Source organism: Pyrus communis, chromosome 16, assembly GCF_041283825.1.
Source record: "Pyrus communis isolate YQ-2024b chromosome 16, ASM4128382v1, whole genome shotgun sequence".
In the NCBI taxonomy this organism is placed as follows: Eukaryota; Viridiplantae; Streptophyta; class Magnoliopsida; order Rosales; family Rosaceae; genus Pyrus; species Pyrus communis.
This window is the reverse complement of record NC_142580.1, coordinates 8,419,560-8,487,316: the sequence shown is the minus strand read 5'-3', so window position 1 is coordinate 8,487,316 and position 67,757 is coordinate 8,419,560. Positions and strand designations below refer to the sequence as shown.

The 67,757-nt window shown below is 35.9% G+C and overlaps 6 protein-coding genes across 14 annotated transcripts; 3 read left to right on the top strand and 3 right to left on the bottom strand.

The window, feature by feature from the left end:
• Positions 1-8,528: 8,528 nt before the first annotated feature.
• Positions 8,529-11,968, bottom strand: LOC137731655 (uncharacterized). 2 transcript variants are annotated; one of them, XM_068470832.2, is made up of 3 exons: positions 11,733-11,968; positions 10,871-11,220; positions 8,529-10,643 (listed from the first exon to the last, which is right to left on the bottom strand). In XM_068470832.2, exons 2-3 carry the CDS (start codon positions 11,215-11,217, stop codon positions 8,717-8,719), a joined length of 2,274 nt encoding a protein of 757 aa, XP_068326933.1. In that variant the 5' UTR covers positions 11,218-11,220; positions 11,733-11,968; the 3' UTR covers positions 8,529-8,716. The 2 variants fall into 2 exon arrangements, with proteins under 2 accessions (XP_068326933.1, XP_068326934.1); XM_068470833.2 differs by having other exon boundaries at positions 10,875-11,220; positions 11,733-11,831.
• Positions 11,969-18,485: 6,517 nt separating this feature from the next.
• Positions 18,486-20,683, top strand: LOC137731581 (uncharacterized). Of its 2 annotated transcripts, none has more exons than XM_068470727.2 (6): positions 18,486-18,640; positions 18,710-18,812; positions 19,549-19,688; positions 19,760-20,122; positions 20,231-20,293; positions 20,390-20,683. In XM_068470727.2, the coding sequence occupies exons 1-6, from the start codon at positions 18,551-18,553 to the stop codon at positions 20,624-20,626; spliced, it is 996 nt and encodes a 331-aa protein (XP_068326828.1). In that variant the 5' UTR covers positions 18,486-18,550; the 3' UTR covers positions 20,627-20,683. The 2 variants fall into 2 exon arrangements, with proteins under 2 accessions (XP_068326828.1, XP_068326829.1); XM_068470728.2 differs by having other exon boundaries at positions 18,495-18,603.
• A 32-nt stretch (positions 20,684-20,715) lies between these two features.
• Positions 20,716-23,153, bottom strand: LOC137731580 (protein TRIGALACTOSYLDIACYLGLYCEROL 4, chloroplastic-like). 2 transcript variants are annotated; one of them, XM_068470726.2, is made up of 5 exons: positions 22,823-23,153; positions 22,486-22,738; positions 22,045-22,399; positions 21,245-21,585; positions 20,716-21,009 (listed from the first exon to the last, which is right to left on the bottom strand). In XM_068470726.2, the coding sequence occupies exons 1-5, from the start codon at positions 23,083-23,085 to the stop codon at positions 20,812-20,814; spliced, it is 1,410 nt and encodes a 469-aa protein (XP_068326827.1). In that variant the 5' UTR covers positions 23,086-23,153; the 3' UTR covers positions 20,716-20,811. The 2 variants fall into 2 exon arrangements, with proteins under 2 accessions (XP_068326827.1, XP_088543802.1); XM_088687676.1 differs by having other exon boundaries at positions 22,486-22,746; positions 22,823-23,149.
• Positions 23,154-23,789: 636 nt separating this feature from the next.
• LOC137731846 (uncharacterized) lies at positions 23,790-29,045 on the bottom strand. Of its 2 annotated transcripts, none has more exons than XM_068471085.2 (17): positions 28,465-29,045; positions 28,244-28,341; positions 27,909-28,028; positions 27,672-27,761; positions 27,446-27,561; positions 27,034-27,133; positions 26,855-26,926; positions 26,727-26,774; positions 26,560-26,637; positions 26,358-26,477; positions 26,085-26,190; positions 25,456-25,619; positions 25,047-25,181; positions 24,744-24,874; positions 24,569-24,631; positions 24,360-24,438; positions 23,790-24,049 (listed from the first exon to the last, which is right to left on the bottom strand). In XM_068471085.2, exons 1-17 carry the CDS (start codon positions 28,760-28,762, stop codon positions 23,966-23,968), a joined length of 1,902 nt encoding a protein of 633 aa, XP_068327186.1. In that variant the 5' UTR covers positions 28,763-29,045; the 3' UTR covers positions 23,790-23,965. The 2 variants fall into 2 exon arrangements, with proteins under 2 accessions (XP_068327186.1, XP_088543801.1); XM_088687675.1 differs by lacking the exon at positions 23,790-24,049 and adding an exon at positions 24,140-24,206.
• Positions 29,046-32,866: 3,821 nt separating this feature from the next.
• Positions 32,867-39,586, top strand: LOC137731992 (ABC transporter B family member 11). 3 transcript variants are annotated; one of them, XM_088687958.1, is made up of 13 exons: positions 32,867-32,921; positions 33,410-33,898; positions 34,265-34,319; positions 34,406-34,581; positions 34,666-34,887; positions 34,973-35,211; positions 35,380-35,905; positions 36,023-36,296; positions 36,399-37,291; positions 37,707-37,973; positions 38,133-38,396; positions 38,512-38,805; positions 39,101-39,586. In XM_088687958.1, the coding sequence occupies exons 2-13, from the start codon at positions 33,578-33,580 to the stop codon at positions 39,476-39,478; spliced, it is 3,909 nt and encodes a 1,302-aa protein (XP_088544084.1). In that variant the 5' UTR covers positions 32,867-32,921; positions 33,410-33,577; the 3' UTR covers positions 39,479-39,586. The 3 variants fall into 3 exon arrangements, with proteins under 3 accessions (XP_088544084.1, XP_068327366.1, XP_088544083.1); XM_068471265.2 differs by having other exon boundaries at positions 32,916-33,057; XM_088687957.1 differs by lacking the exon at positions 32,867-32,921 and having other exon boundaries at positions 33,074-33,898.
• Positions 39,587-48,746: 9,160 nt separating this feature from the next.
• LOC137731587 (ABC transporter B family member 11) lies at positions 48,747-55,564 on the top strand. 3 transcript variants are annotated; one of them, XM_088687808.1, is made up of 13 exons: positions 48,747-48,864; positions 49,404-49,892; positions 50,258-50,312; positions 50,399-50,574; positions 50,659-50,880; positions 50,966-51,204; positions 51,373-51,898; positions 52,016-52,289; positions 52,392-53,284; positions 53,676-53,942; positions 54,102-54,365; positions 54,481-54,774; positions 55,070-55,564. In XM_088687808.1, the coding sequence occupies exons 2-13, from the start codon at positions 49,572-49,574 to the stop codon at positions 55,421-55,423; spliced, it is 3,885 nt and encodes a 1,294-aa protein (XP_088543934.1). In that variant the 5' UTR covers positions 48,747-48,864; positions 49,404-49,571; the 3' UTR covers positions 55,424-55,564. The 3 variants fall into 3 exon arrangements, with proteins under 3 accessions (XP_088543934.1, XP_068326842.1, XP_088543935.1); XM_068470741.2 differs by having other exon boundaries at positions 48,864-49,051; XM_088687809.1 differs by lacking the exon at positions 48,747-48,864 and adding an exon at positions 49,229-49,317.
• Positions 55,565-67,757: the final 12,193 nt, after the last annotated feature.

The window sequence follows — 67,757 nt, the reverse complement described above, 5'->3', positions numbered from 1 at the left end:
AGATACATCTTTGTAATAATATCCATCTCTGGTTTTGAATCAAAGATGGGCTGATACAAAGCACATTGTAACTCTTTCCTGGACTGTGATGCTCTGCTCAATATCTCATTTTGCATATCTAGTGGCATTATCCTTAATTTTGCTTTTGAAATTTCTTTTAATAGGATATCATTTATTATTAAGTCTAAATATATATTTCTAAAAAACTTTCATATCTTTCTTGTTTTTCTTTGTCACTCAGATGCTGATGCTACTCATTATTTTGATGTTGCTCCATTTCAATGTTTTCTTCTAAGAGCTCAATCTTAATCTCTTCTATGGGCTCATTAACCTTTTGTTCTATGGGTTCAATAACCTCTTTTTCTTTATTCTTATGTTGATCAGTTTCCAAACCTATTTTTAATTCTCTTTTTAAGGTGTCACTTGCCTTGTGTTGCATTCTAAGAGATTGGAGTTCTTGGCTCATTTTGGTAAACTTACTAAGTAATAACTTATGTTCTCTAGAAATGACTTGGAAGTTGTGCTCAAGAGAATGAATATGATATTGGCTTTGATGGAAATTAAAATTAAAACTATCAAACTCTTGTTCTAAGGCTCTAATTAGTTTTTCATGACCTAACCTCATGCTTGGCTATTTGATTTGGATATTCCAAAAATTATCTAAGAAAACCTGTTGCTTATTAGAGAGTTTTGATACCCTTGGTCTATACCTCAGAGTTGGATTTCTGATTCCTTCAACAAGAGTGCCATTAAAGGTGAAAGTGGGTATTGATGGTGGTGTTGGTCTGCTATGCTATTTTGGATTCCATTGAATGATGGAGGTTTGTGGTGCATCATTATGCTATTGAAAGGTGCTCTTGAATGATGGAGGTCCGTGATGCATCATTATGCTATTGAAATGTGCTCTTCTGCCTTGTGGTCTTGTGTTATTTGAGGATGATGGTCCACGATAATCCATTCTTATTCAACGAATTAATCTTAATAAGATATCAGTTAATGTATTATCGCTACATTTTATATGTTCAAAAATTAGTTTAAAACCATTTCCTATAATTGAATCAATAAAATTAACCCATCTTTGAGCTGCCTGTTTATTAGCATGCATCTTGTTATAATGAGAAACTATATTTTGACAATCTGTTCTAATCGTAAATACTTCATTATGTAAAAATAAAGAAAATGATTCAAATGAGTTAATTATTCCTAAAATTTCTAAATTTGTTGATGGTAATCTTAACTGTATATCATTAAATTTTCATGATGAATATCTACAAACTTGTTCGTCAGACTTTGGTGACTCCTTATGCTTTTTCTGGTATAATATATATGCCCATCCTAATGATGAAGCATCTGTTTCAACTATTTTGTAAGTATCATGTAATGGTAATGTTAATGGCTTAAATTAAGTAATTTTTTCCTTTATATTTTGAACTAATTTAATATCTTCACTATTAAAATATTTTTGTCCTGTTTTGCTAATTTTACTATGTAATACTGCTATTTTTCTTTCTAAATCAGGGATAAAATTTCTTGCATAATTTAACAATCCTAAAAATGCTTGTAATTATTTTTGGTCTTTTAATTTATCTGGAAATTCTAAGACTTTTTCAGCTATAAGATATTGTAATTGTATTGTACCTGATTTGATATACATTCCTAAAAATAAAAGAAAAATTAACAAAAATGTGCAAACTATAATATTCATGTTCTTTGAAAAGGTGCTAGGAATGTACTTAATGTTCTTAATATGTTGCCAAATCTTCAGGTCAAAAGATAAATTTCTACAAATCCTCGCTTAATTTTTTAGAAAATACTAATGCTCAAACTAGAAATGATATTGTGAATGTTTTACATATTCAACATAAAACTAACATCCGCAAATATTTGGGTATTCATAATATTTTGTTTTGGAAAGATCCAGTGAATGAATGTGAATTAATCAAAAGAGTTAAGCAAAAGCTAGCTTGGTGGAAGGCTAATACTCTCTCTAAGGCAGGAAGACTAACCCTTATTAAGTTCAACTTATCTAGTATGTTGAACCATATCATGTCTTGCTTTAAATGTCGTACTCGAGTAACTAAGAACTTAAACAATGAGTGTGGGGACTTCTTTTGGGGGAGAGATAGGAAGTTAAAACCTATGGCTTGGAAAAAAGTGTGTACTTCTAAGGATCAAGGGGGTTGAGTGTAAGAAGAGTGGATCATTTTAATAATGCATGTTTGGCTAAGTTTGGATGGAAAGTTTAAAGGATGAAAAGAATTGGTGGGTGCAAATTGTTAAAAGAAAGTATTTAAAGAAGGATGATTTTTTTTAGTTGCAAAATCAAGCATAACCACTCTTTGGCCTAGAAAGGGATTTTTAATAGTAGACATATTATTCACAGGGGAATTAGATGGGTTATGGGTAATGGTGAGTATATCCTTTTTTGAACCCATCATTGGATTTTTCCTTATCCATTGTTCCAACTAATTCCTAAAAATCAATGATAAAACATAAATTGGGACACTAAAGTGAGTGAGTTTATTGATAATAAAAGTTGGGATAGAGTTCATCTGTTCCAAGTGTTGGACCTGGATGTTGTGAGGAAAATTTGTATGGTGCCTATTTCCCTTCAAAATAAAAGTGACAATTTCGTGTGGGAACACTCCTCTACTGGTAAGTTCTCAATCAAGTCAGCGACTTGGATTCAAAGTAATAATAATCAAGAAGTTAAAAGGCAGAAGCTCCTTAAGAAGATATGGAAATTAATGATACCTCCGAAGGTAAAAAATTTCGCATGGCTTTTTACTTATGAAAAACTTCATAATAGGATGAGATTGAGCAAATTTATTTAAAATATTGACAAATTGTGCCCCATGTGTGGCAATGAGAATGAGACTCAAAATCACATTTTTCTTATTGTGAGTATGCTAAAGAAATGTGGAACCTTTATCCGGTAAGTCCTTGGAAGAATAGTTTGACTCAATTTAATAATGTGTTAGATTGGATGGAACTAATTGGCAATGTTAAATGCAAGGATTTGAGTGATCTTAGTAAAGCTATTTTGAATTGTTGGCAAATGTGGAATGATAGAAATAATAAAAATTTTAGAAGTATTATTCCTAATCCAGCTAAGAGTATCTCCATTGTCGCAAGTGTAGGCTTATCTTTTTTCAAGGTTAATTATAAGAAGATCTCTAGGGGTAATCCTTGCCACCAACACATCATTTGCTGGCGTCCTCCTCCCCATGGTTATGTGAAATTAAACTTTGATGGGTCGGATAGTTTGAATCGTTCTGCAATTGCTTTTGTTCTTAGAAATGAGGAGGGGCAACCTGTTGGTGCTAGGGCATTGAACCTTGATAGCGCCACCATTTAAATTGCGGAGGTCGTTGCTTTGAAGGAAGGGCTTTTGTTCGCTAGGCACAAAGGTGTGAAGCAGCTGATGGTGGAAGAGGTTGTCATCCAGGTGCTGCAAGATGTTTGGATGCCCCCCTGCCATCTTAAACCTATTATAAATGACATCAAATGGTTGGCTTCTGAATTTCAGCATATCAGTTGGAAACATATTTATAGGGAGACTAATTTCATGGCGAATGCATTAGCTCATGTGGGTCGCAATGTTGCCAACCCTCATTTTTGGAATTTTTGTCTTCCGATTTCGGCTATGGAGGCTTTTATTTTTGATTGGATGAGAAACGGTTGTATTAGAGGTTTTAAGCTTTAATAAATTTCTTCTTCATAAAAAAAATATATATATATATATATATATATTATTTCCCTGCAAAATCAATTATAATTCGTATTTAAACAATTATAATCAACGATTTAAAATTTAAACTTAAAGATATTTGAACCTTTTTGTTTTTTGTTAATTTTTCTTTTATCTAAATCTAAACCACGTATTAATAGAACTATTTTTATCAACAAAAATAGGGTGAAAAATTATTTAACAAAACAAAAGTTTAGTATTTTTTGTTTAAGTCTCACTTATAGGTAATTTTAACATCTAAATTTTTTTAAAAAAAATTTAAAATATACACTAAATATATATTTTAACATCTCTATATTGTTCACTTATTTTTTTTACTCTTCGGCTTAAATATTGACACACCTCGACCTGGGATGTCTACTCGTACTCTGAATCGAGCTGTGCTGGCCGACACCTGGAAGGTGACGAAGCTATAAAGTGTAGTGATGTGGAAATTGTGAATAAATTTAAACCTAAAAGTGCCTAAATACAAGAGTGCACAGTGAGCGAGAATGAACCCATTGCACACGTGATAACAGAGCATAAGTACGGTACAATAAAATAGGATGAGAATTATATCATCAATGTTAATTGTCTATCCCAAGATTTGCCAATAATCCTCGTTGGTACGAAAACTCTGCTACTAGAACCTGGAGGGGCGAAAAACAAGGGTGAGTGGCCCTGAAAATAAAATTTTAATAAAAACCTTTGGAAAACGTTATAACCTCTCGCTGTAAAACCTGTATAATTTCCAAAATATCATATTACGTATAAGTATAAAAACCAAATGCATAAAAGCACTGACAACAAAAGCATGTCATGTCATAATATCTCAACAAAAATAAATGTAAGGCAGGTGTGAATAAATCAACTAGCGTGCTAGTCGGAGTCACCTAATGTGACCTGTATGACAGGCTAGGTGTAATAATAAACGCTCTATTGCTACAATCACGTGAAACTGGTGTTATGCGCGGGTCATCTACGAGTCGTAACTGCCTAATGCAGTTTGTACAACAGGCTAGCACCCACTTGGATCCAAGGCGAGCGTGCGGTGCAGGAGGTGAACATATACGTGAAGGATGTGCCCTGGCCCTGGGTGGGTGCACTAACATTGGGGTGTAGCAATGATGAGCACTATATGAACATATGCATGCCTAATTGATTCAACCATTTCAATCCACCACATAACCTTACCTGGACTTACCTGTGCGCCCCACATTCACCTTAACATTTCAAATCATTCTAGAACGTCTTTGGGGATGTGTATTATGTAAGTTACATGTTCTATCGATAAGAATTTTAAGACATGATTTGATAATTGTTCTAGGTGCCGATCATTCGTGACGCCTCGATATTCATGCTAGAGAGTTATAGCGCGGACTCCAGGTGAGTGGATTGCTCGGGAGTTCTCAGAAACAAAACCGTGAGGGAATGGTAAGTCCAAAGCGGACAATATCGTGCTACGACAGAGTTGAGACTGGGATGTGACAAATATTCTATTGAATATACACTTGTTGCTCAATAAATCGTAAATACAATATAAAGATTTCTGTAATGCTCACCGAAAATGTTTTGAGAAAATAAAAATTTTGCCTATTTTTACAAAAAAAAACGTGTATTAACACTCACGGTTTTCAGTCAGTTTTGCAAATTCGTACATAAATCACTGTTCAATCTATTTATTTTCACCTTCGCCTCACTGTGAAGTTTTGAAAATTAAGGTGAGACTTTCCGTTGAGATTCTTGAGTGTAGAACCCTATTTGACAATGTTTTGGGCTTCACTGCTATGTTTTTTCACTTATTTTTTTAGTTTTCGGCTCGAATATTCTACTAAATATATACATTTGTTGCTCAATAAACAGTAAAACTGCTTCCAAATTCCTTAAAAAGTTTTACTTAATGCTCAGGAAAACTATTTTGCGAAAATAAAAAGTTTGTATTTTTGTCAAAAAAAAACATGGGTGTTGGTGGGCTCGATGCACATAAAACGAGACGGACTTAGCTCACGCAGAACAAAGCGAACCATGGTATGCAAAACAAGGTAGGCTCCGATCATAGAAAATAAGGCAGACTTCTGGCACAAAAAACAAGGCAAGCTTTGCACATAAAAACAAGGCGGGAGACGTCACGCAAAACAAGGCCAGCCCTGAGCACGGAAAACGAGGTTAGCTCTGTGCATACTAAAATAACGCGGGCTCCGCGGGCTTTTGACACGTAAAACGATGCAGACACCTCACATGCAGAATGAAGCGAACCCAGGCATGCAAGACGAGGTAGGCTCTGTGCACCCCCAGATGCTTAGAAAACGGGATGGACTCAGCTCATGCAAAACGAGGCAAACCATGGCAGGCAAAACAAGGCAGGCTTCGAACACAGAAAACGGGGCGAGCTTTTGGCACGTAAAATGAGGGTAGCTCCGCGCACCGAAACGAGGTGGGATACATCGCCCAAAACGTTGTCACCTATGCGCACAAAAAATGAGGTTGGCTTCGTGCACGCCAAAATTACGCGAGCTCCGTGGATGCAAAAAGGGGCAGACTTTTAGCACGCAAAATGATGCAGACATCTCACATGCAGAATGAAGCGAACCCAAGAACACAAGATGAGGTGAGCTCCCCACACGCAGAACAAGGCAAATTCTCGAGTGCTCAGAAAACGAGTTGGGCTCCACACACGAAAAAATATATTTTGAAGAACATGAATATTATAGTTTGTTGTATTGGGTACGGAGAAATAAAAGAAAAATTAACAAAAATGTGCAACAATGATTCAAATTGACTTTCTGGCACCCAAAGAATTTGAATCTTGAATCATTTTTGTTTTTTTATTTTTTTATTTTCTTACCACTACAACAAGCTATTATATTCATGTTCTTCAAAATATAATTTTCTGTGCAAAATCTATTATAATTCATAATTCCCTCTTTCAATTTGACCAATTATAATTTAGTCGTCGACATTCATAATAAGGCATGATGCTATCGTTTTACGTGAAAATATAGTATGTACCATAAATAACATACATCATATATAATCATCCGTTTGACATTGCACAATTTATGTGTACATCAAAGATTACTTCATAGCATTGGTACACATGCCTTTTCAGAGGCTTTCATTATTTTCTAATTGACTTTCGTCTTTTGTAAGAAATTCATAGATATGTCACTACTCAAGCGTACATCATAAAAATAATCTGATACTACTTTAACTTGTTTAACGGGGACATTAATTTTTATTGACATGTAATAATGATCATGTATTTTAATTTTTTCGAGTAATGTTAGGAAAATTAATTTTTTTTAAAACCAAATTGCAAATCAAATGATGTGTTACTAATAAGAAACAAGCACATTAATCGATACTTAATTAATAATCCAATCATCTATAACTACATCATTTGGTTTAAAAAATTTGATCTATCTAACATTACTCAGCTTTTTTCAGTAAACGTATATTGCCATTGAAATTGCGATTTTCTAGATTGCATTATAACGTATATTGCCATTGAAATTGCGATATTTTGGATTGCATTATCTTCCATATCTTATTTTGGCATCTTGACCAGACAATAGTAAACATTCCATAATTATTCACATCGTCCTTTAAGAACAGCCTCTCTCCCACAAACAGGGAAAACTGTTCTCACGAATCTAATACAATTCGATCAACACTTTTTCAAGTATTCATTTTCAAGGACTCAAATACGTTTGATAAAAAACATAACAGCAAAATAATAATGCAGAATCTTTATGCTCGCTTAATGAATGTCCATATGAGCTCGTATTTATATATAGCAATGGAAAAAAATACTGAAACAAAACGAAACTGTGCCAAAACCAAACAGAAAATACGGTAACAATCAGTATCTGAAACGAAACCGAACTAAAGTTGAAACATTCGGTCTGGGAAACGCTGTGTGTGTGTGCGTATTCTAAATTATTATAGCCATCGAATTGGTTGAGTTAAAATTAATTGTTTGAATTATATATACTAGCATATGGCCAACCACTTGTGTGTGGGTGGAAATTTTTTTATTTTTTGTTTTTAAAATGAGGAGGGAGTTTTTGTTTTTATTTTTATTTTTTTAAATTAGAGATTTGTTAGGATCACATGTAGGTAATGTTTAAAAAAAAAACTGTAAAATTTAGTTTGTACAACATTACTTTATTGTTCATAATTTTATTTTGTGATAAAAGACAAAAATGTGTTTTCACCCTCTTTTGGTTGACAAAAAAAGGTTTCATGTAGTTTAGATGTAATATATAATTTTAATTGTTATAGTAAATATCGAAGAAGTCAAAAATGAAAAATTAGAAGAAAAAAAAAATTAATCATTTCATTCCAAGCATATAAGAGCATCTACAAAGGAGATGTCAAATTGTCCAAATCATCAATAACAGTAACAAAAGACAACATTAATGTTTTCCAACCGAGGAGCCAAATCTGATATGGCATGACATGGATTGACATCTCTCCCTTTTGCTACCAAATTGGACAGCACCTTCAAATTTTTTTAATTAATTGTTAAATGCTTTTTATTAATTTTTTTATTGGTTTAAACCATTATCCTTTCGTTTATTTTCATTCTCAATGCAAAGAAAATACATATGAATTATTATTTTATGTTTAAAATTTGACATATCAGTTGAAGAGTAAAAGTTTAAAAGATGCCAAAGTGTCACATAAGCCTTCAAATTTTAATTTTAGGTTTAAAATTTAACATCTTTGAAGATGGTCTAAGCATGTCGTAACTATGAATCATCAACCAAGAGATGATGAGAGTGAGCATAGGAGCAAGTCAAAAGGTATAGCCCTGGATCAAAATTTATTAAAATAATGTGACAGGAAAGTCATTACCTTGTTCTCCAAGTAAATTAAGAAGAAAAAAAGGATCCTAAAACTCTACTTCAAAGCTTGGAAACAGAATCCTAAACTGCCAATAAAAGTTGTCAAAAATATACAGAGGTTGAAAGCCCAAACACCCTAATTTAACAACGTCCCTTGAACAATGCTAGAATCTTTACATGTCTTCTTATTGTGGCCGAGCCCCTTGCACTTGCTACATTGCAGCTGGCGTTTTATTATGTCGTCTGATTCCGTCTGCTTCATCTTTGGCCGCCCTGGCGGCCGCCTGGTGGGCGGAGGGGTAACAGTAACTACTACTTGGTTTGATTCATCTGTGTGTGGTCTGTCTACATTCGGAACAGGGTGAATTGATTCTGCATAAGTTAAACGGTAACTCTCCACCGTGAAGTATCTGGAGCAGTAATCATAAGGGTTCCTGCCAATAGTTATAAAGACAGCAATAGCATGGCAGCAAGGAAGACCAGTGAGTTGCCATCCCTTACAGGTGCAATCCCAATGGTCGATGTCAACACTGTCGACAGATTCTCCACGAACCTCAAAAGTGCTACCATGTGAGAGTAACACTTGAAGTGATCGAGCAATTTCCGTTTCCTTTTGAAGATTTTCCTCCTTTGATGGTGTTAATCTTGTCACCCACTGATTGGACTCCACCCCACGTGAATAGAAGGCTTGCATCGTATTGCCTCGTAATACGTCAATCATCTGCGTAATTGGCAACTCATGCGCCTCTGATACCCAACTGTAGAACTGCTGTCCGAAGTTTGAAGTCATGTGGTTGTACCTGCCTCCTCCGCAGAATGCATTAGCCCAGTGCACTGGCTCACTTTGTATGACCCAATTGTAAGCATCCGGTGAAATATTTTTTATGTTGTCAACACTGTGCTGGAAAGCCTCCCGAGTGGGTGCATAAGCAGCCGCATAAAAATCACTTATCATGAATCGTCTTGCCTCGTGAGAAAATTGCCCCTTCAAGTCCTTGTTAAGTTTTTCAGCAAGATGCCTCAAACAATAGCAGTGGTAACATTTATCAAATACCTCGGGCAATGAATTTTTCAATCCATTCTGAAAATCTGCTACAAATGTGATCGGCTGAGATGTTGCCACTGCCGATTTCAGTTCTAGTAAGAACCAATGCCAGTTCTCATCAGTCTCAGCATCCACAATAGAAAATGCTACTGGAAACACACCATCATCAGCATCTGCAGTTGTTGCAGCCAACAAAACTCCTTGATATTTTGAGTTCAGAGGAGCACTATCAAGAAAAATTAGAGGGCGGCAACCTTCTTTGAAACCCACAATTGATGCACGGAAAGATACAAAGAAACGATGGAAGCTTGAGTCTTCCTTAGTTGCAAATGAAGCAAAACTTCCTGGATTAGTTTCTTTTATCTTCTCGCAGAAATATGGCAACTGATTATAGGCCTCTTTATAGGAGCCTTGAAGCTGCTCCCTGGCAATCTCTTTGGCACGCCATGCCTGAGAATAATTCAATTGAATCCCGTACTCTCGCTTAATGTCCTCTGCTATAGCCTTTGGCTTGTAGTTTGGGGAAACTTTCAACTTCTCTTTTATGATACTTCCCACCCAACCTCTCGTTGCCCTATACCCAGCTTTCACAGCAGCTCCTTCACATGTATGATCCGTGTTCATTTTCTTAATACAAATCAACTGGGTAGTAGACAACCTTGATGCATATATCCTCCATGGGCAATTTTGACCTTTGCATTTGACAGTGACACGGTGACTGTCATTTTTCTTATACCTATAAGCAAATCCATGCGCAATTGAAAACTTATGCAATGCTTCTCGGAATTCGCTAAAACTATTAAACCTTTGGTCCACACCGGTGATGGTGTTTTCCCACTGTTGTGCAGCCTTATGATGCTTATCATCACTGGAACAGCCAGGAACAGAAAGTGAAGGGATTTCCTGGAGTTCCATATCAATCTGGCCATCGGCATTGTCAGTATTGTCGGTATCAATTCGCGTATCAACAGGGTCGACAATAGGAACCACTGCTTCCGATACGGTTGTCCTGCTTGACCTGCATGTCCAAGTGTCTGAATTAAATTTTTATGCAAAACACATGCAGGGAATTCTTGTAACAATCCGTGTAAACAAAAATTTGATAATAAACACACTTCCATGGCCCTTGTTCCACATTGAGATTGTTCCCAAACCGAACCATATAAGATTATGCATACAGGGCAAAACACACAGAAGCAGATACCGAAATAGCAAGAAATAAGATGAACTAAAAATAAAATGTACCTACTAGCAGGCATGTTGGACAAATTTCTAATAGCAGCTTCCTCTGTCATCACAAAAACATAGACAGTGTTTGTATCCCCGAGAAAATTGACCATACGTTGCAAGTCCTTGTCTTTAGAGATCGTAATGAGAGTCTTTGTATTGCCGGGAAGGAAGTACTTGATGGACATTGTATCAGCACTACAATTAAACACATCCACTATTTCGGACTTGAAATCACCAAGCAGTGTTTTCTCATCAATGCCAATGGCATGAGCATCACCCCCAGAGTACGATAAACTTCCATCATTATTCGTCACAAATTCTCCGCCCAATTGACATATTGCTATAACCTTCTTCGCAGCCATGGCCTACCCACCCAAAAAGACATTTTTTTTTATGTTCATGCACAATAAATCATAACGAAAACTACAAATTGCTCAAAGCAGTTTACACAAGAGGGTCAAATTTCGGAGTTCATAAGAAACTAATTACACAGATTGAAGCCAAGTTCACAGTTGATAAGAAACTAAGTTCCAGCCACATTCACAAAAATAACCCTAAATTTTAAAACTTTTGCACATATCCATACCCTAAATGTTGAAATTACACAACCCCAACCTCTTATTTTGCATATAAAAAACATCAAATTTTCCATCTGCAGAAGGAAAATGTTCAGAAAAATCCTAATCCTAAATAATAATAAAAAAAAAGTCAATAAAATCGAACGTATAATTAAATGCAAAGAAAAAAATCATTTATAAAGTAAACAAAAATTAAACAATTACGCGAGAGCGGGAAACAAGAACCCTAATACGAAGGAATTGTAAATATAAACAAATATAATCGAAACCCTAGAATTTGGGGGAATTAAAAATCAAACCTTGAAGCCAGACTGAGATGAATTTCTCAGGTGAAACTATGAGAGGCCTTCAGCTTCTGAAACAGAAGAAAGTCGAAGAAGCTCCGCAGACCGATACACAAGGCGTAGACAGAGGGGCGAACCGGGTAATGACCTTGCCCTTGTAATTGGCTGCATCCGCGTATAGATGACTTTTTGTTGACTTGGCGTCATATACCGTTGATTGTTAATACTACTTCGGATTTGACTTTTTGAATGGGTGTAGAATTTGTGGTGTAGATATATTATTCTGATTGTACGGTATCCGGTAAAACGACGCGGTGTGTGTGATCGTATCGGGAATGCTGCTTTAGGAAATTTACGTGTCCAATCAGAATGACGGGGCCCACATAAAATCGACGTGGGCCTCACGTAATTGGAGAAACGATGTTTCACTGTTTAGCAATCAGGTACACCGTGTGCACATTGTATCCTGATCTTCTAATCGTCTGATTACACATATCCCGCACTTTTCATCGAGTTATGTACAGTAGGATATTGGGTTAGGTAGGATACCTCGACCATCTTATTCATAGGACACCCGTACTGTTCCACATCAATCTTATTTAGTGTGTAAAATGTGTAATAAAAGTAGTCATACTTAAAATTTCTCTTGTTAAGTACATAAAAATACCAAAAGTATAGTGTTCATTTCAAATTGTTACATGATCATATAAACATGTACACAAACACAAGGAATACCTACATGTGGAGCCATTTGTTACTCAAATTGTGAGACTCCAGTTAAACTATGGACACAACATTTCTTAAAGGTTTTATAGTTAAAATGGTCCATAAGATTTGCATAACATATCACTTTGGTCATTGAGATTGAAAATCAATCGAAATGGTCCTTGAGATTGTCCATTATCCATTATTTGGGTTATTCCGTTAAAAACTCTATTAAGTGTCTTGAAGCTTGGCTGAAAGTTTGGGCAATTTTTAAAGCTTCGTAACTCAATCGTTTCTTAACCAAATTCAGCCCATAATATATCAAAATGAAGATAGGAAAGTGTAGAATAAGATTATACCTATTTGGAAGCCCAATGGTTACCAGAGATGGCCAGAAAATAGCCTGAAAGGTGACTGGCCCGCGGGAAAATTGGGTAAACTTTAAACGTTCATAACTTATTCAATACTCAACAAAATCGAGTTATTCAAAAAAAAAAATCATACTTCTCAACAACATGAAGAGAATGGTACCTTTCTCAAGGCTAATTTGTTGTGGTATGGCCGGAAAACGGCTCGAAAGTGGCTAACTTGAGACCAAGACAGCCACTTTCGAGCCGTTTTTCGGCCAAAACACGGTGAGTTAGCCATCGAGAAAGGTATCATTCTCTTCGTCTCGTCGAGAAGTATGATTTTAGTTTTTAAATCACTTGATTTCGTTGAGTATTGAAGAAGTTATGAACGTTTAAAGTTTACCCAGTTTCTGGTGAGTTTTCCAAGTTTCCCACGAAACAGTAAAATTTCAGGTTATTTTCTGGCTATCTCCGGAAATCATTGGGCTTCCAAATAGGTATAATCTTGTTCTGCACTTTTCTATCTTCATTTTGATATATTATGGGTTGAATTCGGTTAAGAAACGATTGAGTTACGAAGCTTTGAAAATTGCCCAAACTTTCTGCCAAGAGCTCTGGCACACTTAACAGAGTTTTTAACGGAATGACCAAAATAATAGATGGTGGACAATCTTAGGGATCAAAGTAATGTGTTATGCAAATTTCAAGGACCATTTTGGTTAAAAAGCCTTTCTTAAATGAATTTTTTAATACAACAATATATTCACACTAAGAGATGGAAAAATAAATTGATATAAACTCCAAGCAATTCAAACATAAAACGTCTCATTTACAAATAAAGAGGAATACAACTGATCTACAATGACACATTTGAGTATGGGTATAGTCACGAACTTACCTACACTCCTTAGGGTGACATAGTGCATCCCGAGCCAATAATGTGTTTGTTGGAAAGGTGCCTTAAAACCAATCATGAAATGATACTTTACAAACATTTCACATGTTAAAATAAACTAGTTCAATATAAGGATAATGATTATTGTTTAAAAGTCGTCTCATTAAATGTTATGCACTTAAACGATAAATCCAAAGAATATGCAGTGAAGAGAATGTGATCTAAATAAGTTAGAAACATGAGACCTTTCAATTTCACCCATATCCTAAACATTCATGATCATAGGATTGTCAATTGAAGATTGACAATCTAGATAGATCAGTACATACTATGTCTTCTCTTCACAAAGTGACTGGTCTTGAGTCATTGGTGGCTAAGACAAGTATGTAGGTGCTCAATAGAGGGTGAGTCCACTGATTACAATCAACCAAGAGTTCTCATACTCATATCATATGAGAACTCACCAGTTGGAATAATGTAAAGTAGTCCTTTAACCTAAGACACCACAATTGTTTTATAGTCAAGTCCTTAATCTTTAATAGCTCAGTTGGTAGAGCATTGGGCTTTTAACCTAATGGTCACCCGACAACAACAAGATGCTAAATTTCAAAGCTACTTCCAGTACATGGGTATCTTTCATTGAATAGGGCCAGGTGCTCCAGTAGGTGTAAGATTTACTGTTGCAGCGATTAGGGCACCAACGACTACAAAGGAGAGTTGCAAATGAAGTGAGGCTAGAAACCCCAATTAGAAACCTTTCACCGCGCCACACAATTCGGCAGTTCAACTAAGGATAAAAAAGACTCCAATGTGTCCATCACTATTTCCAAACAAAGATCCAAATCCATGAGCTTGACCTGTACACACTTGAACTTATGTGGTATGCCGCTTCACAAGCAAGGAGCATCCATCACATCTTCATCTTGAAAACATCCCATACTCTAGACCTTGTTAATTTTAAGGTAATTTACTTGTTGCAAAATGTAAGCAGGAAGAGGTGCAACATCAAGTGTTGAGGTTTGATCAATAGGAGGAAACGTTGCCTGTTATATGTTAAAGGCATTCTATTTAAGAGTGTCCACAACAATCGTTGGGGTTAAGCTACCTAGTCATTGAGGTAAATGAGTGTATAACAAAGGATCTCTAGCCTTCAAACTGTTGAAGAAGAATACTTTAGGGCATGTTTACGCACCCGTAATCGGAATGAAAACAAGGAATCCGATTCTGATTATGGATAATTCTTGTGTTTACTACGATTTGGAGGAATCAACAGCGTGTGGGATCCACACACAAAATGGAATTCAATTCCTAAAATTAGAGGAATTGGACTCCCTCCATGGGTGAGGTATTTGGATTCCTGGATGGTGAAGGAATCAAGAATGCATTTTTTTTCTTCCTATTATGCCCTTATTCACATGATGCACAACTTCATACTTATTCGCATTATGCACAAGTCCATGCATATGCCGAAGAGAATGAACTACAATTTTGAGCAAGAAAATTTAAAGGGTAAATTACACTTTACCACCTCAGGTTTGAGGTCTGTTGCAACCTCATACAACATCTTCAAAACATTTCACTTTCATACCTCAAGTACTATTGTATTTTAATATAATACATCTGTTACATTTTCTATCAATTGATCCGTTAAGAGCTGAAATGACTACCAAATTTGTGCTACGTGGCAAAAAAAATAATTTTTTAATTAATAATTAAAAAAAAACCCATTCCCCCCCCCCCCCCCCCCGACCACCTCCCTTTCCTCCACTCCCTTCATCTCCTTGCCATCCAAAAACCCACCCCATCCCACCCCACCCCCACCTCCCTCGCAACCCTTCACCCCACTCCCACATTCCCCGAGCCCTTTCTCCTCTTCACCCCCACCTCCTTTCTCCCTTCTCTCATTTGCAACCCCTACCCCTACCTTCCCCGAGCCTTTACTGGTTCGATACTATCCTACCTCATTACACCACCAAGCAACCTCCTACCCCCTGCTTTCAACAAGGATCATCAATACTCCTGCTCTCTCTACACAGACACACACACACATACTTGTTGCAATTTTATTATATTTAATTTTTTTTGGAAAAATCTAATGCCATGGTGGGTGGGGTTGCAGATGAGAGAATTGAGAAAGGGGGTGGGGGTGAAGAAGAGAAATGGCTCGGGGAAGGTGGGGGTGGGGTGGGATGAAGTGGGTTTTTGGGTGGGAGGGGAGGTGAAGAGAGGGAGGTGGTCGGGGGGGGGGGGAATGGGTTTTTGGATTTTCAAGTTTTTTATTTTTTATATATTAGATTTTTTTTGCCACGTGGCACAAATGTGAAAGCCATGTCAGCTCTTAACGGATCAATGAATGAAAAATGTAACGGATGTATTATATTGAAATAAAATAGTACTTGAAGTATGAAAGTGAAATGTTTTGAAGATGTTGTGTGAGGCTACAATAGACCTTAAACCTAAGGTGATAAAGTGTAATTTACCCAAATTTAAATATTAAAGTACATACTTAAATTTAAAAAAAAAACAAAAAAACAAAACAAAAGAATTTTAATGTGTCTATGAAATAAAAAAGCAATTTAAATTTTTTTTCTCACTATTATATATTATATCAAATTTTATTAAATATATATATATATATATATATATATATATAATATTTGATTTGGGACAAGAGCATTTTAGTAATCATACTGGTTTATATTCCGATTCTGCTGAATTAGTAAATATCTTTATGGAATTAATGTCATTTCTATTCCAATTCCAGAACACTTAAGTAAACAGCTTCAACAAGAATCCGATTCTAACTCCTCCTCATTCCAATTCCTCATATTTTCATTACGGTTACGTGAACGCGCCATAGGAAGTACAATTTAGAAAGTACATCCCAAATCACATTCTCCCAAATCACATTCAAAGTAATAATATAAACCAGGGAATCACATTGGATAGTGAACATGGATAAACTATCAATCAAAACATGTGATCAATAATGTTGGTATAAAGAATAGCTATATTGTATTGTAGTCCCAAACTGAATAGGTTCTCCACCTCTTCTACTTAGTTTGGGTAACCATGACATATTGCAAAGTGCTACTCATGATTTGCGGAAGCTCTGAACACCAACAATAAAAAAATTTTACTAAAAGGAGAATTAAAAGTAAGTTTCAATTCACTAGTAAGATTTCTACTAGCGCATTGCCTAGCTAATTACAAGCTAATGAGCCCTAGTTTGGTACTGAGGTGCTTTTGAAAAAAGTGGGTATTAGAAAAAGCTGGGAGCTTTTTTGTGTTTGGTAAACATTTAACTTCAGCTTTTTTTCACAATTTTAGGTGAAAAAAAGCCAAAAACACAAAGTTGCAAAACCCAACTTTGAAAAACTGGCTTTTTTTCCTTGCCCAGATTCTACGCAAACCGATTTCACAAGAGGGAGAATGGCAATCTCTAAAGCTATCTCTCTTGTTGCCCCAGATCCTGAAACCCCCATCACCAAACACGCTCATTCCGACTAAGGGTTTGTGCCTTTTTCTCCCGATTTCGATCTCGCACCGTCTGATCTCGATCATGCGGTCCTCGACGAACTTTAGAAACTGGATTTGAAAGAAGAGGGGGAGGACGATGGAAAGCCTGATGAGGTGCAGAAGCTGGATTCAATAGAGAAGGTAGAAGAGGATGAAGCTGGTGAGTGGCAGAATGTGGATTTGAAGACAGAGGATGAAGCTGGTAAGTTGCAGAAGGTGGATTTGAAGGCGGAGGAGGATGGAGCTGGTGAGTTGCAGAAGGTGGATTTGAAGGCGGATGAGGGTGGAGAGGGAGTGGAGGAAGAAGAGAAGAGTTCCGGTGAGCAATATGGACAAGATAAAGAAGAAACACTCTTAGATAAAATAATAGAATAAAAAATTATAAATATCTTAATAAAAAGGGTAAAAGTACACTCTTCGTTTATTAATAGTTTATATAAATCTTACTAATATTTGCCTACACACTTTGTGTGCATTAACACATTTTTTTAGAAAATGAGAAATAGAGAGGGGGGAGAGAGAGAACATGGGGGAGAGTGAGAGGTTTTTTATTTTTTTTAATTTTTTTTAATATTAAAGGTATTTTAACATCATCTGTAGATGAGGTTTCAATAAAAAATAGTAAAATTTGGATGTGAAATTATATTATTGCCCATCATTTTTTTTGTGTGATAAAAGATTAATTTGTCCTTTCACCCTCTTTGGTTGACAAAGAATTTCATTAATTAGTAGAGATAAATGTCATAATAAAAGAAAAGATAAAAAAATTATTATATAATATTTAACATCATATATTTTTAGGAAAACTAATGAAAAAAATTTGAAAACTTTGAGTTTTAACGATAAGGACAAAATAAAGTGTAAAGTGAATAGTACCAGGATTGACTTTTTAGTGTAAAAATGTGGTTTTTCGTTAATATGAACAATACCACGGGCTTTTTATTAAAACTCCTATTATTTTTTAGTCATTTTACACAGTCAAAGCGGTTTTACATAAAAATTTACCAAACACTTTAACATTGTTTTTTTTTGCTAAAAGAACTTTTACAAAGAAGTTTACCAAACACTCTACTACTTTATTTCATAGCTGTCTATTCTCGTAGCACAGCAGAAACAATTTTTTTTTTTAAAGTACAACAATACCAAACCAGCCATGAATCATGTGGAGTACCTTGAACAGCCGAGGCTTGAGAAAATGTCTCGTACATCCGCGTCTTTAGACCGTTCATCTTGCTACTTCCTTGCCTTTGACTCTTTGAACGGCTGAAGATTTGATTTCCCGTCCCTTAAACCCTTTGGAATTGCAATGTAACGAGTAAAACATCGTGACGGACATTTGGGGGTTTGAGTGGAGAGATGAGAAGATGACTAGTGCTGCAGTTGTAGTAGCCCTTCCTTCTCCCCCTAATCTTAACGGGTCTCTCTCTTCTCCAACTCCCACTAATAGCAGCTCGGTAATCTCTCTCTCTCTCTCTCTCTCTCTCTCTCTAACTGATGATAACAGAAATTGGTAAATTTTGCAGAACAAAAAGGATGGAATTGGAGAGCAAATGGTAAAGAAGCAGACAGGGGATGGTGGGTACAAGTGGCGCTTGGTGATTGCTTACGACGGCACCCGTTATGCAGGTTATTTCTTTCTTCCATTAAAATTTAAAGCTTTGAGCTTTGCCCTCCTTCTGCTTCAATTTTGATGTGCTTTGCTTTATTAGTCAGCGCCCAGTCTTGGGTTTTGCTAAGTATTACGTTCATGAGGAACCCAATTGCTAATATGTGACCGAAAAGTGGTTTCTTTATTTTTCAATTTTAAGTTTTGATGAGAATAGCATTGGCTAGAGCGAATGTGCTCCGTACACTTGATTTCAAATCCTTTCTCACAATTTTGATTAGTTTAAGGTATAATATCGCCCATATATAAAAGAAAAAAAGTTTCTGCGGCCAATAAACTCTGCTTAGAAATGTGATTCTATGATTATTTGACATAATGCCGTTGAGAAGGATTTTACATTTTCCTCAACTTCCAACTTTGTAAATCGAGCACCTTATAGCGATGAAGGTCATTCTTTGCTGTCAATTTTTGTAGAAAATCTGTCGTATCACCAGTTATATATAACCACGTGTCTGCCACGGATCTCTCTCATCATTTCTGTCAGTTTTAATTTTTAGGAGAAAATTTATCGTATCAACAGTTATAAATAACCACGTGTCTGGCATGAGAGATAGGCTCATGGTTGTATAGCCGGTGACACCCAAGGACCTCTCCAATTTGAGATATTTAAGACGCCCATTTCAAAAGCTCTCAACTTGATGTTAAGCTTCAACTTTCTGCATCAATCATCTCCCAACACCTCAATGAATGTTACAGGATGGCAATATCAGAGTTCCCCACCCACCGTACAGTGCTTTGTGGAGAAAGCTCTAATGAGCGCTACGAAGCTGGAAAGGAACGATCTTCATTTCGTCGGTGCAAGTAGGACGGATAAAGGAGTACATGCCTGGGGTCAGGTCGGAATTTCTCACAACAAGCATTTTCACAATCAACCATATCACAGACTTACATTCAGTTGTGCTTTCAGGTTGCACACTTTGTCACACCCTTCGGCTATGACAGCATTGAAAGCATTCACGCTGCTCTCAATGGTCTTCTTCCTGATGATATCCGAGTTAGGGAGATCAACCCTGCAGTGCCTGAATTCCATGCTCGTTTTTCAGCGAAAAGCAAGATTTATCATTACAAAATATATAACGACACTTTCATGGATCCATTTCAGCGCCACTATGCTTACCATAGTGCTCATAAGCTAAACGCCGCTGTTATGCGAGAAGCTGCAAATTATTTTATTGGAAACCATGATTTCTCTGCTTTTGTCAATGCTTCCCAGAAGGAACGAGTGCGTGATCCAGTGAAGGATATATTCCGTTTTGATGTCATTGAATTGGTAACAATCAAACCCCGAAAGATTTCTTCAACAGTAGTTGAATTTGAGAGTTCTGTGCATTGCTGTTCATTGATTGATAACTGATTCTGCGGTCATATCCTTGTTTAGGGAGTTCTTTTACGGCTAGAAGTTGAAGGCTCCGGCTTCTTATACAGACAAGTCCGGAACATGGTGAAGCATTCGTTTTAACCATTTTCGTCAAAAGTTAATGTCTTTTTAGTTCCAAGCAGCAAAAGTATAAGCATCTGCATTTTTACACCTCTGCAGGTCGCTCTGCTGATTCAAATTGGAAGAGAAGCACTTCCTCCTGATATTGTTCCCAAGATATTGGCAACACGAGATCGGAGAGCGCTTGCCAAATATACCATGTTTGCTCCACCTCACGGGCTCTGTCTTGTGACGGTCAAGTACAACGAGGCGCATCTACGGCTTCCATCCGGTTCCTTCACAACCAGTTTTGGTAGGCATTATACTATTGGCTCATGTAAGCTTCCATTCTACTAAGAATTTCACTTGTACCAACCAAACAATATACAACAAGTAATTAACTTCAATTTGTTAGTTCCCCCTCCAACAACACAGCACTTAAGAAATGGTGAATGAAAATTTCCATTAATGGGGAAATCTCCCTCGAAGATTCAAAATGATCCAACAATACAAACCCTATCACTGCACAGTAGGACATGGTTTCATGTCTCGTAAAAACGAAGCTCTATCATGCATTCCTGGTGCTTTGGGGAATACCAAGCGACGGCTTTAGCTGAACCGAGGACTTGCAGCGCATATTCAAGCGCAAAGACGGGCTCATCCACGCGTATATTCCAATCTCGGTTCTTTAGTTCAACTATGACTCCTGAATCAACCCTGAAACTGACAGGTCCACAAATCTGCAACAAATTGCAGAAATTGTTACACGCAGTTCAGAGCTAACATTCATGTCAACACCGCTCAGGTTCAACATCCCAAAGAGAAGCAATCCTAGTTACTACGATGTGCAGCTCAAGTTCAACTCACGAAAATGTAACAGGAACAAGTTTCCAAACTTAAAAACTTGCATTCTGAAATCACAAATTGACGTCTTTTCTGCTAAAATGGAAGATAAAATTAATACAAGAGAAATACCTGCTGCTGAAGAGAAAGTGTGGCATTGGGGCAAATGTCCTGTATAGCTTCCAACTTTGGCTGCTGAGAATTGAAATAATCTTTTGCTAGATGTGCAGCACCTGAAAGAAACTTAGAGCCAGAACGAAAATCCAGGCAGGCGTGAAGGCGAGTAAGATCTAGGAATAGTCTTTGGAAGTTTCCATGCTGGGCTGTAAATGTTGCTGATGCAAATATATCTGCTAGAAAGGCAGACTTAACTCCAGGAGCCCGAAAACTAAAACCTCTAAAACCCTGAGGACCATCGTCAGCAATTTGTGACCTAACCGAACTATCACCAAACGAGGCAGTCATAGCAGCACCTATGTTTGAAATAATGAATTTGAAGTATCAATTAGCAAGAGTTGCATACATCAGTTTGGCATCATAAGCATCCGCAACAAAACTACTCGACCCAACTCACCTTAAACCTAATTGTCACAGGTTTGTTAATAATGAACATAAGCAAAATTATACTGCAATTTCTGCACACAACCATCCCCTACTCTGCACCGTAAGAGTACGTTCCTAGACAAATCTGACAAAAATTGTATTCAACGGCAAAGCGCACTGGACTACCTGATCCCAATTTACGAGCAAACAGTTTTACTATTAATGCTACAACTGATTGTTTCTTTTCTAGTAAGTTCCGGAAAAAGCGTTCCTCCTTTATATAAGCAAAAGGGTGTTAACTAGTTCTTATAGAAAACCTCATCATCTTCTCCCTTCCCTAGTCCTTCCTTATCAACTAGCTGTATAATTCTGCAAATGCAGTGCCTTACCAATAATCCCTGAAGCTGAAACATGAGGATTCGAAAGGAATATATCAAATGGTTGGACCATTCTCAACTTCTGAGCATGACTCCTCCAAAGCTCAAAGTTCTTCTTAAAGGAAAATGCACTTGTGACAGACAAACCAGGAAGCAGAGTAGCAGGAACTCCATCGCTCTGACCACCGTCAAACCGCTCAGGAGTACCCGAATTATGACGTGCACATACATGATAACTGGCACCGGAGTCAGAAGCAACCGAAGCCAGATCAAGTGACATTGAGAATGGCACATCCCAATAGTTTCCGGGTTTGTCAACGAAAAGTCCCGGCCAAACTGCCTCCACTGTCAAATTATGATGAGGAAACTGCAATGTACATGATTTTTCACAGCATTACTACAAACTCAGCAACAAGGGCAAAAAACTGAGAATTTTCCATGAAAAAAAGGCACCTTGTGCTGAAAAAGTGCTTTCTTTCGAGGTTTCTTGTCATCGCCATAACCGTCCACACTCAAAACCAATGTGTCATCGGGTGTCAGCCAAAACTCAGAGCAGAAAGAAAGGGCGTACAACGACTTCTCACGCAGGTGAGTTCCAATGCTTTGCATCCACGAAGATACAGAGTCCGGCGGCGCCTCCTTCCCGCTCTTTTTCACAGCGGAGATGAACCGCTGCACATTGAACTGACCTAGAAACGTCCCGAACCTATAGAGCTTTTCAATTCGAGAATTAGTGATTCAACTTGAAAAATGCAAAAGGGAAAGTGAAGTGGATTTTGGCGGCGGCTACCAATTGTCGCCAATGGGTAGGGTGAAGACTCGCTGGAGAGTGAAGCCGTTGGCGGGGGCGTAGGAAGGGACCAAGGGGGAGGGCATGAACCGCTGCATGAAGTCGATTTGCTTGGGCCTGGAGAGCTTGGCGCCACGGGTGAGGCCCAGAGGAAGTGGGTCGCCGGGAACCGGCCGGACCAGTCCATCGAGGGTCCTCGGTGTCGACATGTCGAGGTCCCAGAAGCTGCCGTCCATTGCCCATCTCAGCTTCTTCATCTCCATTCCCAAATTGCTTCTTGTTTCAGCTTCTTCTGCTGCTTCTGCAACTTCTTCAAACCCATTTGATCTTTGACAAATTTATGAACGACAAGTCGTCTAACTTTGGAAACGACAGTGCTTCGAGTGGGATAGGTCCCATTTTGTGATTCTTTTGTGTTATTTTTTGAGAAATTTAACGAAAAGTTTCCGATACTGTTTATCTTAACGAAAAACCACATTTTTACACTAAAAAGTCAATCATGGTACTATTCACTTTACCCTTTATTTTGTTCTTTTTGTTAAAACTCAAAAATTTTCAAATCATTTTCATTAGTTTTCCTTATTTTTAATTCTTCGTTTTTATGGACCCTAACAAGCATCGACACATTACATAGAGATGCTTTACATTGGGATGGTATTGGTCCGGAGTTTTTATTTAATATTTTAGCTGAAGATGTAATTGTTACTATTAAAATTTAATAAAGTTTACTCTTTGACAAAAAAAAAAAAAAAAAAAAAAACCAAGCATCTACACATTATATTATTGAAGCGAGACGCGGTGTGGTGATACACACGTTTCGTATAAAATTCTCTCAAACAAGGCCACATAGGTGTGAGAGATTGAATTTTAACGTATAATTTTCGTCATTCGTTTGAGCCTTGGCATAGATGAAATGATAAAGGTGATGAACACCTTGGTGTCGTAAATCCGTCACAAGCCATGACCATTGGAGAAGCACTGATTACTAATTAGTAATCACACATTATTGTTATTAGTTTGAAACCTTGAAGTTGTAACGTGCCGGATCATCATACAGATCAATACTCGAGTTAGGATATTCAAATAAAAATCAATATGGTAAACTTGGCCGCCATGATCAATATTTACAACAAAAATGCAGTTCTACGACATACAGTTCACCTCGTCGTCCATGGCAGATCCATTAAACCTCGAACAGTAGTATGAATACGAATCATGAGCAAGCGTCTGCAGAAACAAAAGGCACGGCGTATAAGCGTTAGTTCTAAGGCCGTTGCCATGAAGACTATAGGATTGTGTGCGAGTGTAATACATTGCTTATTTGCATTTTCTTTACTTTGTATCACGTCTGCATAGAAATCCTGAGTTTGAATGCAGAGCGGAGCTACACCGATATGTTTTTCTATGTCAGCATTTATCGTGCAGGGTTGCACTTGAAGAAGACAGTTTCGCTTATTCTCTAACAATTTAAGCTTTGGTGTTTAGTGGTTGTCAAACACATAAAGCATGATAAAGAAAGCCGTGATAGTTGAGTTACCTGTTCCTGTGAGCGGAAATACATGAACGGTGTATAATGTAGGAAGTTGGACACCCTAGAGGTATATATATCAGCATACCTGTAAGATGAAAAGCAATTGAGAGGATCAATGTCAACGAGGACATTCATAATTTCAATTTTGACATCAGTCACAGCCATGATCAGAGTTCACATTAACGAAAGTGAACATGTCAGAAGAAAGAACATACTTCTCAATTTGCCTCATCAAATGGCTTTTATCCCAGAACCCTGCACGTGAAAGAAATCCCCACCTGATGCAAGGTGGGTTCAAGAGGTCAACTGTATGTTCATATGACAAACTTTTTCTACAAATAAAACACTAGTAGTGAATAAACAATTCCGTATTCTTTGTAAGCATCTTACCTTTTGTTGAAGAGCTCTCCATCTGCTTCTAGCATCGGAGCAATTTTCTGGTCTAGTCGTTGCATAACAATAAGTAGCTTTTGCATGCTTTCTGAGAGTTCTTGATCATCCAAGTTTGTTGCAGCAAGGGTCTGAAAGTACAGAAAAATCCAGATAAGGTTAAGAAGCACTACATCACATAAGTCTTAGATTAGGCATTCAAGGCATTCACATTGCTTATTCAATGCTGATGATTCAAAACGAAACCAATTTAGACTAATAGCTAACTAAAAACATAAGCAATGAGATCATAAGATAACTTACTTGAGCAGGACGCCCTTTGGTTTGCCTTTGTGAGGCGAGCCGAAGTTGGTTGAAAAGATCCCCTACGACCTCCTTTTGATTTATAAGATCTACTAGTGCTGCTCTATGACCCCGGCTATGAATCAAAGCACTATACTGCAGTTCAAAATTTTCATGAAACAAATTGAGGCCCTTATTAGCATTCAACAGCTCAAGTATATTAACATCTCAATTTCTAGGACACCAAATTATAAATTTAGTTCACAGTGTTTGGTCTGTGGAATAACGGAATACTTATATAAATGCGGGTTCAGTTTGTAGTCTCAATGTTTTTTTTTTCTAGGTAAACCATATTACGAGTAACGCCAAATTGTTAGTTGCATTTCCCTTTCTGAACTCTAGCATGCAAAGCGAAATCAACTGCACAAACCTCTTCTTCTAATTCTCGACAAATCAATGCTGTTCGCCATCGCAGATGAACTTTGGATTGACTTACATCGGTGTAGATATGATCACCAACGTATAATATCTCATCTCCATGGATATTTAGGGAATTCTCAACCATCTGAGCACTTCCTCCTGAATACAATCCCCCTGCAGAAAGAAGACATTTGAATGAGAATGAGATTCATAAATAGATGTCAACAAAGTATAGATGAATCGAATAATCAGATCAACGCAAAGCACAGATGAATATTCAGGCAATCCTGGCAAGCAGTGCCCCTTATTACATGCACCTAAATTCATCTACTATAGCCATGAAGACGGGTATCCTCAGGTATTATCCCTGCTCATTCACTGTATTTCTTCCGTGCATATAAAGTTCACTACAAATTATGAGTCATGACGACTAAGTCACTATCCATTGCTCAAGACTAAGAGAAGACATTATTGTCCACAGAATCACACGCAATTTTATTACAAAATTGTTTATCCTAGACACCTTAAAAGCATGTTCAACCACATACAAGATATTCAGTGCTAAACAGGCAAAAGTACCAAACTATAGCCACACTATCACCTGTTTTCGCCTAAACCCTGAAGTATAGCCATTATCACCTGTTTTAGCCTTGAAGCATGGACGCATGAGGCCCTCACCCGTCACTACCTCGTACATTGGGTGTGACATTTGGAAGAACTCTGGCTTCCTTGCAGAGACTATTACCTGCATATAAGAGTAATAAACAAAAAATCGACTCACTGCTGTTGACGCCTGGTTACAATTCTAAAGATCATAACTATTTATCAGACTTCTGTAGAGCAGAGGCCCAAAAGGAGAATTGTTATTCAATGTAGCACGAAGTTAAAACTAGACGGATGACATTTACTTACAATGTCAAATAGATCCCTCCAACCCATCTCATTGGGAAGAAATCTGTTGAAGGAATGCTGCATCATTTTGTTTGTGTAATGATAATCTGAGTTGGTAATGAGCAGAAGCTTTTTACCAGCCTAATGCACAAATAAGTCCAAGTAAATTAGGAGTTAAATAATAGCCACAGGCTATGCAAAGATGAGATGCTATAAGACATACCTCTTTTTGATCCAAAAGCGCTAGTGGCAATTCTGGATCAGGTGCCACAAACAGTTCGGGCTTAGACATTATCTCGCTCTGCATATATGCCAAAATCAGTTCATGTTCACAAACCCATATCTGATTCTTATTCAATAAACAAATACTAAACATACAAATATATTAACCTTTAGTTGACCCTCGACATGTGCCCAGAAGAGGGCTGTTCCAACAGCCTGAAATCATGTCAAGAGTTAAAAAGGAGCAAGAAAAAACCAATGCCAGAGCTCTATAAAATTGAGGCAGAGCATATTGCCTTATAGAGCCCTTTATAATCAAGTGGACCAAGTTCTGCGGCTATGGTTCCATCATCCAATCTGTCAACCATCTGAAAAAATGAAGAGTCAATATCTACATAAGTAAAATCTGCAAAATGATAGCAACAAAATGAGTCAGTTGTGTAAAAAAGTGATCTAGCTAAAACAACACCAATACCTGCATATAAGCCACAGCTTCTGAGACAGAGAACAGTGTATTAAGGAATTCCCACCGAGTTTCCTTCCGGAGGTCCACCAGTTCCCTCCCGTACATCTCACTTCAATGGAAAGAAAGTTAGGCCACACTATAGAATATACTACTCCAGCTTTTTCCCAAAATGATATTCTAAGGAGCTACATGCTTGACGAACCTAGCCGCATACGCAAAGTTACAATACAAGGGCAGACCAAGTATACATATGATATATAGTTACATTCATTTGGAAAATCTTATTGTTAGTTATAACAGAAAAGAAAACTGAATTTGCATTTGCAGTGCGAGACTAAACATAAATCCATGGGCTGACACTATACGTGAGTCACATTCTCCATTGTTTCTCTATAATCAGAATAAAAGGTTCCAAGGGTACCTTATAGCTCGATTAGACAGCATGGATGTGCCATGCATAGCCCTCTTAACATAACCAAATCGATCAGCCTTCACCAAGTTTCCGTTCTCTTTGTCTATGACGAGGCCTCTAATAACCTATATGAAAAGATAGAACAAAGGTGGGGAAGAAAATAGTAAATTGAAGATCTGCTGGCTTGCATAAATGTAAATACTCGTTAAATTTTCACCAAGTTTATAGATGGTACCAAGTCAGGGTCAAATGCAAGACCGTCAACAGGGAAGCCCACTTTCTTCAAATTTTCCATACAGTAATCATAAGCTCTCCCTTCCCAAGCCTGCAAGATACAAATCCATGTCAGACAATCCACAATTCCACCTCCTCCAGCACCAGCAGTAACCAGAATAGTAATGGTTACTAATGCACTCTGGCTCCAACACTGCCAATGCAAAATTATACAAAAACAGAAACTGATGAAACTTACAATCACGTTATAATGCATCAAGGTGTAGTCCATATCATATCCGATGGCACTGATTGATCGGAGATTCAACGTGCGGCTACAGAAAATGCCACGAGGTGATTGCCTGGACGAAAAAGGGCTCTGCACATAAAAGTTCTGGTAAGTTCGATGCACAAGTACCACCATAAGCAAATGATCAGTGCGACATTCACTGGAACAAGACCGGTGAATTAAACACTCATTCAAACATTGTAAGCTATTCAATTTGGGGTGCAGATGGCTAAAACTATAGTGCGAAGATCGAAAATTGTCACTTGAAAACAAATGTATGCAACAAAAAGATTAAATAACAGCACCCGAATACCCAAGTCTCTGAGCAAGTCTCCAGCTTCTTCAGCCTCCACTCTGGCAACTTCCTCAATCGGCCCTTTCAAAGTTACATCACCATCAATTCCTACGCGGGTTTTCGAAAAAGATCAAAACTTTACACATTGCAGGCTAATGCAGTTGCAGTTTCACAAGTGGGAAAATTGAAAGAGTGAACTGGAATTTGGATAGGGGAATAATAAAAAGTTACCAAAAGCTTGGAGATGCTCCATCTTCACATTCAAATCCCCTTTGGTTTTCTCTCCCAAGTAATCCACTTCGTACTTGCTCGACGAAGTCAACGAAAACGCTGACTTCTCGTCAACGCCGCCACCGCCGCTGCTGCAGTTGCACGTCATTCCATGATTCCGGAGCAAATTCTTGCTGCTGATGAAGTTCTGGGACATGGGTCGGATTCGAAACGGGGTTCTGAGAGAGCTGGAAGCCGCCATTGAAACAGGGGTCTCTCTGAAAACTGAGAATTTCCCCAACGCCTCGGACGCGTACATCTCTAAAGCTGAAAGCTGGGTCCTTGCAGTTGCAGTTGCAGTTGCAGTTGCGGAGCGCGAGAGGAGTAGAAGAAGAGTGGAATCTGAAAATATCTGATAATTTTAAGTCTCGTACAACGACAGGAAAAGCACTGGTGCAAGTGAAGGTTTGCTTTTTAAGTGTTTTGTGGAAGAGATTGATTGGTTTGTCGCTCAGCTGCTGCGACCGCTGTCGGGTCTATCGAGGCACCACCGCCAGAGAATTTTTATTTTTAGCTTTGGCTTGCTTAACCTTACTAAAATTATATAAACATGTCTAAATTTTCGAAGATATTCAATGTCCATTTCACAACGTGTCAAAAACATGTTGTATTATCTTATGACGTTTTATATAAAACTTCTTTTTCATCAAAGCAAATAAGTGAAATTTAAAATCGTGATTTCTTCTAACAAAGTACTTACATAATATTCATAAGAATAGAAATTACATTCACACGAATTTAAAATCAAACTACTCACATTCCAAGAGCAGAGAATTAATAATCATCATCCTAGTAGAACGAGGATACCTTAAAACAAAACATAATTAATCACTTGAATATGAAGTTCATATGCAACGTAAATTATTTATGCATAATCATTTTTTTTCTTCTTTTGGATTTTTTCAATCATGAGGCCCATCACATATTTTTCTCAGGTTGGTCAACTGCTATGAGTGATAATCTGTTTTAAGTTCCAAAACCTTTTCATAATCATCCTAGGTCTGTTTTTTGTTTAGGATACAAGCAACACTTCGAATACAAGACATTGTGTGCAGGAGTGAATGTTTTTAATCTTTTTTTTTTTTTTTTTTTTGTTCGATTGTTAATCACCTATTTGAACTGCACATCACTCTATCGGAGTTACTAATCAAATTGTTTGCAGCTGCAACACAATTATGCTTAACAATCCACCATAATTAAATGTATAAGCAAATGATTATTCAACAATTTTGCCAATTCACTGTCCCAAGAATGAGTATTAAACTCGCTTTAGTTCATCGTGTTCGCCATCACACTGGCTGGCTGGTGCATTGACCTCCATGAAATTTTCAGAATCTACAAAAACATTACAGGGAGCAATCTGGTGAATATCCTATTCCGCACTACTTGGGGATTTCCTGAGGGTCTAAAACCCCAGTCCTTTTTGGAGGCCAAATACCTTACTTTCTCTACCATTTCAATGTATGTCGTTCCAATTAAGAGCCAAATTTTGAACAGACAACCTTTGGTCAAGTTGGACAGTTCTCCAAGTAATGTTTGGTTCAGGGATGTCGCTCACAAAAAGCATGATATTCTTATGTATTTTGATCATACTCAACCCTCATGGTTTAATAAAAGTGAGAGCTGCCTTAGTAATACAATCTTCCGAAGTATTGTTTAGAAAACCTCTCACAAAGGCGTGAAACTCTCTCGTTTCTTCAAGGTAGACATGACATCTTCATCCGATTTCTATTGAGTCTCATTAACAGAATCGATTCTTGACCTTGATTCTGTGCAAACAAACAATGCCAATGAGAACATGACGATGATTTCCTTCCAATGTGACATGGATGCAACTCAATGTTCGACCACAACCAACTTTGACTCCCAATTATCATCCCTTGAAAATCTAGAGGTTTTGAATTTTCAACAAAATACTTGATTTCCTACTAGGTTTCTATTGGTTACGACTGCTTAATTAGTACACGTGCAAATAGATTTGTCATCGAATGAGCTGGCCAGATAGTCCTTTCATTAATTTTACTAACTTGGCCACTAAGCAATGCTTAATTCAACAGATCAGAGAATCTCTTTGGCTCTATATTGTGAGCAACTTGAGAAAAGATTTATGACATATCTTTTGATTAAAGTTTTATAAACATGTTGTTATTATTACGATCTAATGATAATTGTCATTTCGAAATTCAGAATTTCAAATTAACTAGTTGGATACTTAATTATTACGGATCTGCCAAGCGGTTTAGCCAAAACCCTTTCTTCTACATCAACATCATTGTGTAAAAAGAATATATTTATAAACATGCGTGTACAAATAGTCTCCCTAAAATGGTAGTGACCCAAGAAAAAGTCTCCCTAGAAAGTCATACTGAAATTGTTCTTCTTTAGCATAAGCTCGAGCATTTTTTATTTTCATGAGTGCAATAATATTCCATACAAGCCATATTTGATGCCATCATTTGTGTTTTGTTGCAGCCTTGTGGTGTTTCTTTTTAAGATGCAACTTAATTATCCAATTTATGAACATAATTCTAACACCAGCTTCTTGTTTTACTCAATTCGTTGTGTAGACAATAAACACTGATGAGTTTATAGACAGAAAAAAAACTTGCATATAACAGAATAAATTCATTTATGTTTATTATTTTTGTGTGAGAGGTGTAAGAGAAATTGATATCGCTCTATCATATAGAGAGAAAACTTATAAATAACAAGATAAATTCATTTCTCTCTACTACTAGAATAACAAAGTAAATTCATTTCTTTGTGATTGAAAAAAGAGCAAGAGAAACAAAGAAAAATAGGCATTATTCTGGAGAAAAAGAATTTGCAAGTACATAACATAGTGTAAATCTCTTTTTCTTTGTTTTTCTCCATGCTTAGACTTGTCACGCTATAAGGGCGATACAGGAAAACAAGCTTGAACCTCATTCCGTTCACATCATGACCTAATAAGATGTTGTCTCTTGTTTTGTTTAACAGTAATTAACAACACATTCCTTGTTTTCTAAAACAAAAGGACATACTCGTTGCATTATTATTTGCTCGTGTAAAAATATAACAATATTGCATGGTCCCTTCGGAGACATTCGATAAAATGATAATGTGTTGCATGCATATCGCCCCATATTATTGGCCAAGAATATGGTCAAGATTTTAGGTATGATTCAATCTTGGTCCTTTGGATTTTGGAAAAAAACTCATTAGACCTATTCAAACTCTTGAAGTAAAACTCAAATTTTAGGTTCTAAATCCACTTCAACTTGTTCCAACCTTTGGGCCAAATATGAGTTTTAACCCAAAACTCATATTTGAGGCAAATTTAGGTCAAACCCCTAGGTTAGTGGGCTTACCGACTATATATGTGTATTTTTTTTCAATTTTATATTTCTAAATTCATTGAATCCAACGGCTAAGACCTACCGTGATTAAATCAACGGTAAATAAAAGATCCAACAGTCTAAATTAATTTTTTTTTTTTATGTATTTCATATTCTTTCATTATGTTTCACCAGTTTCATAGTGTCAGTTTAGTGATTTTTTAATATTTATTGAAATCTAAAAATTTTTAGATTAAAATGTTCATAAAATTAAATTAAGATAGTTTATATATATATATATATATACTTTTTAAATTACTTTAAGAAAAGAAAATATTCTAAATCCATCAAATCACTTTCATTAGTTTTAAAGGGAGAAGTGCATGTTGGTTGGACTTGGACTGCCACGAAGATTTTTTTTGGATAAAGTGGTACAAAACTGGAAAGGCAAACACGGACCCAATGACATTACAAGAAGAAACTCGTCGTCCATGTAAAAATTAAAAGCCAACAGGACAGTGGGGTAGGCTGGTCGGAGCACAGTTGACCTCCGTACATCAGGACGCGACGGCTACATCGTAAATCGCAACCCACAAGCAGCACAGCAGACCCAGGAGCTCAAATGGTATATCGAAGTTGGACTACGACCGCCAGATATCATAGCAACGCAAGTTTCCCAGATACTTCATTACTTGAAGAAGAAGAAGAAGAAAACCATAAAAATAAAAAATAAAAAATAAAATAAAAAAAGAAAGAAGAAAATTTTAACGAAAAGCTCGCGGTACTGTTTACTTTATCGAAAAATCATATTTTTATACTAAAAAAATCAATTATATTACTATTCACTTTCTCAAACATTTCCAATTAGTTTCCTAAAAACTAAGAAAATTGATCAAGGGTCAGAGCTTGAATTGTATTTCATTCCACTAAGTTTAAAAGTATCTACTTTCCTTAATCTTCTCCATAATGTGAACGTTTGACTGATCTGTAGGGTTGCGATGTATAAAAAGCAATGGTTGGCGGGGAATATTCCAAAAAACTTTATCAACCCATTTCCCAAAAAACTTTCGCAGTTACAATGTTTCCTGCACCACTCTTAAGGTTGCACCTCTGATGTTTGTTAAACTGTCTCTTCCTTAAAGTTTCAGTCCTTTAGCAATTAGCATGCGTTAGCAGCTGCCCACTTGTTTCCTTCCTTCGTTTGATTCCTTGTTTCATCAAGCTAGTAGTTTTTAAGGTGGTTATTCTTTTTTTTCATATGAAAATCTGAGAAGAATTAACTTCCCTATATTGCATGCTTTGTGAAGAATTTTAATGATTAGTTTAGTTCTGTTGTAATAATCTTTCACTGCAAAATAACAACCACCCTTCTTCGTTATTTATTGAGTTACTACTTCTTGTGTTGTTTCAATGGGGCCAAATTTTTTGTTTTCAATGCCGGAATCGTAGATGGGTTTGTATTCTGTACTGCTTACCAAAACTGCAGAACTTTGGTTGCAAGAGGTCCTGTATAGTCAATTTAATGCTCATGAACTAATGCGGTTTTTTTAAGTACAATTTACTCGAACCATAAATTGTTTCTCCTGCAGCTCTGATCTCACCATCCAAGTTGTCCGAGTTGCTTGTGTTGTAAAACAAAGCAACTAAGCTTTCTGAAGTGTTGAATTTCCAAGAAAACAAAAGGGAAAAAAGAAGAACAGTTCGGAAGTGCTGCTGCTTGTCAATTATAGCAAGTTAAAACTATTACTGTTAAAGACATGGCTGAGGAAAATCCTGTTAATGGAGATGTAATCAAGGAGGAGGGCACGACAGCATCAAACGGAAACTCAGCAGTGGTGGATTCTGAAAACAACGCACAAGATACAAGCAAGAGCAAGGAGGATGGCACCAAAACGGTTCCATTTCACAAGCTTTTCTACTTTGCTGATTCCTTGGATTACCTGTTAATGTCTGTTGGTACAATCAGCGCCATTGGAAATGGGATCTGTATGCCTCTCATGACCATAATCCTTGGAGAAGTGATTAATTCTTTTGGAGGAGCGGGGAATACCAAAGGCGTGGTTGATGCAGTTTCCGAGGTAAATATTCTGTGACTAAAACCTGATAAATACTTCTCTCTGGTAGTGCAACATCTCTAGAAATTAAGTCAACCGAGCAATATCATAAAAGGAAAGCAAAAAACAACGTATGCAGTACATTGTTCGATACAGTTCCATCCGAATTTTTATGTCAACTGAGCTCTCCACTTCCTTATTGGAACTTTTTTTTTGTGTTTTTTTTGTTCCGATTATCTGGTGCCTGCAGTTTTGTTGCTAAATAGGATCATTGCCCCTCCACCAAATTTCTGCATTAAGAAATTCTCATATTTGTAAATTGTGCTATATGCAACTATTATTACTAGGTTTAGTGGGAAATAATTTAGGCCAACCTAATATCCTTTTCAGGTGGCTCTAAAGTTCGTTTATTTGGCTGTGGCAGCTGCTGCTCTTTCATTTCTACGTAAGTTTTACTGAACTCCCTGCAGGTATTAAGGAAATAACTTGGCTTATTGGAAAATGAGTTAATTAGCTTTTTCTATATGCCAGAAATGTCTTGCTGGATGGTCACTGGAGAGAGACAAGCTTCACGAATAAGAAGTTTATACTTGAAAACAATTATAAGGCAAGATGTTGGCTTTTTTGATAAAGAAACGAACACTGGGGAAATTGTTGGGAGGATGTCAGGTGATACCGTGCTCATTCAAGCGGCAATGGGCGAAAAGGTATTTACTTGCCACACAATAGCCTTCAGTTATTGTCATTATCTCTAGTTAACATTTTGATTCCGTTTCATTTTCTTATGGCAGGTAGGAAGTTTTATCCAATTAATTGCAACATTCATCGGAGGCTTTGTTATAGCATTTGTGAAGGGATGGCTTCTCACCCTTGTCATGCTATCATCTCTTCCCCTTCTCGTCCTCTCTGGTGCCGTCATAGGCATAATTATATCGAAGTTGGCATCCCAGGGGCAAACTGCTTATTCACAGGCAGCAATTGTAGTAGAGCAGACAATTGGTTCAATAAGAACTGTACGCCTACTTGTCTTTAAAATAAAATTTTCATAATAATATTGTCTTTTTATAGAACTAAATCTTACAGGCGTTCCCAATGCAGGTTGCATCCTTTACAGGAGAAAAACAAGCTATAGCTAATTACAACAACTCCTTAATTAAGGCATACAATTCTGGTGTGCAAGAGGGCTTGACATCTGGATTTGGAATTGGAACGGTAATGCTTGTTATGATGTGTAGTTATGCTTTGGCTACATGGTTTGGCGGAAAGATGATTCTTGAAAGAGGATATACAGGAGGAGAAGTAATAAATGTAATTTTCGCTGTGCTGACTGGTTCCATGTAAGTGCATTTCCATAAATTTGGCATCATCTTTGCGTTGCAAGAATGCGATATTAAAAAACTTATAGACTATTCCTCCTCTCCTCCTCCTCCTTTCTCACTCCAAAAATTGGATAATGTGATGCTTCAGAATATCAAGATATGAAAGTTAATGCTATAAATTTTCAGGTCTCTTGGGCAAGCATCTCCATCCATGAATGCATTTGCTGCTGGACAAGCTGCAGCTTATAAGATGTTTGAGACGATTAACAGAAAGCCGGAGATAGATGCTTATGATACTAATGGGAAGCAGTTGCACGATATACACGGAGACATAGAACTGAGGGATGTTCATTTTAGTTATCCTGCGAGACCAGATGAACAAGTATTCCATGGATTTTCACTCTCAATACCTAGTGGTGTAACTGCTGCTTTGGTTGGAGAGAGCGGAAGTGGTAAATCAACTGTAATCAGTTTGATTGAGAGATTTTATGACCTCCAAGCTGGTGAAGTTCTTATTGATGGTATTAATCTGAAAGAGTTCCAGCTGAAATGGATCAGACAGAAAATAGGCCTTGTCAGCCAGGAACCCGTTTTGTTTACCTCTAGCATTAAAGATAACATTGCCTACGGGAAGGATGGTGCCACTGATGAAGAAATAGTGGCTGCTTCTGAGCTTGCTAATGCTGCTAAATTCATAGACAAACTGCCTCAGGTTAATTCTGTTTATAGTTGCTCTAAGTTTGGGTGTTTCTTCGCTGAATATTTGCTGTCAATTTTTAACTCCACTTGGTGGAATTTTACCATTTTGCTTGTTCAATTCTTTTATCAGGGACTCGACACAATGGTTGGTGAACATGGAGCTCAGCTGTCTGGGGGCCAAAAGCAGAGAGTTGCCATAGCTAGAGCAATTCTGAAAGACCCAAGGATTCTACTATTAGATGAAGCCACAAGTGCTCTTGATGCAGAATCTGAGAGAGTTGTGCAGGAGGCACTGGACAGAATTATGGTAAACCGCACCACAGTCATTGTAGCCCACCGTTTGAGCACAGTAAGGGATGCTGACACCATTGCTGTTATACACAGGGGAACAATTGTCGAAAAAGGTATCCTATTATACCATATGGGTCTGCAATCTCACTGCCAATAGTTCCACGTTTTCTTACAATTTATCATACTGCACATACTGATCTTTTTCATCTGAGCAGGTCCACATTCTGAGCTAATCAAGGACCCTGATGGAGCATATAGCCAGCTTATAAGGTTGCAAGAAATGAGCAGTGTGTCAGAGCAAACTTCTGTGAATGATCATGAAGGGCCAGAAATTATAAGTATGGATTATCGGAAACATTCAAGACAAAGACTTTCAAACTTACGATCCATAAGCAAGGGATCATCTGGAAGAGGAAGTAGCAGTCATCATTCCTTCTCAGTCTCGTATGATGTGCCCTCTGCAGTAGGTGTCCCTGAAACAGCGCATACAGGATCTGATATTCCTGAGTCAGCATCATCAAGCGCGCCTCCAGAAGTTTCACTTCGTCGCCTGGCTTACTTGAACAAGCCAGAGATCCCTGTTTTATTACTTGGTACCATAGCCGCAGGAGCCAATGGGGCAATCTTACCTACTTTTGGGGTACTGATATCCAGTGTAATCAAGTCCTTCTTTGAGCCACCTCATGAACTCCGAAAGGACTCTGAGTTTTGGGTCTTAATCTTCATTGTTCTAGGAGTGGCATCTTTCATAGTACTTCCCGCAAGACACTACCTTTTTGCTGTGGCTGGTTGTAAATTAATAAAACGAGTCCGATCTCTGTGCTTTGAGAAGGTAGTTTACATGGAAGCAAGTTGGTTTGACGATCCTGAGCACTCGAGTGGTGCAATTGGTGCAAGGCTTTCTGCAGATGCAGCTTCTCTGCGAGGGCTGGTTGGAGATGCTCTAGCTTTGGTTGTTGGGAATCTAGCAATGGCAATTGCTGGTTTGGTGATTGCTTTTGTGGCAAATTGGCAACTCGCTCTTATAATCCTCGTTCTGCTTCCGCTGTTAGGAGTAACTGGTTACGTTCAAGTCAAGTTCATGACAGGATTCAGTGCAGATGCAAAGGTATTTCTCCAATCTCAAACTATAAAAAATATGTACTTTACAACTGCTATCTGGTGCACCTCAAAACATCAACCATTTTTTCGGATGGAAAGAGACAACACCAACAGCAGAACTCAAACAGAAACAAGATGGAGTCTGATTAAACCAACCCTGTCGTCGCCAAGAGTATCAATTATGAAAATAGGAGGAACAAGCAACTCCTGATACACAGTTGCGCAAGAAAGTCCCATCTTCACTAGGTGATCAGGAGCAAAACATCATCCATTTTTTCATTCAATATACGTGGAACATAATCAGTTATCCAATCCAATCCTTGATACCAAACAAGATCTTACAACTAGTGGCTGGTGAGCGTACATAACATGTATAAGACTAATCCTTTTCTAACAATACTGAAAATTCTAAATGGTTGCAGAAAATGTACGAGGAGGCAAGTCAAGTAGCGACTGATGCTGTAGGGAGTATTAGAACAATTGCTTCCTTCTGTGCTGAAGAGAAGGTGATGGAGTTATACCAGAGAAAATGTGAAGGCCCAATTAAGACAGGGATAAGACGAGGGTTAATCAGTGGGATAGGATTTGGGCTATCATTCTTTTTTCTTTTTTCTGTGTACGCGTGTAGTTTTTATGCTGGTGCCCGACTAGTTGCAGCAGGCAAGACGACATTCTCTGATGTTTTCCGGGTAAGTTCTTCTACATTATGCTACAAGTCTTCAGGTTACTACCTAGCTCAGGAAACATAACTGCAGGATGCGCACTTTGCTAAATAAATACTTGTTATTTGAGATATAAATCTTCATTATTCGATTCAGTCCATTAACATTTGTTGTCCTGGTTTACAGGTTTTCTTTGCTCTCACTATAACAGCTGTTGGAGTGTCTCAGTCTGGATCCCTAGCCCCTGATGTAAGTAAAGTAAAATGCTCTGCTGCTTCCATATTTGCAATTCTCGACCGGAAATCAAAGATAGACTCCAGTGATGACTCAGGAAAAACTATAGAAAATGTTAAGGGAGAAATTGAATTTCGACATGTGAGTTTCAAGTATCCAACCAGACCTGACGTTCAAATTTTTGAGGATCTTTGCTTGACCATCCATCCTGGCAAGGTAACTTACTACCATGCTTTGTACATTTGCTCCTCCTTTTCAATCAATATAAAGATTTGGAGTTCTTAGTCTGATTTATGTTACCGGAACTTACATTTTGATTTACATTATGCAGACAGTTGCTCTGGTGGGAGAAAGCGGAAGTGGGAAATCAACAGTCGTCTCCTTGTTGCAGAGATTTTATGATCCTGATTCAGGTTACATTACACTAGATGGAATGGAAATCCAAAAGCTACAGTTAAAGTGGTTGAGACAGCAAATGGGGCTGGTGAGCCAGGAGCCTGTATTGTTTAATGACACAATCCGAGCCAACATTGCATATGGAAAGGAAGGGGATGCAACAGAAGCTGAAATTATAGCTGCAGCAGAATTGGCAAACGCTCACAAATTCATCAGTAGTTTGCAACAGGTGGGCACTAACTTAAACACATTTGTCCATCTATGCACAAATAGGACCGGTCACAAAATTTTAATAAAAAATAGAACTGAAGGGACACTGAAGTGTCAATAAACGCACACTATACAACTTATTGTCTATTTTGTTTCCCCCCAGTTCTGTCTTTGATTAAGTATATAACCGGTTGTATATGTACGTATTTCACTTTTGCCATGATGTTGCATAAATGAGGACTAGTTGACGAAATATTACGAAAATATCTTGAGAATGATGGAGATTAATGCATAGAGTTTGGAAAACAATGCAGGGTTATGATACAACCGTAGGAGAGCGGGGTGTTCGGTTGTCCGGTGGACAGAAGCAAAGGGTGGCAATTGCAAGAGCCATAATGAAGGCCCCAAAGATTTTACTACTAGATGAAGCCACAAGTGCGCTTGATGCTGAATCCGAACGCGTTGTTCAAGATGCATTGGATCGTGTCATGGTGGATCGAACCACGGTGGTGATTGCTCATCGGTTATCCACGATCAGGAGTGCAGATTTAATAGCCGTGGTGAAAAATGGAGTGATTGCAGAGAAAGGAAAGCATGAAACTTTGCTCAATGTCGAGGATGGCATTTATGCTTCTTTGGTAGCACTCCATGCAGTGCCTCATCGTAGAGAGCTTTGCAAAGAGGTAAATTAGCAAGAAGCATGTTTCCATTTTTTTCTTCTTTCCTGAAAGCTTCACTTGGAATCTGAAGTGTAATACAACACTTATGAATACAGCCCTTAATAATGTTGGATTTGTTTACATTAGTTTTGCCCCTTCAATTTTTTTTATATAATTTACTAAGGGTATTCGGGAAAGAAAAATCGAACACAGGACTTGATGTGAATTGTTAAATGCACTAAACCGCTTAAAGTAAGATCCACTACCAATTTTCTACTCTAATTAAACTCATTAGATAAAGGTTCATCCAATTTCACGTGGAGCAAGAGAGATTCGACAACATTATTAGATCCTTTTTCCCGTTCCACAAAGTCTTCGGCACTTTTGAGTCTTTCGCTAAACTGGATACCAGGCCTTACGATCGGCTCAAATTTGACGAGTGGTTGCATGATTGCATCAACTTTAACGTCCAACTGGGTGGTTGCATGCATGATTGCATCCATGGACGAAGCGAATTCACTGGGGTAGATACCGTACTCAAGTAATTTATTTGTTTAGTTACAAATTACAGTTATATAATATACACGCGTTATTCTTTAAGAACGTATATGTATCATACTACTTATACTCAATATCAAATATTATATGAGCAAAAGTACTTTTGTTCTGTCGTTCAAACCGAAAAACCCCTCTTCTCCCTATCCTGTATTAATATTTTTCCAATCACTTTGCCACTTTCTACTACTATATTGAAATTTTTTAACATTAGAATTGTGATACATCATCATTTGAAATCATACCTATTATCATAAACCATACTATAATAAGATTTTCTTAGTTGTTTTTAGAACTGCCCCCACTAAAAAAAATTTCTGACTCCATCCTTAATTGCATCAATTTTAACGTCCAAATGGTTTCAAGTTTCAACACACAACATCCACCAATTGAACGAAATATTCTCGACTGTTTGGCAACAAGAGGTGCACGCGAATTGCCTCGAAATAATACTGATTGCTTGCCTCTTATCGGAATACCCACAAACGCCCACATGCTACAAAAGAAACTCGGACCAACTTTAACTCTGTCACTTTCATGTCGAATGTCGAATATCAATTCACGAGTAATGTTACACTTATTATATTTTTCATATCATGTTGTAATTATTTATCAAGGAGATTGAAAATAGAAGTAATAATTTTGGAAATTAAATTTAACGGCTAATACGCTTTTAGTTGTTGAAAGCAGGAGAAACATTGATGAATTTGCCGGCAAGATGAGAGGGACGAAATCACGAGAGGGCTTAGGTTTTTTTGTTGGGAAAACAAATAGAGAGTGTCAGAGGAGATGATGAAAACATGAAATCCAACCAAAAGAGGGTAAAAAACAATTTAGTCTTCTATCACAAATAAAATCATAGGGAGTAAAGTAGTCTTCTATCATACAACAATAATAATAATAAATAACAATTACATAATCTAAAACTACATTAATGAAACCCTTTTTATCAACCAAAAGAGAGTGTAAAGACGTATTTATCTTCTATCACAACAAAAAAAGTTAAGGACAGTAATGTAATTTCACAAAACAAAATTTTGCTATTTCACCTACATGTAAATTTATCATCTCTAATTTAAAAAAAAAAAAAACAACCTCTCACCCACTCTCCTCACTCCCACATTCTCTCTCACTCTCTTCCTCTCTCCTTCAATTTTTTTTTTTAACACATCGATATTTTTGCACTAAGGTCATCTCCAACCAAAGGAGGGCCAGATGACTCCCTTTAGCCCTATAGCTCTCAAAGAAATTATATTTTAATGAGCAGTGTCATGTCATATTTCATACTATCTTCAAATGAAGAGGTCAAAGGGCCATAGGCCAAACATAGTTCTGTGACAAAAAATCATCTACAACCAAGGGACCAAAGGGCCATAGGCTAAACTAGGGGTGGTTCGGTATGGGATCCCATACCGAAACCCTTGTCCCGATTCCCAAACCGAAATTTTTGGGAATCCCAAATTCAATACCAATCCCAAACCAAATTTTCGGGAATCCCAATTTTCGGGAATCCCGAAATAATTTCGGGATTTCGGGACAAATCGGGAATCCCGAAATGTTTTTGGGCTTTTGGACTAAAATTTGACATATTATGTTTTTGGGCTAAAATTAAGTTTCAATCTACCCACTACCCATTTGTGCACAAAGTTTTTGGGCTAATGCCATCTCACCCCACATTCCAACTTTGATTCCTCCTCCACATAGTTGTAATTAAATGAAAATTTTGGCGGCGCCCATGTCTGAAAGAACAACTATATTGTGTACTCGAAAACAAAAGAAAAAAAATTTGAGCTCAACTAATTGCATGCCCTGTACCCACCTTGTCCGTGTATATATATACAATATATGTATACTGATATGTTCATGCATGCATAATGGTCTTTGCTCCTTTGTTTCCTTGATTTGCCTAGGTATGCAGGAAACTAATATCCACATATTAATCACACTAGTGGCTAGGTATGCAGGAAACTAATATCCAAAGATTAATCACATTAGTTGAGACAACTGGAATATAGAAACAAACAAATTGAAAAAACAAACATTAGTTATTTAGTTGAGACAAAGATTAATCACACTAGTGGCTACCAATACCATTAATTAAAAAATAATTCTCTTATAATTAAAAAATAATATATATATATATATATATAATATTTATTTCTATTCGGTATGGGAATACCGAAAAAATGGAGATGTAATCCCGAATCCCATACCGAAAATTTCGGTTTGGTTCGGGATGACATACCGAAATTTTCGGGAATTTTGGTTTGGGATTTTTTTGGTTTGGGATCGGGATTTTTTCGGTTTGGTTTGGGATTTTTTTCCAGCCCTAGGCTAAACCTAATTTATTATTTTAATTGAATTAATATGGTTACTTAAATTAAACTACCTTATTAAAACAAGGTTTTCAAACATATTAAAAACTACAACTTCAATTTAAAGATTCAACTACTTCATTTTAAAAACTACAACTTCAATTTAAAGGCTACAACAACTTTAATTTAAAAATTACAACTTAAATTTAAAAACTACAACTTAAATATTAAGACTACAACAACTTCAATTTAAAGACTATAATCATCATCTTCATGCGCCATTGTAGGAGTATAGTCGAATGTAAATAACTCCCGTCTGGCCATAATTTCCCTCTTTTTCCTATCAAAATATGTCTTACTCATTGGAGTGTAATCCAAAGTGTTTCTTTGCATGTTCCTATCGTCCATCTCTTCTTGTATTTGTTTTGCCCGTTCTTCATGCCTACGGTTTCTTTCTTCTGCGGCAAAGATATTTTGTTCCGCCATTAATCGCAATGAGGACACCATTTCCTATTGAAAGGCGTAATCATCCTTTACCTTACCCTTTTCTTCAATTTTCAGGCCTTGTTTCATCCCGTAGCCCTAGGTATGGAAGCTTCACCCGGAGACAGATTTTCTACCCTTATTTCTTGAATGGTAGGAGATCCATGTTCATCCCCAACTACATTTGAGGAAACATTTCCGAACACCAGCGTAGGACCAATTCTTTCTTGAGGTGGATAACACCCACCCTTTACAAATTTCCCAACAACCGTGATGACTAAAGGGTTTCGGGTTGTCCTCCATATAAAATTCCTCTGCTTGGCGTACCTATAAAATATAATTACAACTATTAAAGAAAATTAATTTATAAAATTAAATGTAATATAATTAAATAATTAAAATAACTTGTGAAAACACTTACTTCGTCGTAATAATTGGCTCCGCTTTCATGTCTGCTTCTGGCCTTTAACACTGCTTAATGCCATTTATTCAAATTTGGATGAAGATGTGGCCATTTGATAAGAGGTTCATCTTCTTTTTGGGTCTAAGCCCTACCCTTCATTGCAGATGTGGCCATTTGAAAATTATTGAAAAAATTGAAGGAAAGATTATTGGAAGAGGTAAGAGAATGCGAAGAATTGAAATAAAATGAGGTAAGATAGTATGAAATAGTGAAAATTATGTGAGAAATGATATAGGAATAACTTAGGTATTTATAGAAAAAAAAAGCAAAATTAGAATTAAAAAAAAAAAAGAAAAACAATTTGTTCGGAAAAAAAAAAAAAAAATCAAACGCAATGCTAACCTGTCGTCATGCTGACTCTAGGTAGCCATTGCTTTTGAATTTTGGGTTGGCCCGGGGCTGGCTGGCTGCTTTGGGCCAGCCGGTTGGCATGTTTTCCAATTTTTGGCCTGGTGGGGCCCACGAGCCTTTTGACCTAGCCCTTGGTTAGAGAAAGTTTTCGTGTCATTTCAAGATATTTTTAGCCCTATAGTCATATGGACGGGTTGGTTAGAGATGGCCTAAGGAGAGGGGGAGTTAGGCTAAGCCACACAATAGGTAACCTAATTTGGTATCGAATTCACAATCCACGGGATTATAACCAAGACCTCTCACTTCTAAATGAATATGAATACCATCAAACCGTAGTACTAAGTGACATCTCTCCTTCAACTTTAACAACAAAAGTAAAAAAATTCACACTTTGTGTGTGGACATATACTAGTATATAATTACATATATAAATTATATAATACTAATCATACCAATTCGGTACTGTATACCACCAGTAATGGTTTTGAATATCAATACCGTACCGTAAATGTATGATTCGATACAAATACTGTACCATTACCAAATTTTTGGGACAAACTTTTTGGTGATTGAATCTCTTTTTACTGCTCCTAACAAAACCTAAAGACGGCCTAAAGTGCATGATTGACAGCGTGCAAAAACGGGTACAAACGCCATGTTTATGCTTTGGTCTCAGTTCCAATTTTTTTTATCAATAACTAGCATATAGGCATACACAAAGTGTGTGAAAAAAAAATTATTTTTGTTTTTAAAATAGAAGGAGAGAGGAAGAGAGTGATAGAGAATGTAGAAGTGGGAAGTGTTTTTTTTTTTTTTTTTTTTTTTTTTTTTTAACTAAAGATATGTTAGGATTACATGTAGGTGAGACTTTGAAAAAAAAAACAGCAAAATTGGTTGTGTGAAATTACATTTCTAACCTATATTTTTTATTTATGTTCTGTTTTAATTAAATGGTTAAAATGGTAATTTTATAGGATTTTGGTTGATAATAAGTATTTTATTAATTAGTAGAAATTTTAATGTGCTTTATTAATTAGTTTATGGAATCATGATTCTTGCATGGGATGCATGTTCTTAGGCTTCAAAGATATTAACAAACCAAGTTACAACGATGGTTAAATCTACAAACTTACATATTTTCGGCACAGAAGAAATTACCCAACCAAAGAAAAACCTCTTTGGCTGCATATTCTGAGCAAACATCTCTCTTTTAATTAAAGTTTTAAAAACATGTCATTAGTAATATAGTGTAATGATATAATTTTTTAAAAAATATGATTTTAGTCCTTGAAATTTAATTTTCTTCTTATAAAACCCATTATAAGTTTTTTAATCAAATAAAACTTATTGACTAGATTTCACATCAGCAAATTTATTAATTATATTCAACTCTACACATTTACAATTTTCCGATGCCCAAAACACCCCTATTTGAATGTTTGATGTACACAATTAGTTCCATAGAAATTGTAAGGGAGAATTAATGATTTTACAAAAATAATAAATAATTATATCCTAGGTCTGTTTTTTGTTTAGGATACAAGCAACACATCGAATACAAGACATTGTGTGCAGGACTGAATGTTTTTAATTTTTTTTTTTTTTTTTTTTTTTGTTCAATTGTTAATCACCCATTTGAACTGCACATCACTCTATCGGAGTCACTAATCAAATTGTTTGCAGCTGCAACACAATTATGCTTAACAATCCACCATAATTAAACGTCTAAGCAAATGATTATTCAACAATTTTGCCAATTCACTGTCCCAAGAATGAGTATTAAACTCGCTTTAGTTCATCGGGTTCGCCATCACACTGGCTGGCTGGTGCATTGACCTCCATGAAATTTTCAGAATCTACAAAAACATTATAGGGAGCAATCTGGTGATTATCCTATTCCGCACTACTTGGGGATTTCCTGAGGGTCTAAAACCCCAGTCGTTTTTGGAGGCCGAATACCTTACTTTCTCTATCATTTCTATGTATGTCGTTCCAATTAAGAGCCAAATTTTGAACAAACAACCTTTGGTCAAGTTGGACAGTTCTCCAAGTAATGTTTGGTTCAGGGATATCGCTCATAGAAAGCATGATATTCTTATGTATTTTGATCATACTCGACCCTCATGGTTTAATAAAAGTGAAAGTTGCCTTAGTGATACAACCTTCCGAAGTATTGTTTAGAAAACCTCTCACAAAGACGTGAAACTCTCTCGTTTCTTCAAGGTAGTCACGACATCTTCATCCGATTTCTATTGAGTCTCATTAACAGAATCGATTCTTGACCTTGATTCTGTGCAAACAAACAATGCCAATGAGAACATGATGATGATTTCCTTCCAATATGACATGGATGCAACTCAATGTTCGACCGCAACCAACTCTGACTCCCAATAATCTATAGATTCCAGTTTTACTTTTGGCTGCATGACATAAGGAATTTTCATCCCCTTGAAAATCTAGAGGTTTTGAATTTTCAACAAAATACTTGATTTCCTACTAGGTTTTCTATTGGTTACAACTGCTTAATTAGTACACATGCACATAGATTTGTCATCCAATGAGCTGGCCAGATGGTCCCTTCATTAATTTTACTAACTTGGCCACTAAGCAAAGCTTAATTCAACAGATCAGAGAATCTCTTTGGCTTTATATTGTGAGCAACTTGAGAAAAGATTTATGACATATCTTTTGATTAAAGTTTTATAAACATGTCGTTATTATTACGATCTAATGATAATTGTCATTTTGAAATTCAGAATTTCAAATTGACTAGTTGGATACTTAATTATTACTGATCTGCCAAGCGGTTTAGCCAGAACCCTTTCTTCTACATCAATATCATTGTATAAAAAGAATAGTCTCCCTAAAATGGTAGTGACCCAAGAAAAAGTCTCCCTAGAAAGTCATATTGAAATTGTTCTTCTTTAGCATAAGCTTGAGCATTTTTTATTTTCATGAGTGCAATAATATTCCATACAAGCCATATTTGATTCCTTCATTTGTGTTTTGTTGCAGTCTTGTGGTGTTTCTCTTTAAGATGCAACTTAATTATCTAATTTATGAACATAACTCCAACACCAGCTTCTTGTTTTACTCAATTCGTTGTGTAGACAATAAACACTGATGAGTTTATAGACAGAAAAAAAAAAAAAACTTGCATTTAATAGAATAAATTCATTTATGTTTATTATTTTCGTGTGCGAGGTGTAAGAGAAATTGATATCGCTCTATCATATAGAGAGCAAACTTATAAGTAACAAAATAAATTCATTTCTCTCTACTATTAGAATAACAAAGTAAATTCATTTCTCTGTGACTGAAAAAAGAGCAAGAGAAACAAAGAAAAATAGGCATTATTCTGGAGAAAAAGAATTTGCAAGTACATAACATAGTGTAAATCTCTTTTTCTTTGTTTTTCTCCATGCTTAGACTTGTCACGCTGTAAGGGCGATACAAGAAAACAAGCTTGAACCTCATTCCGTTCACGTCATAACCTAATAAGATGTCATCATGGTCTCTTGTTTTGTTTAACAGTAATTAACAACACATTCCTTGTTTTCTAAAACAAAAGGACATACTCGTTGCATTATTATTTGCTCGTGTAAAAATATAACAATATTGCATAGTCCCTTCGGAGGCATTCGATAAAATGATAATTTGTCGCATGCATATCGCCCCATATTATTGGCCAAGAATATGGTCAAGATTTTAGGTATTATTCAATCTTGGTCCTTTGGATTTTGGAAAAAAACTCATCAGACCTATTCAAACTCTTGAAGTAAAACTCAAATTTTAGGTTCTAAATCCACTTCAACTTGCTCCAACCTTTGGGCCAAATATGAGTTTTAACCCAAAACTCATATTTGAGGCAAATTTAGGTCAAACCCCTAGGTTAGTGGGCTTACCCACCATATATGTGTATTTTTTTTCAATTTTATATTTCTAAATTCATTGAATCCAAAGGTTGAGACCTAACGTGATCATATCAACGGTAAATAAAAGATCCAACTGTCTAAATTAATTTTTTTTTCATGTATTTCATATTCTTTCATAGTGTTTCACTAGTTCTATGATGTCGGTTTAGTGATTTTTTAATATTTATTGAAATCTAAATATTTTTAGATTAAAATGTTAATAAAATTAAATTAAGATAGTTTACATATTTTTTTTTTAAAATTACTTTAAGAAAAAAAAATTATTCTAAATTCATTAAGTCATTTTTATTAGATTTTTTAAAGAGAGAAGTGCATGTTGGTTGGACTTGGACTGCCACGAAGATTTTTTTTGGATAAAGTGGTACAAAAAATGGAAAAGCAAACATGGACCCAATGACATTACAAGAAGAAACTCGTCGTCCATGTAAAAATTAAAAGCCAACAGGACAGTGGGGTAGGCTGGTCGGAGCACAGTTGACCTCCGTACATCAGGACACGACGGCTACATCGTAAATCGCAACCCACAAGCAGCACAGCAGACCCAGGAGCTCAAATGGTATATCGAAGTTGGACTACAACCGCCAGATATCAGAGCAACCCAAGTTTCCCAGGTACTTCATTACTTGAAGAAGAAGAAGAAAACCAAAAAAATAAAAAAATAAAAAATACAAAAAGAGTTTTAATGAAAAGTCTGTAGTCAGCCAGATACTTCATTACTTGAAGAAGAAGAAGAAAACCAAAAAAATAAAAAAATAAAAAATACAAAAAGAGTTTTAATGAAAAGTCTGTAGTCAGCCAGATACTTCATTACTTGAAGAAGAAGAAGAAAACCAAAAAAAATAAAAAATAAAAAATAAAAAAAGAGTTTTAATGAAAAGTCTGTAGTGATACTTCATTACTTGAAGAAGAAGAAGAAAACCCAAAAAAAAAAGAAAAAAAAAAAAAGAAAAAAAGAGGGGTTTTAATGAAAAGTCTGTAATACTGTTTATTTTAGCGAAAAATCATATTTTTATACTAAAAAATTAATCCTGTTACTATTTATTTTATCCTTTATTTTGTTCTTATTGTTAAAATTAAAAAATTTCAAATCATTTTCATTAACTTTTCTTAAAAAAAAAAATAATAAATAAAAAATAAATAAATCAAAGGTCAGAGCTTGAATTGTATTTCATTCAACTAAGTTTAAAAGTATCTACTTTCTTTAATCTTCTCCATAATGTGAACGTTTGACTGATCTGTAGGGTTGCGATGTATAAAAAGCAATGGTTGGCGGGGAATATTCCAAAAAAACTTTATCAACCCATTTCCCAAAAACTGGTAAGAAACTTCATCTTTCGCAGTTAAAATGTTTCCTGCACCACTCTTATGGTTGCACCTCTGATGTTTGTAAAACTGTCTCTTCCTTAAAGTTTCAGTCCTTTAGCAATTAGCATGCGTTAGCAGCTGCCCACTTGTTTCCTTCCTTCGTTTGATTCCTCGTTTCATCAAGCTAGTAGTTTTTAAGGTGGTTATTCTTTTTGTTCATATGAAAATCTGAGAAGAATTAACTTCCCTATATTGCATGCTTTGTGAAGTATTTTAATGATTAGTTTAGTTCTGTTGTAATAATCTTTCACTGCAAAGTAACAACCACCCTTCTTCGTTATTTATTGAGTTACTACTTCTTGTGTTGTTTCAATGGGGCCAAATTTCTTGTTTTCAATGCCGGAATCGTAGATGGGTTTGTATTCTTTACTGCTTACCAAAACCGCAGAACTTTTGTTGCAAGAGGTCCTGTATAGTCAATTTAGTGCTCATGAACTAATGCGGTTTTTTTAAGTACAATTTACTCAAACCATAAATTGTTTCTCCTGCAGCTCTGATCTCACCATCCAAGTTGTCCGAGTTGCTTGTGTTGTAAAACAAAGCAACTAAGCTTTCTGAAGTGTTGAATTTCCAAGAAAACAAAAGGGAAAAAAGAAGAACGGTTCGGAAGTGCTGCTGCTTGTCAATTATGGCAAGTTAAACCTATTACTGTTAAAGACATGGCTGAGGAAAATCCTGTTAATGGAGATGTAATCAAGGAGGAGGGCACGACAGCATCAAACGGAAAGTCAGCAGTGGTGGATTCTGAAAACAACGCACAAGATACAAGCAAGAGCAAGGAGGATGGCACCAAAACGGTTCCATTTCACAAGCTTTTCTCCTTTGCTGATTCCTTGGATTACCTGTTAATGTCTGTTGGTACAATCAGCGCCATTGGAAATGGGATCTGTATGCCTCTCATGACCATAATCCTTGGAGATGTGATTAATTCTTTTGGAGGAGCGGGGAATACCAAAGGCGTGGTTGATGCAGTTTCCGAGGTAAATATTCTGTGACTAAAACCTGATAAATACTTCTCTCTGGTAGTGCAACATCTCTAGAAATTAAGTCAACCGAGCAATATCATAAAAGGAAAGCAAAGAACAACGTATGCAGTACATTGTTCGATGCAGTTCCATCCGAATTTTTATGTCAACTGAGCTCTCAACTTCCTTATTGGAACTTTTTTTTTGTGTTTTTTTTTTCCGATTATCTGGTGCCTGCAGTTTTGTTGCTAAATAGGATCATTGCCCCTCCACCAAATTTCTGCATTAAGAAATTCTCATATTTGTAAATTGTGCTATATGCAACTATTATTACTAGGTTTAGTGGGAAATAATTTAGGCCAACTTAATATCCTTTTCAGGTGGCTCTAAAGTTCGTTTATTTGGCTGTGGCAGCTGCTGCTCTTTCATTTCTACGTAAGTTTTACTGAACTCCCTGCAGGTATTAAGGAAATAACTTGGCTTATTGGAAAATGAGATAATTAGCTTTTTCTATATGCCAGAAATGTCTTGCTGGATGGTCACTGGAGAGAGACAAGCTTCACGAATAAGAAGTTTATACTTGAAAACAATTATAAGGCAAGATGTTGGCTTTTTTGATAAAGAAACGAACACTGGGGAAATTGTTGGGAGGATGTCAGGTGATACCGTGCTCATTCAAGCGGCAATGGGCGAAAAGGTATTTACTCGCCACACAACAGCCTTCAGTTATTGTCATTATCTCTAGTTAACATTTTGATTCCGTTTCATTTTCTTATGGCAGGTAGGAAGTTTTATCCAATTAATTGCAACATTCATCGGAGGCTTTGTTATAGCATTTGTGAAGGGATGGCTTCTCACCCTTGTCATGCTATCATCTCTTCCCCTTCTCGTCCTCTCTGGTGCCGTCATAGGCATAATTATATCGAAGTTGGCATCCCAGGGGCAAACTGCTTATTCACAGGCAGCAATTGTAGTAGAGCAGACAATTGGTTCAATAAGAACTGTACGCCTACTTGTCTTTAAAATAAAATTTTCATAATAATATTGTCTTTTTATAGAACTAAATCTTACAGGCGTTCCCAATGCAGGTTGCATCCTTTACAGGAGAAAAACAAGCTATAGCTAATTACAACAACTCCTTAATTAAGGCATACAATTCTGGTGTGCAAGAGGGCTTGGCATCTGGATTTGGAATTGGAGCGGTAATGCTTGTTATGATGTGTAGTTATGCTTTGGCTATATGGTTTGGCGGAAAGATGATTCTTGAAAGAGGATATACAGGAGGAGAAGTAATAAATGTAATTTTCGCTGTGCTGACTGGTTCCATGTAAGTGCATTTCCATAAATTTGGCATCATCTTTGCGTTGCAAGAATGCGATATTAAAAAACTTATAGACTATTCCTCCTCTCCTCCTCCTCCTTTCTCACTCCAAAAATTGGATAATGTGATGCTTCAGAATATCAAGATATGAAAGTTAATGCTATAAATTTTCAGGTCTCTTGGGCAAGCATCTCCATCCATGAATGCATTTGCTGCTGGACAAGCTGCAGCTTATAAGATGTTTGAGACGATTAACAGAAAGCCGGAGATAGATGCTTATGATACTAATGGGAAGCAGTTGCACGATATACACGGAGACATAGAACTGAGGGATGTTCATTTTAGTTATCCTGCGAGACCAGATGAACAAGTATTCCATGGATTTTCACTCTCAATACCTAGTGGTGTAACTGCTGCTCTGGTTGGAGAGAGCGGAAGTGGTAAATCAACTGTAATCAGTTTGATTGAGAGATTTTATGACCCCCAAGCTGGTGAAGTTCTTATTGATGGTATTAATCTGAAAGAGTTCCAGCTGAAATGGATCAGACAGAAAATAGGCCTTGTCAGCCAGGAACCCGTTTTGTTTACCTCTAGCATTAAAGATAACATTGCCTACGGGAAGGATGGTGCCACTGATGAAGAAATAGTGGCTGCTTCTGAACTTGCTAATGCTGCTAAATTCATAGACAAACTGCCTCAGGTTAATTCTGTTTATAGTTGCTCTAAGTTTGGGTGTTTCTTCGCTGAATATTTGCTGTCAATTTTTAACTCCACTTGGTGGAATTTTACCATTTTGCTTGTTCAATTCTTTTTTCAGGGGCTCGACACAATGGTTGGTGAACATGGAGCTCAGCTGTCTGGGGGCCAAAAGCAGAGAGTTGCCATAGCTAGAGCAATTCTGAAAGACCCAAGAATTCTACTATTAGATGAAGCCACAAGTGCTCTTGATGCAGAATCTGAGAGAGTTGTGCAGGAGGCACTGGACAGAATTATGGTAAACCGCACCACAGTCATTGTAGCCCACCGTTTGAGCACAGTAAGGGATGCTGACACCATTGCTGTTATACACAGGGGAACAATTGTCGAAAAAGGTATCCTATTATACCATATGGGTCTGCAATCTCACTGCCAATAGTTCCACGTTTTCTTACAATTTATCATACTGCACATACTGATCTTTTTCATCTGAGCAGGTCCACATTCTGAGCTAATCAAGGACCCTGATGGAGCATATAGCCAGCTTATAAGGTTGCAAGAAATGAGCAGTGTGTCAGAACAAACTTCTGTGAATGATCATGAAAGGCCAGAAATTATAAGTATGGATTATCGGAAACATTCAAGACAAAGACTTTCAAACTTACGATCCATAAGCAAGGGATCATCTGGAAGAGGAAGTAGCAGTCATCATTCCTTCTCAGTCTCATATGATGTGCCCTCTGCAGTAGGTGTCCCTGAAACAGCACATGCAGGATCTGATATTCCTGAGTCAGCATCATCAAGCGCGCCTCCAGAAGTTTCACTTCGTCGCCTGGCTTACTTGAACAAGCCAGAGATCCCTGTTTTATTACTTGGTACCATAGCCGCAGCAGCCAATGGGGCAATCTTACCTACTTTTGGGGTACTGATATCCAGTGTAATCAAGTCCTTCTTTGAGCCACCTCATGAACTCCGAAGGGACTCTAAGTTTTGGGCCTTAATCTTCATTGTTCTAGGAGTGGCATCTTTCATAGTACTTCCCGCAAGACAGTACCTTTTTGCTGTGGCTGGTTGTAAATTAATAAAACGAGTCCGATCTCTGTGCTTTGAGAAGGTGGTTTACATGGAAGTAAGTTGGTTTGACGATCCTGAGCACTCGAGTGGTGCAATTGGTGCAAGGCTTTCTGCAGATGCAGCTTCTCTGCGAGGGCTGGTTGGAGATGCTCTAGCTTTGGTTGTTGAGAATCTAGCAATGGCAATTGCTGGTTTGGTGATTGCTTTTGTGGCAAATTGGCAACTCGCTCTTATAATCCTCGTTCTGCTTCCGCTGTTAGGAGTAACTGGTTACGTTCAAGTCAAGTTCATGACAGGATTCAGTGCAGATGCAAAGGTATTTCTCCAATCTCAAACTATAAAAAATATGTACTTTACAACTGCTATCTGGTGCACCTCAAAACATCAACCATTTTTTTGGATGGAAAGAGACAACACCAACAGCAGAACTCAAACAGAAACAAGATGGAGTCTGATTAAACCAACCCTGTCATCGCCAAGAGTATCAATTATGAAAATAGGAGGAACAAGCAACTCCTGATACACAGTTGCGCAAGAAAGTCCCATCTTCACTAGGTGATCAGGAGCAAAACATCATCCATTTTTTCATTCAATATACGTGGAACCTAATCAGTTATCCAGTCCAATCCTTGATACCAAACAAGATCTTACAACTAGTATAAGACTAATCCTTTTCTGACAATACTGAAAATTCTAAATGGTTGCAGAAAATGTACGAGGAGGCAAGTCAAGTAGCGACTGATGCTGTAGGGAGTATTAGAACAATTGCTTCCTTCTGTGCTGAAGAGAAGGTGATGGAGTTATACCAGAGAAAATGTGAAGGCCCTATTAAGACAGGGATAAGACGAGGGTTAATCAGTGGGATAGGATTTGGGCTATCATTCTTTTTTCTTTTTTCTGTGTACGCGTGTAGTTTTTATGCTGGTGCCCGACTAGTTGCAGCAGGCAAGACGACATTCTCTGATGTTTTCCGGGTAAGTTCTTCTACATTATGCTACAAGTCTTCAGGTTACTACCTAGCTCAGGAAACATAACTGCAGGATGCGCACTTTGCTAAATAAATACTTGTTATTTGAGATATAAATCTTCATTATTCGATTCAGTCCATTAACATTTGTTGTCCTGGTTTACAGGTTTTCTTTGCTCTCACTATAACAGCTGTCGGAGTGTCTCAGTCTGGATCCCTAGCCCCTGATGTAAGTAAAGTAAAATGCTCTGCTGCTTCCATATTTGCAATTCTCGACCGGAAATCAAAGATAGACTCCAGTGATGACTCAGGAAAAACTATAGAAAATGTTAAGGGAGAAATTGAATTTCGACATGTGAGTTTCAAGTATCCAACCAGACCTGACGTTCAAATTTTTGAGGATCTTTGCTTGACCATCCATCCTGGCAAGGTAACTTACTACCATGCTTTGTACATTTACTCCTCCTTTTCAATCAATATAAAGATTTGGAGTTCTTAGTCTGATTTATGTTACCGGAACTTACATTTTGATTTACATTATGCAGACAGTTGCTCTGGTGGGAGAAAGCGGAAGTGGGAAATCAACAGTCGTCTCCTTGTTGCAGAGATTTTATGATCCTGATTCAGGTTACATTACACTAGATGGAATGGAAATCCAAAAGCTACAGTTAAAGTGGTTGAGACAGCAAATGGGGCTGGTGAGCCAGGAGCCTGTATTGTTTAATGACACAATCCGAGCCAACATTGCATATGGAAAGGAAGGGGATGCAACAGAAGCTGAAATTATAGCTGCAGCAGAATTGGCAAACGCTCACAAATTCATCAGTAGTTTACAACAGGTGGGCGCTAACTTAAACACATTTGTCCATCTATGCACAAATAGGACCGGTCACAAAATTTTAATAAAAAATAGAACCGGAGGGACACTAAATTGTCAATAAACGCACACTATACAACTTATTGTCTATTTTGTTTCCCCCCAGTTCTGTCTTTGATTAAGTATATAACCGGTTGTATATGTACGTATTTCACTTTTGCCATGATGTTGCATAAATGAGGACTAGTTGATGAAATATTACGAAAATATCTTGAGAATGATGGAGATTAATGCATAGAGTTTGGAAAACAATGCAGGGTTATGACACAACCGTAGGAGAGCGGGGTGTTCAGTTGTCCGGTGGACAGAAGCAAAGGGTGGCAATTGCAAGAGTCATAATGAAGGCCCCAAAGATTTTACTACTAGATGAAGCCACAAGTGCGCTTGATGCTGAATCTGAACGCGTTGTTCAAGATGCATTGGATCGTGTCATGGTGGATCGAACCACGGTGGTGATTGCTCATCGGTTATCCACGATCAGGAGTGCAGATTTAATAGCCGTGGTGAAAAATGGAGTGATTGCAGAGAAAGGAAAGCATGAAACTTTGCTCAATGTCGAGGATGGCATTTATGCTTCTTTGGTAGCACTCCATGCAAGTGCCTCATTGTAGAGAGCTTCGCAAAGAGGTAAATTAGCAAGAGGCATATTTCGTTCATTTTTTTCTTCTTTCCTGAAAGCTTCACTTGGAATCTGAAGTGTAATACAGCACTTATGAATACAACCCTTAATAATGTTGGATTTGTTTACATTAGTTTTTCCCCTTCAATTTTTTTTTATATAATTTACTAAGGGTATTCGGGAAAGAAAAATCGAACACAGGACTTGATGTGAATTGTTAAATGCACTAAACCGCTTAAAGTAAGATCCACTTCCAATTTTCTACTCTAATTAAACTCATTAGATAAAGGTTCATCCAATTTCACGTGGAGCAAGAGAGATTCGACAACATTACTAGATACTTTTTCCTGTTGCACAAAGTCTTCGGCACTTTCGAGTCTTTTGCTATACTGGATACCAGGCCTGATGATCGGCTCAAATTTGACGAGTGGTTGCATGATTGCATCCATGGACGAAGCCAATGAAGGCTCACTAGAGGCAAATACCCTACTCAAGTAATTCATTTGTTTAGTTGCAGATTACAGTTATATAATATACACGCGTTATTCTTTAAGAACGTATATGTATCATGCTACTTATACTCAATATCAAATATTATATGAGCAAAAGTACTCTTGTTCTGTCATTCAAACCGAAAAACCCCTCTTCTCCCTATCTTGTATTAATATTTTTCCAATCACTTTGCCACTTTCTGCTACTATATTGAAATTTTTTAACATTAGAATTGTGATACATCATCATTTGAAATCATACATATTATCATAAACCATACTATAATAAGATTTTCTTAGTTGTTTTTAGAACTGCCCCCACTAAAAGAAAATTCTAACTCCAACCTTAATTGCATCAATTTTAACGTCCAAATGGTTTCAAGTTTCAACACACAACATCCACCAATTGAACAAAATCTTCTCAACTGTTTGGCAACAAGAGGTGCCCGCGAATTGCCTCGAAATAATACTGATTGCTTGCCTCTTATCGGAATACCCACAAACCCCCACATGCTACAAAAGAAACTCAAACCAACTTTAACTCTGTCACTTTCATGTCGAATGTCAAATATCAATTGAAGAGTAATGTTACACTTATTATATTTTTCATATCATGTTGTAATTGTTTTTCAAAGAGATTGAAAATAGAAATAATAATTTTGGAAATTAAATTTAACGGTTAAAACACTTTTAGTTGTTGAAAACAAGAAAAACATAGATGGAGTTGCCGGCAAGATGAGAGGGATGAAGTCACAAGAGGGCTTAGGTTTTTTGGTTGGGGAAACAAATAGAGAGTGTGAGAGGAGATGAGGAAAACATGAAATCTAACCAAAAGTGGGTGAAAAACAATTTAATCTTCTATCACAAATAAAATCATAGGGAGTAAAGTAATTTAGTCTTCCATCATACAATAATAATAATAATAAATAACAATTACATAATTTAAAACTACATTAATGAAACCCTTTTTGTAGACCTGACATTCGTGTCATATTTTTTGTGTTCGTGTCGTTTTCGTGTCATACTCGATATCTTAATGGGTCGTGTCGTGTAACACCCGTTAAAATAAACGGGTAAAATGACCCGACCCGAAATCGGCCCGATAATATTAACATGTAATATGATCCGACCCGTTACTCGTTAAGGAAAATATATTTTAAATCAATAAATAATAAAATGAAAAACATAATACTAAATAAGTATATACATACCATATTGTCACATCCAAAACGTAAAAACGCATTTTCCTTTTAAATATATTTTCACTTACCTAAAGTCTTTAATAGTTTTTTAATTAATGTAGAAGTGTAAAAAATATATAAATGCTCGTAATGACAAACTTTACAACTTTCATGAAGAGCTTAACTTCGAAATTCGTCACTATAATCATATAAATCATAAATTAAAATTTAACCGTTGGTTGTTGTTTACATTTACGCTTCATTGTTCTCATCAAATTTTGTTTTTTCAGATTTTCATTTTCAAAAACATGATCTATTAGAGGATGCAGGAAGATGAACGGTTTGGGTCGTTAATATTATATTCAGAGTTTTACGGTTAGTGAAAATATTGCATGATGTTTATAAAGTTTCTACAAACTATATGATATCGACTTATATTTTAATTAACTGTAAATATCGAAACGTGATATCAAAGATCTGAACCGTCCATCTTCTTACATCCGCTAGATGATCATGTTTTCAAAAAAGAAAATTTTAAAAATGAAATTCAGTAAGAAGAATAAAGCGTAAATGACAATCGTCGGTTAAATGTAAATTTAAGATTTATGGATTATAGTGTTGGATTTCAAAGCTGACCCCTTCATGAAAGTTGTAAAGCTTGTCACTATGGGTGATTGTATATTTTTTTTTACATTTTTTACACTTCTACAATAATTATTATTAATTTTATTAATTATGCCCTCAAATAAAAAACATTATTCATAAGGGCTTGGAGAATTTTAAAAATCTAAATGATAATGTAAGTAACTATGGCAAGAAAAAGTTTGATTCAGCGGGAGAAGAAGAGACAAAAATTGGAAACAAAATATCATTTGATTCGTCGATCCTCAAAAAAAGAAATAAGCAAAGTTCCGTCGTTGAGCGAGAAATGGGAAATTCATGGAAAGTTACAATATCTACTCGTGGAGGAATAATGATGAATCATGAGTGTTTATATATTCTTTCACATTTTTCATACTTGTATGTATGTCTTCTTCGTTCTTGCCTGTACAAATGCTATACTAGTTTATTTTAATTTTGGACAACAATATGTTAAGTAGAATTTATCCTAGTAATGATAATAAGGAACTCTCATAATAAAAATAAATAATGACTAATTTTTTTTTTAAACTTATATAGAATAATAATAATACAAAACTATATATTTAATATAGAATATATTGTATATATTAATATGGCTATTGTATTTTATAATAAATCTTTTAATAATTAAACTTTAAAATTATCAAAATAATTTTTTTTCTTAACGGGCTTAAACAGATTACCCACGTGTTACCCGTGTGTATACCCGTTAAGAGCATGTTATTAACGGGTCATCCGATAATGATCCGATTAGTTATCGTGTTGACCCGAAACCTGTTATTTTCGTGTCGTGTTAGAAACTGACAGGTCTACCTTTTTGTCAACCAAAAGAGGATGAAAATACATATTTGTCTTCTATCACAACAAAAAAAGTTAAGGATAGTAACGTAATTTCACAAAACAAAATTTTGCTATTTCACCTACATGTAAATTTATCATCTCTAATTTAAAAATAAATAAAAAAACAACCTCTCTCCCTCTCTCCTCACTCCCACCTTCTCTCTCACTCTCTTCCTCTTTTCTTCAATTTTTTTTAATACATCGATATTTTTGCACTAAGACCATCTCCAACCAAAGGATGGCCAGATAGCTCCCTTTAACCCCCTAGCCCTCCAAGAAATTATATTTTAATGAACAGTGCTAAGCCATATTTCATACTATCTCCAACCGAGGGGGGCATAGGCCAAATATAGTTCTGTGACAAAAAACCATCTTCAACCAAGAGGACCAAAGGGCCATAGGCTAAACATAATTTATTATTTTAATTGAATTAATATGGTTACTTAAATTAAACTAAATTATTAAAATAAGGTTTTCGGACATATTAAAAACTACAACAATTTCAATTTAAGATTCAACTACTTCATTTTAAAAACTACAACTTAAATTTAAAGACTACAACAACTTAAATTTAAAAACTACAACTTAAATATTAAAGACTACAACAACTTCAATTTAAAGGCTATAATCATCATCTTCATGCACCATTGTAGGAGTATAGTCGAATTTAAATAACTCCCGTCAGGCCATAATTTCACTCTTTTTCCTATCAAAATATGCCTTACACATTGGAGTGTAAGATATTTTGTTCGTATCATCCATCTCTTCTTGTATTTGTTTTGCCCGTTCTTGGTGCCTACGGTTCCTTTCTTCCGCGGCAAAGATATTTTGTTCCGTCATTAATCGCAATGAGGATGCCATTTCTTGTCGAAAGGCGTAATCATCCTTTACCTTACCCTTTTCTTCAATTTTCGGGCCTTGTTTCATCCTATAGCCCTAGGTATGGAAGCTTCACCCGGAGACAAATTTTCTACCCTTGTTTCTTGAATGGTAGGAGATCCATGTTCATCCCCAACTGCATTTGAGGAAACATTTCCGAACACCGGCGTAGGACCAAATCTTTCTTGAGGTGGATAACACCCACCCTTTACAAATTTCCCAACAACCGTGATGACTAAAGGGTTTTGAGTTGTCCTCCATATACAATTCCTCCGCTTGGTGTACCTATAAATATAATTACAAAAATTAAAGGAAATTAATTTATGAAATGAAATGTAATATAATTAAATATTTAAAATAACTTGTGAAACCACTTACTTCGTTGTAGTAATTGGCTCCGCTTTCATGTCTGCTTCCGGCTTTTAACACTACTTGATGCCATTTATTCAAACTTGGATGAAGATATTTTTTCCATCTTGAAGAACAATTCTCGTGGTTTTGGAAATTCGGTAGAGTGGTGCCTTCGTAGAATTCATAATACTTTTTGGATGTACGAGTCCAAACACCTTCACTTGTTTGAGAACTCCCCCTCACACTAGAGAACTCCCCCTCGCACTATCTTCCGAGACCCATTTATAAGCCCTGCAAAGAGGTTCATCTTTTTTTCGGGTCTAAGCGCTACCTTTCATTGCAGATGTGGCCATTTGAAATTTATTGAAAAAATTGAAGGAAAGATTATTGGAAGAGTTAAGAGAATAGAAAGTGAAGAATTGAAATAAAATGAGGTAAGATAGTATGAAATGGTGAAAATTATGTGAGAAATGGTGTACCTAGCGTCAGGTAGTCGTTGCCTTTGAATTTTGGGTTGGCCCGGGGCTGGATGGCTCTTTTAGGCTAGCCGGTTGGCATGTTTTCCAATTTTTGGCCCGGTGGGGCTCACGAGCCTTTTGATCTAGCCCTCAGTTGGAGACGGTTTTCATGTCATTTCAAGATATTTTTAGCCCTTTGGCCGGGTCAGTTAGAGATGGCCTAAGGAGAGGGGGAGTTCGGCTAAGCCACACAATGGGTAACCTAATTTGGTATTGAATTCACAATCCACGATATTTGAACTAAGACCTCTCACTTCCAAGTGAAGAAGAATACCACCAAACCGTAGTACTGAATGACCTCTCTTCTTCAATTTTAACAACAAAAGTAAAAAATTTCACACTTTGTGTGTGGACATTTACTAGTATATAATTACATATATAAATTAATAAATATAGTATATAATACTAATCATACCAATTCGGTATTATATACCACTAGTAATAGTTTTGAATATCAATATCGTACCGTAAATGTATGATTTGATACAAATACTGTACCATTACCAAATTTTTGGCACAAACTTTTCGGTGATTGAATCTCTTTTTACTGTTCCTAACAAACCTAAAGATGGCCTAAAATGCATGACTAACAGCGTGCAAAAACCGGTACAAACGCCATGTTTATGGCTTTGGTCTTAGTTCCAGTTTTTTTTATCAATAACTATTATTATTATAACTAGAATATAGGCACACACAAAGTGTGTGAGAAAATTTTTTATTTTTATTTTTAAAATAGAAGGAGAAAGGAAGAGAGTGATAGAGAATGTGGAAGTGGGAAGTTTTTATTTTTTTATTTTTTTATTTATTTTTTAATTACAGATATGTTATGATTACATGTAGGTGATGCTTTGAAAAAAAAAACAGCAAAATTTGGTTGTGTGAAATTACATTTCTACCCTATATTTCTTATTCATGTTATGTTTTAATTAGAGAGTTAAAATAGTAATTTCATAAAATTTTGATTGACAATGAGTGTTTTATTAATTAGTAGAAATTTAATGTGCTTTATTAATTAGTTTATGGAATCCTGATGCTTGCATGGGATGCATGTTCTTAGGCTTCAAAGATATGAACAAACCAAGTCACAACGATGGTTAAATCTACAAAGTTAATATTTTCGGCACAGAAGAAATTACACAACCAAAGAAAAATCTCTTTGGCTGCATATTTTGAGCAAACATCTCTCTTTTAATTAAAGCATTAGTAATATAGTGTAATGATATAATTTTTCTGAAAATATGATTCTAGTCCTTGAAATTTAAATAAAACTCATTGACTAGATTTCACATTAGCAAATTTATTAATTATATTCGACTTTACATATTTAAAAAATTTCAATGCCCAAAACACCCATATTTGAATGTTTGATGTATACAATTAGTTTCATACAAATTGTAAGGGAGAATTAATGATTTTATGAAAATAAAAAATAATAAATTTATTTCCTAATATATAATAACAACTAAACATGCCTAATATATGTACATGCTTAGTTAAGTCAACAAATTATATTTTACATATAAATGTAGGTAAATTATTTCACACACACATATATAACAAAAAGAAAAAAGAAAAAAGAAACATGCCTAGTATACGTAAAAATTCATGCAAAATAATTTACCTACAAAAAATGTTATTTGATTCAGTGCACCTACAATTCAAATTTTAAAATGTTAAATTGCTTAAAAAAGCAAAATAATTTCCCCACTATATGTAAAATACATGCAAAATAATTTACCTACATAATAAAACAAACCCAATGTATGCAAAATACATGCAAAACAATGTAACTACATAAAAAAAATATTATTATTTTATTCAATACTATTTTACCTATTATTTTGTACATATAATAATAAAATGTGCCCAATATATATGATGATACATACAAAATAAAATACCTACAAAGCATATGTTACTAGCAAAAATTGCCCGCGCAATGCTGCGGGTTTCAAATGCAACAAGTTCTTGCAATCAGTAAATATGGTTGAGAAGTTGTCAATAGTAAAAAAAACATGATGGGCAGATAGTCAAATTTTATTTGTTTACTCCAAATGACTTCAAGTTCTCCAAAAGGTTTGCTTCTAGACTTTTACATATCACTCAATAGTTTTGTTAATTGGCCCTAAACTCTTAGTAAAAAAATTAGGCAACTCTAATTAACAATTGCTAATCAAACTACAAAAACAACATTGTGAGCTTCAACTGTGTTCAAACATCTGAATCAACAGATTCAAAGGTCTTGATATGCATTATTGTTCAAATATCTGAATCTACAGATTCAAGGGTCTTGATATGCATTATTAACCAAAGGCATCCATTACATTTTAATAAAAATTTCCCTAATGGACTGCAATTCATATACAATTTGAAAGATCAAATTCAAACATTGAAGCACTTAAGCAATTTAGATAATGCTTGAAAATGAAATTCACACACTAAAACCACTCTGCAACAGATTCACATGAGTTGCAGTAGCACCTTACCAGCCAAAACTTTACCGTAACCAAACGCTAAGTCATTTCCATTAGTTAAGTAGATTTTATGTAGCTGCATTGACATTGAAATAAGGGAAATAAATCAGTAATCTTAATTTTTTTAAGGAACTAAAAAATATTTCCCAACTTGCTTGTTTTCCTTGCATTAAAAATTATAAGCACAGAGAGGAATGGATATTTCCCAACAAATAATGCAAAAACCAATAATAAAGATTTTTAAATAAATTTTGTGGTTAATGTGTATAACAATTGCATTAGAAAATCAAACCTTGAATATCATACAATGAACATGGCTCTGCGAGTAGCCCACTTCAAACACGATGGAACTCTGATGTGACTATCCCATCACGCCACCTATAGAAAATACCAATTGATAAAGAGTCAATATTCGATAAGTTTATCTCACAATTATTCGATTTAAACCGATTCTTTTCATATGGTTCATCACATAAGGGATTTCTGAGAAATTCAAGCAATTAAGCTACTGACAAGATTTGAAGATAAATCTCGAAACGGTATGCAATTCAATGACAACTGAAAGAGCTGAAAGGGAAGTAGTGGTACTGGTGATATTAGGATACAATCAGAAAAGCATTGAAATGCTTAGCTTTTTGTCTAACACACTTTTCTTTTATAGAGTATTGATGCATTTTTTTTTCCCATATTTCCTTTGCTTTTCACTTTTATCTTTCACATATCTCCTTGTCCCGTTTTTTCTCCGCTTTTTTCCCCTCTGCATTTCTCTCGGTCAGGATTCTCAGCCTCAGTTGTGCTCCAACCTACCTTCCTTTCTCTCTCAAAAGGTAACTTATGTCGCTCATCTCCCGACGAACAACCAGTCATGGATATCCCACATTAAATCCAAATAAGAGGAATAAATAGCTTAAAAAGCAACAACATTGCTACTTGCTAGTCTTCCTACATGATCTAAGAATATAATTAATTAAATAGATATAGGATCACATTGACCATAAAGTATTACTTACAACTCAAAAACTAAAAATAAGAGACAGACTTGGTGGAAAACTCAAAATCCCTCACCCAAAAAACTCAATGCACAATTAGATCATCAGGCTTCATGTCATATTGTTTTTCATTTTAGAAAACCTTCTTGTAGTTTGTCATTCAAAAAATCCTACTCAAAGTAAAAATTAACAGTAGGAAGTTATAGCAGCAAAAAGTATAATTAGTACATTAAATTTGACAAAACATAAAACACAATTTAACTAATATACACATAACTCATTAAATTCATTACCACATCAAACTTGAGAGTTCAAAGAGTTCAACAGGTCTAAATGTGTCAAAACCTTCTCCATATTCAACTTCAATTGCCTGAAAACACTACTATAATATTAGCTTTAGGTGGTGGATATTAGAAAAATCATGTCGGTTATATCCAACATAAATTCCTGACGGATATTTAGTGGAGGATATCAAAAAATAACCGACAGTTTTTTTGAATTTTTTTTTTTAAATATTTTTTACAAATTCTGGCGGTTTTCAAGTTAATGGTGGTGGTTATGACTGACAGAAATTGACTATTTTATTATTTTACTTTCTGGCGGTTATTATTTTAGTATTCTAGCGATTATAACCGACAAAAATGAAAATTTTATTATTTTTAAATGTTACATTGATAAAAAATAAATAAATAAATAAACACATATTTTTAAATTTTTTTTTCACTTATGACCCTAAAGTCTAATGAACTCAATTCACACGAGCCATAAATTTTCTAAGAGAATAATAACAACAGACTACAATCTGAAGCTCTATCATTTTTGTAATAAGGATTATGCTCCCTCACAGACAAGCAACAAGATACAAAGAAATTCAAACAATTTTTGTCAATGCGTCACAAAGCACATTGTCTGGCACATAAACACACATGAACATCTGGTGTACTCTATTATGTCTGATTTTATTATTTTAAAATGTTATAATGATTATAAATAAATAAACACACGTTTTAAATATTTTTTTTCACTCATGGCCCTGTCGGATATAACCAACACGAACAAAGCAAAATTTTGGACCGTCGCCAGAATAATCTCTGAATGTTTTTTTTTTTTTTTGCTATCTCGGAGTATATACAAACATATTTGACGGTTGGATCGTTGAAACTAGTTTCGTAGAATGCATATCCTATCAAATTGATAGATTTAACAAACACTTAAGAGTTAATATTATATTCCATTAAGTATAAAATAATATTTATCCACTAGTGTAAATATTTTAAATTGAAGATCGAATTCATTCATTGCATTCTTATAGAATCGAGGGGTGTAGCGGCAAAAAATCATTAAAATCGAAGCTAAAATAACTGTTAAATTGTGATTTTTCGTTTATAACCATTGAAAACTTTTGTTTCATTACCTAATCTCTAAATGTTTGTTTTTTACGATTTTTTACGTATGCGATCTTGGAGTGTGTAAAAACAAGTTTGACGGTTGGATCGTTGAAAAACGTTTCGTAGAATGCGTATCACATCAAAACGGTAGATTAAACCAACACTGAGAGTTAATGTTATACTTCCCCATCAAGTATAAAATAAGATTTTGTGGTATCCACTATTGTAAATATTTTAAATTGGAGACCGAATTCGTTGAATGCATTCTTATAGGGTCGAGGAGTGTAGCTGTAAAAAAATCATCAAAATCGAAGCTAAAATAACCGTTAAATTGTGATTTTTCGTTTATAACCGTCGAAAACTTTTGTTTTGTTACCTAATATCTGAACGTTTTTTTTTGTGATTTTTTACGTATATGATCTCGGAGTGTGTACAAACAAGTTTGACGGTTAGATCATTGAAAAAAGTTTCGTAGAATGTGTATCGCTTCAAAACCGTAGAGTTAATGTTATAGTTTCATTAAGTATAAAATAAGATTTTGTGGTATCCACTAGTGTAAATATTTTAAATTGAAGATCAAATTTATTCATTGCATTCTTATAGGGTCGAGGAGTGTAACTGTAAAAAATCATTAAAATCGGAGCTAAAATAACAGTTAAATTCTGATTTTTTTTTTATAACCGTCAAAAACTTTTGTTCCGTTACATAATCTCTGAATATTTATTTTTTATGATTTTTTATGTATGCAATATCGGAGTGTGTACAAATAAGTTTGACGGTTTGATCGTTGAAAAAAGTTTCATAAAATGCATATCGCGTCAAAATGGTAGATTAAACAAACACTTGAAGTTAATATTATACTTCCATTAAGTATAAAATAAGATTTCGTGGTATCTACTAGTGTAAATATTTTAAATTGAAGATCGAATTCGTTCATTGCATTCTTATAGGGTCGAGGAGTGTAGCTGCAAAAAAATCATCAAAACCGGAATTAAAATAACCGTTAAATTGTGATTTTTTGTTTTGTAACCTGCGAAAACTTTTATTCCGTTACGTAATCTATGAAAGTTTGTTTTTTACGTATGCAATCTCGGAGTGTGTACAAATAAGTTTGACGGTTGGATCGTTGAAAAAAGTTTCGTAGAATGCATATCGTGTTACAACGGTAGATTAAACAAACACTTAGAGTTAATATTATACTTCCATTAAGTATAAAATAAGATTTTGTGGTATCCACTAGTGTAAATATTTTAAATTGAAGATCGAATTCATTCATTGCATTCTTATAGGGTCAAGGAGTGTAGTTGTAAAAAAATCATCAAAACCAGAGCTAAAATAACATTCTTATAGGGTCAAGGAGTATAGTTGTAAAAAAATCATCAAAACCAGAGCTAAAATAACCGTTAAATTGTGATTTTTCGTTTATAACCGTTGAAAACTTTTGTTCCGTTACCTAATCTCTAAATGTTTTTCTTTTTGCGATTTTTTACGTATGCGTTCTTGTAGTATCTACAAACAAGTTTGACGGTTAGATCATTGAAATTAGTTTCGTAGAATGTATATCTCTGTTAAATTTGCCTAAATTTTGAAGTGTGAAAAGTAATTTGTGCCAAATTTTTATTTATGTTTTTCAAGTATTGATTAGACAATATTTAGTTTGTGTGATGACATTTTCATTGTACAATTATCTTTTTGTTTCTTCATTGCATATTTTACATGGGTTATTATCTATTAAACCAAACAATTATTTATTTTCGACAAAAAAAAAAATTTATTTATTTAATTTCTAAAAACGTATTCTATTTAAATACATATTATTTATTTATTTATTAAACCAAAAAATTATTATTTTATTTTTTTAAATCATAACAAAATTTTGGGGGGATTTTTTCCACCATTTTTTTTTCTGTCGGTTATAATCGACAGGAATGAAAATTTTCTGTCGGTTATATTTAAAAAAAATGTTCTGTCGGTTTTAACCAACAATAATGAAAATTTTCCAACATAAAACCCCTTTATCTCTTCCTTGTGTAGGTGTCTTCTCCCTTCCCCCTTCCTTCCCCCTTTTCTCTTCTCTGCGTTTCCTTCTCTTCTCTCCTCATTTCCTTCTCCCTTCCCCCTTTCCTTTCTGCATTTCATTATCTTCTCCTCTCTCCACACACGAGCAAACTCCGTCTAAAAGCTGAATTGCCGCTGCCGTCATGACGTTTGAGCGCTTCACAGGTTGGGGATGACTATGACGACAAATCTGCTCTGAGTCAGCTTGGCCCTTGCTGCAACCCACTCATCGTCTCATTTTGCTTCAAAGATCCGAGCTTTTCTACATGTCAGTGAAGTACAAATTTCTTCCATAACTCTCGATTCAACCGTCGTTTAGTGCATTAATTTCAATCGTCATTTTTTCCTTTATTTCTTCTTCCTCTACTTCGCTTTTGCTGCTGCTGCTTCTTCTTTTTCCCCCTTTTGGTTCCCCATTCTTGCTTCATTTCTTCTGATATTTTCTCTCTCTTCAAAATCCCACAACAGTCTTTGGAGTTGGAGGCTTTTGCTCTGTTGGGTTTTTTTACCAATAA

What these genes read in the sequence shown, in the direction of transcription:
- LOC137731580 (XM_068470726.2), bottom strand. Translation starts at nt 23,085, where the DNA reads ATGGAGATGAAGAAGCTGAGATGGGCAATGGACGGCAGCTTCTGGGAC. An exon ending in TTCAGCTTCAGGGATTATTG is followed by an intron (nt 21,586 to 22,044) that starts GTAAGGCACTGC and finishes TTTCAAACATAG; the next exon opens with GTGCTGCTATGACTGCCTCG. An exon ending in CACTTTCTCTTCAGCAGCAG is followed by an intron (nt 21,010 to 21,244) that starts GTATTTCTCTTG and finishes AATTTGTTGCAG; the next exon opens with ATTTGTGGACCTGTCAGTTT.
- LOC137731992 (XM_088687958.1), top strand. Translation starts at nt 33,578, where the DNA reads ATGGCTGAGGAAAATCCTGTTAATGGAGATGTAATCAAGGAGGAGGGC. An exon ending in AAGCGGCAATGGGCGAAAAG is followed by an intron (nt 34,582 to 34,665) that starts GTATTTACTTGC and finishes TTCTTATGGCAG; the next exon opens with GTAGGAAGTTTTATCCAATT. An exon ending in TGACCATCCATCCTGGCAAG is followed by an intron (nt 38,397 to 38,511) that starts GTAACTTACTAC and finishes TACATTATGCAG; the next exon opens with ACAGTTGCTCTGGTGGGAGA.
- LOC137731587 (XM_088687808.1), top strand. Translation starts at nt 49,572, where the DNA reads ATGGCTGAGGAAAATCCTGTTAATGGAGATGTAATCAAGGAGGAGGGC. An exon ending in GCTGTGCTGACTGGTTCCAT is followed by an intron (nt 51,205 to 51,372) that starts GTAAGTGCATTT and finishes ATAAATTTTCAG; the next exon opens with GTCTCTTGGGCAAGCATCTC. An exon ending in GGGAACAATTGTCGAAAAAG is followed by an intron (nt 52,290 to 52,391) that starts GTATCCTATTAT and finishes TCATCTGAGCAG; the next exon opens with GTCCACATTCTGAGCTAATC.
- LOC137731846 (XM_068471085.2), bottom strand. Translation starts at nt 28,762, where the DNA reads ATGTACGCGTCCGAGGCGTTGGGGAAATTCTCAGTTTTCAGAGAGACC. An exon ending in CCAAAGGGCGTCCTGCTCAA is followed by an intron (nt 24,875 to 25,046) that starts GTAAGTTATCTT and finishes CTGTACTTTCAG; the next exon opens with ACCCTTGCTGCAACAAACTT. An exon ending in ATTTCCGCTCACAGGAACAG is followed by an intron (nt 24,050 to 24,359) that starts GTAACTCAACTA and finishes TTGTTTCTGCAG; the next exon opens with ACGCTTGCTCATGATTCGTA.
- LOC137731581 (XM_068470727.2), top strand. Translation starts at nt 18,551, where the DNA reads ATGACTAGTGCTGCAGTTGTAGTAGCCCTTCCTTCTCCCCCTAATCTT. An exon ending in CTCCCACTAATAGCAGCTCG is followed by an intron (nt 18,641 to 18,709) that starts GTAATCTCTCTC and finishes TAAATTTTGCAG; the next exon opens with AACAAAAAGGATGGAATTGG. An exon ending in GAGTACATGCCTGGGGTCAG is followed by an intron (nt 19,689 to 19,759) that starts GTCGGAATTTCT and finishes TTGTGCTTTCAG; the next exon opens with GTTGCACACTTTGTCACACC.
- LOC137731655 (XM_068470832.2), bottom strand. Translation starts at nt 11,217, where the DNA reads ATGGCTGCGAAGAAGGTTATAGCAATATGTCAATTGGGCGGAGAATTT. An exon ending in TCCAACATGCCTGCTAGTAG is followed by an intron (nt 10,644 to 10,870) that starts GTACATTTTATT and finishes TTGGACATGCAG; the next exon opens with GTCAAGCAGGACAACCGTAT.